General features: G+C 34.0%; 1 protein-coding gene across 1 annotated transcript; it reads left to right on the top strand.

Annotated features, from left to right (window-relative positions):
• Window positions 1-17,736: 17,736 nt before the first annotated feature.
• On the top strand, window positions 17,737-55,309 carry LOC118188889 (noggin-2-like). Its single transcript, XM_035359410.2, has 2 exons — window positions 17,737-19,823; window positions 49,483-55,309. Exon 1 carries the CDS (start codon window positions 18,967-18,969, stop codon window positions 19,687-19,689), a length of 723 nt encoding a protein of 240 aa, XP_035215301.1. The 5' UTR covers window positions 17,737-18,966; the 3' UTR covers window positions 19,690-19,823; window positions 49,483-55,309.
• The last annotated feature ends 16,780 nt before the right edge of the window (window positions 55,310-72,089 follow it).

Below are 72,089 nucleotides of genomic sequence, written 5' to 3'. Positions count from 1 at the left end.
TGATATTTGTGCACTTTTTGCTTAGGATTCAAGTATCTCCATCTCCCCTTGTACTATGGTTCTTTCCCTGTATTTACTCTCTTATGGTAGTTTGCATTAAATATAGGCTTAAAGACAGTCGAATTATATAGGCGTACTCATTCAACACGATTTCGTTTAGCGCTCAATAAATAATAAATTAATTAATCACATTAAGTATTATTATTATCATTGACTCCATTGTGATAATTATTAATCGCATTAATTAATCACACTAACATTAACACTAATCGCGCAAGAGTTGGTGGAGTAACTTATTCTTGAATGCAAAAATAATTTTTTTTAAAAAAAAAGGAGAGATCCAAAAGAAGAAGCAAACATCTCCATAGTATATTTGGAAGAGCAAGAGCGCCGAGTAGACGCATCTCAGTCATTCAGTCTACCTAATTAACGTCATAGATCACGAGCCGGGGCCCCCTAGGGAACAGGCGCCGGCTGGACGGCACCCTCCTCTCGAGCGCGTAACAGTTGCTAAATCAGAGGGCGCCGAACAGGTAAGTTTCGCGCATTGCTCGTACCCCGAGAAACGTGTCGACACGCGGCAGACGACATGGTGTTTACGGCGGCAAGTACCGTCGTCTGCGCTGAACGCACGGGCAGGGGGTTGCGAAGGAATTTTCCAGAAAGTACTTCCATGCTTACACTGACTTTATTAAAACTGTCTTCTTAGGACCAGAGCAATAGTTTTTAATCTTTGCAGACTCAGCAAAACCCCAAAATTTAAATTTTTTGTGGAATGCCTAAAACAATAGTCTCAAATCCCTAAAATTATAACTTTTTTGAGGAATCTCTAAAAGAATATTTTATGGACTCTTGAACTGTGATGTTTTGCAGTAGACCTAAAATTCCGTATTTTTAGACTTAAGCATTATATAGCTTGGAACTCGTAAATTAAAATTTTTGCGGAGTCTCAAAAGTATTTTTGAGGCATTTCTGAAACAATATCTATAATTTTTGGCGGAATCCCTAAAACTACCTTTTATGTCGAATTCTTAAAACAATATTTATAAATTTTTGTAAAATGTTAAAAAAAAAAAAAAAAATTTTTTTTGAGGAATCCCTAACTCTTGAAACTGTGATATTTTGTAGAAGCCCTAAAATTATATACCAGCGGACACTTAAAACAATACATTTTGGAACCCTTAAATCATAACTTACGTGGTGGAGTCCTTAAAACTATAATTTTGAGGAATTTGTGAAAAAATATTCAATATTTTTTGGTAAAATCTCTAAAACAATGTTTTTTGACTCTTTAGACTGTGTTATTTGACGAGCCTTCAAATTATATATTTGTGCACCGTTAAAACAATATTTCTCATAAACTTTAAATTATACTTGGAGCTCTTAAAACTAGATTTTTGATGAATTTCTTAAACAATATCTGTAATTTTTTGTGGAGTCCCTAAAACAATGTTTATAGGACCCTTGAGACTGTGATGTTTTTTAAAAGCTCTAAAAATATATATTTGTGAACCCTTAGCACAATATATTTTGAAACCCTTAAATTATGATTTTTGTCGAATCCTTAAAACTATATTTTTTGAGGAATGTTTGAAACAATATCTGTAATTCTTTGTAGAATCCCTAAAACTACTTTTCTGAAGAAGTCCTAAAATAACATATATAACTTTTGGTAGAATCACTATCACTGCATTTTTGGAGGAATCCCTGAAACAATATTTACACATATTTTTTGGAATCCTTAAAAGTATATATCTGTGAAACTCTTGAAAATAAATTTTTGGGGAATAACTAAATTTATATTTTTTGAGGAACTCCCCAAGCCATATTTTTTTAAACTTCTTAAAACATTTGGGGGGAATTTCTAAATATATAATTTTGTGAAGAACCTCTAAAAGCACATTTTTTGGGGGAGGGGGGAGATCCTTAGCTTCCTTAGAAAACAACAGATATTAAGTTGAATGTATATCAGTGCTGCATGCAATTAATGAGAAGAATGAAAATAATGTAATTTTTTTTGTCTAATATTTTAAGTGCCAATAACAATAAGAATGAAAAAAATTGTGTTTGAATAATTATTCTGGATCGTTAGTTCTACGATCCTCGTGGCATTTAAGAACACTTTCGACTTTTGATTTTGACAAGTGAATTCCTCACAGGGTTCAATTGAAGACACAAGGTTCCACGGAATATAGTTTGAAGTCTATTAGAAAACAGAGCGAATTGCAGAAACGCTGCGGAAATCCATTTGTTTGGACTAACTAAGACAGCAGTTTATCCAGTTCTTTCGAATTTTGACTTCCAGAACCTGCGGAGGAGTTACTTGAAACCCCAAGATTCCGCGAAACACAATTTTAAGATTATTCGAATTGAGCAAACAATGGAAATGCTCTGGAAGTCCGAATATCCATACTAATTGTGTCTTGTATCAGTCCGGCTCCCTTGAACCCACCAGCGGCTGAGCGGTAAAGTCGCTGAACACTGGTAGTTCGGTCCGAGGTTCGAATCCCGCGAACGGGCTGGCTGCATGGGTGTTTTCGTGGTTTTCCCCATGTGTAATGTGTATACGAGCCAGTTTCCCTTGGAAAGACCTCCACGAAGGCATCCCTCCCCTTAGGCAGATAGCCCTAGTGTGCTTTGCCATAATTAAATACACCACACCGGCTCCCCTGAATTCTGATTTGGATTTGAGGAATCCATGCAGGAGTTGCTAGGAATCTCAAGGTTCCACGGAACACAATTTGTATACTACTTGAATTGAGTAAACACTGGAAATGCTGCGAATACTCCGCCTAATTGTATCCAATATCCATCCGGTTCCCTTGAAATCTGACTGAGATTTGCGAACTCCTAAATGAGTTCTTGAAGCCCGATGTATCCGCGGAACACAGTTTGAAGACTGAGGAACTCTAGATATTCGGATCCCTGGCAATACCAGTCTTTCGAATTTGGATTGTGGCTTGCGAAACCCCTAAAAAGCTACCTGAAACCCCAAGGTTCCACGAAAAGCAGTTCGGAAAACCTCAGGACTAGAACAAATTGTGAAAATACTGAGAAACTCCAGATATGCAGATCAATGTCCTTCTGGTTCTCTCAAATTTCGATTTTTTAGTTCTAACAGATCCTTGAAGAGCTCCTTGAGCAACTGCTTGGAACCCCAAAATTTCACAAAAGTTCCTGGCAGCGCCTTTATTTTCGTAACAGTAGGTTTTAGCCCTAAACTTTTATTTTAAATGCTTAAAATGACGCCAACATTCTTGATTTGATGTTTTTAAGTTTAAAAAAAAACAATTTTGTAAAATTTACGAACTTCTAACTTTGCTTATGTTTCTTAGTCCTCATAGGTATATTATAAACTTTTATACGCATTATAAAACAATAAAATACAAAAACGTTTTGAGACTTTATTATTAGCCAGGTATACTGTGAGATCTAAAAATCTTTTTTTTTTACTCTCTTCTGCATTAAATTGAAACCGTCAGTTCTGAAATTGCTGTCATATATTCCATTTTATACTTCTAACTGAACTCAAAAAATTATTGTGAGCGATTCTGAGGCATTATTAAAAAGATCAAATAGCAATTTAACTCATAAGCAGTGCCTTTATTGCTTTTAAATCGCTCACTTTGTTGAGCAAATGCAGACTAATTGAGTTTCAGAAATAAATTAAAGATCTTATGCTTTACCATACACCAATACTATTATTTAGCTAGCATAGTATTCTGGGTTGTGTATGCCAAGAATTAATATATAATCCTTAACTATTCATAATATTCTTAGTCATATATACCAAAAATTTCTAGCTCTAGTAATTTAATAAGTAATCTAGTAAAAAAATTCTAGTAATTTTTAGCTCCCATTAATATTCACTATGTATTCATATACAGTTTTGTCCGTCTACTTGCGAAGCTGCGTGAAAGATAAATTATACTGTGTAGCGCGTAGAAGATAAATTATATCGTATATAGTAAGATGAGTTATACAGTCTGTCTTACATTGAATTACGAAGCCGCGTGGAAAATAAATTATCCTGTACAACGCGTTGAAGATAAATTGTACTGTTAATACATAAATTATACTGTAAGATAAATAATACTCTCTGTCTGCTTGCGAAGTTGCGTGGAGGATAAATAATACTGTAAAGCGGGAAATGCTACCTGTGGTGTAGCACTTCCAGCCGTTAGCTGAAAGTTACACGACGAGAGCACACAGTTGGGGCAGGCGAAAATTCCTTGCGACGATTCAAACAAATGAGAAGCACTTGCATTTGATTTTAGGACGTCTTATCAATTTCTATTAAATATTTTAATTTTCAGTTACTGTCCTGATTACAGTATAGTACACAGAGTTTTTACGATTTCTATTTTCCAGTCGTAGAAATGTTTATTTTTTCCCACCTCCAAACCTTTTTTATAAAGGAAGAAGGAAGAACCCTCGTCAAACGAACTGAAAAAGGAATTCCAGGAAATAGAACTGTTTCTCTAGCAGAAGAAGTAATTTCTATTAAAAGAGTCGATTTCAGAAAGAGATAAAACTCTTCTCTCCATGTTTTCAGAGAAACGTTAGATCAGTATGTTCTTTTTATAGTTAAGAGTTCCATCACAAATGCTATGTGTTGCAAGTGTAGGAGCGACAACAAGTTAGCGAACGTGAAACGAGATGTATATGAGTAGAGGCATAAAATTTCAACTATACAGGTATCCCTCTTATAACACTGTTTCACGCTTACACTATAAGAAAATTGCAGAAACCATCGTATAGCACGGCAGCACGGTTCCATTATTCTAGCCCATTAATGAATATGCGTGAATACTGTTACAACACTTTATGTATGTACATATTTTGGTAATACGATTTTTATTCTAAACATTTACGAAATTAATTACGGACTATGCAATCATGTGCAGCTTACAATAACAACCTATATATTTATGCACACAAAATTAAAATAAATTCTGGGAATACCCGCATTCTATCCCTTTGAAATTCTTTTAAAATGGAGTCGTGCCCATTTACAGAGTATATAGTGTCTTCTGCTCCAAGTATTCAGTTGATAGATGGCTTAAATTACGTAAATTTGATTTTGGAGATAAAAGACTTTTTAGGTATATGTTACAAATTAAGTCTGACAGTTTCAGGAATAATTAATTACGAAATTATATTTCAATCCCAACAATGTCTGAAAATAAGGCAGCAACAATTAAAAGAAAATTTATTTCTTTGAAGATGAAAACGCAAATTTTGAAAAATTTGTTGAAAGATGAAAAGGTATCCGATGCTGTAAAAGGTCTAGATTTAAATGAGAACTGGTGAGAACCGTAAAAAGTATTTTGTTAAGTTTTCGAACGCGTCCCTCTAATTAGGATCGGTCATTAGTCTCATATAACACGGTTTCTCATAACTCGGTATTTTCTAGGAACCCGTCTACCATTTTATAACAGAAGATACCTATTTATTAACATCCCACACGAAATTCTGCCACTAAACAAATAAAAAATAAAATTTAAAAAAACTATTAAAAAACTTTTAAATTGTACATATTTTCTCAAATACGTTAAAGAATAAAAAATGATAAGTTCAGCCGTTATAATTATTATTGATCAAATGTACCAAGAATCCGTATATCACCTTTAATTACTATAATATTCTTAATCATATGTACCAAGAATTCGTTCATAATATTCTTGGTGAAGTACATCAAGAATTAACAGTATATACTTTTTGTTGTGCGCATTGTAGTTGTTCGTAATAGATTGAATGTACCGATGATAAGTTGATAAAATTTATTTCATCGAAAGAAACCCTTCAGAAATCCGAAACTTTTCCCAAAAAATAGACGTACAACACTTCTCAGTAGTTACATTTCAAACTACTATTAACGTTAAACACAAAGTAATGCAAAGCAGCTAAAGAGCGAAGCTAAACCAGAGATAGTACTCAAAACGCACGCTCAGCTAAACGCTAACAAGTGCTCTCTTAGGCCTTATATAGTTTTCACCTGGCCGCAGAGATATTTCTAGTATTTTCTGCTTCTCGGAATTACTGGAAAGCAATATGAGAGTGGAATTACGGTTACAGCTAATATGGTGATCAATTACATTTATTCAATTACAATACCTATTAAGGTGATGCAGGGAGCGGACCAGAATCTCGCCAAATGGTCGGCAAGTTTGACGATTTCTCGCCAAATGTGGCTACAAAAATTAGTCGCCAATATCGTAGCCAGTTTGGCGATATTTCGCCAAATTACCGAGATAGCCATTTATCCAATGTTAAATGGACTTGCCCCTGTATTGTTATTTTTCTGGCAGAGCTTGTCTCTCTAGATTTTTTTTGTCACATTGCGCAGAAAAATTGAATTTCACTTACAATTGCACTAAAGTCATCTATCTATGTAAAAAATTCACAGCAATACCAAGAATTAAAACATTATTTTTAGCTATCGTAGTACTCCTGAACATGTATAACAAGAATTACTATATAATCTATCATAACATTCTTGATCATGTACGCCAAAAATTACTATGTAATTTTAATATTTACCAAGGCTTGGTATACATTTTTGAGCTATGGCAATATTCTTTGTCATGACTACAAGAATTCGTACATAATTTTTCATATCATAATATTCTTCCTTATGTCTACCATCAAATCATTTTTAACTTTTGCAGTATTCTTGGTCATGTAGTATACCAAAAACTACACTCGTAAGCAAAATTAAGAGAAATTAAATTTGCACATCATATCGAATTTCTGAAAAAATAATGGACAGATTTGATTGGAATTTAGTATGAATATATATTTAAAATAGAGAAAGAGATGTACAAGTATATTATTCAAAAGTCATTTTATGTACCCATAATTATCAGTTAAAATTCTAATGCAGGGACGTTCAAAATCCACGTTGGGACATCGAACTGAAAATGAGTCCAATACTAGGTACGGTCTCCTTTCACAACCAGACAAGTCGCGCAGTGTGACTGCATACTGAACAAGAGGCAGTTGAGCAGTCCTTGTGGCATTCGATCCCACTCCTGCAGCAAAGCAGATTTCAACGCCGGGATAGTTCTCGGAGGGGGATGGCGAGATGAAATTGCCTTTCCAAATGTGTCCCAAAAATTCTCTTTAGGGTCAGATGATCTGTCTGCCATGAGGCGAATATCCTTGCTTTCCAAGTAGCTGGAGCCCTATATGGACGAGCGTTGTAGTCCATTAACAAGAACCCAGGGCGAACAGCGCCCCTGAAAAGTTGAACATAGCGTTCTAAGATCTCTTCTCTATGCCTCACGCATGCGTCAGGGAACCTTTTTAAAACACATGTAGGGATGTGCGGCCGTTAAACATAACGCCTACCCAAACCATCAACCTCCACCACTGTAATGATACTTTTACTTGATGAGGGAGGGGTGGTATCGTGTTCCAAAATAGATTTTTTACAAGAGATTTTTTTAAATTCTTTGTGCGTTAAAATTTCTTTATTTTTTGTCACTCTTTTTTTGATTTTGAAGACATCTCGATTTCTAATTTTTACATTTAATTTTTACGAGATAGCTCTTACTATAATATTGTTTCTAACTGTAACATGATTTTACATTTTTACTAAGGATCTATAGTGTCAAATGTATTTTTTTAGCATCAGCTTTTAAACATTCCTCTTACTTATAAAATTTAAAAACATTTGCAGTTCAATTCGCAAAATTCTTGCCCACTAAGGTATCTCTCATTCATGTTGTCTTGCTACTTTATATGTATATAAATGCATACATGTTTGGTACTTTAGATTGGAATAAAAAAGTGAGATGCACAAATAGATGTGATAGAAGTCCCGTATACAAAATTTCAATGCTCTGTGGCTAATCGTTTTTGAGTCAAGCGAGATACATACATACGTACGTACATACGTAGAAACATCACAAAAATATCCCCTTTGAATAGATTTTAAGTTCATTTTACAGACCGTTAAAAAAAAATAAATAAATAAGAGTCCTTTATTCTGTCCGTACGTACCGAAGATGAGAAAAAAAAAATCGTCCAGATGGATTTCATAAAGGTGAAAATAAATATTTTCATTGAAATACCTTACCCACAATTTTTTTTCCAGATTACAATGCTTCCTTTACTTCGTAGGTAGAAGTAAAAAGGTTACAAAAGGGAACATGAGTAACTTCACGACTGATGATTGACTGTAAGTACCTTAAAATCTTCTAATTAATTATTAAACCTTTAAAATAATTTTCTTCTACCTTTCTTAATCTGACTTTCTATTAGTAAACATTAAGTCTTGTTTTATTTCAGTTTATTCGTCTTCTAAAAGTGTCACCAACATTTTCTTGAACAGAGTATAGTTAATGATTTGGATATTGATTAGTTAGTTATGATGAAATATATAAGGCTGCGTTCAGACGGCGGCGTAAAGGGCATAGAGGCATAGCCATAAGGGCATAAAATACGGGAATTCAGTTTGCACTAGCGAAAGCGGTGTGTAAGCCGTGGCCAATGAGAGAAGCTAAATTTGCGCATGTGTGGATGTGTCTACACCTTTCCCGCGCTATTCTCTCATGGAGGTAGGAAGTAAGATGGAGTCGCCCTAAACAAGTTTCTCTGTACCCTGCTCTGAAGCACCGGCAATCCCTACGTGGTGACCAAAACATTGGGTCATTTACCATTGAGTTCTATGGGATTTGACGCGTTCGGGTGTAAATATTTTGTAATTACGTCGCAAATATACATATAAATGTATATATTTTCTTTTTCTACAACACTTCAGAGTCCTAAGTATGTGAAAACAACATATTTTTAAACAACATTTCATTCTGAACGGAATTAAATGCTATACTTTTCACAGGACAGTTTTCTCAGAATGGTTTAATTTGAATGAAATATTTTCACAAGTTTTCGTTAATTACATTAGAAAAAAAAATTAAGGTAATTCGATTTTATTCGGTTAAGGTACAAAAATTAAGATCAAAGTTTATTGTATTATTAATATTAAAATTATGCATTAAAATTATGTATTTCTTTTCTATTTATAGAGCTTCTTCCTAAAATACTTTCTTAAATATGACATGATTTTTTGGCTTCTTTTAAATCGAAAAATGTAAGTCAATTTATAATTAATGCTCTATTCGGTTCATTTTAAATTAGAGAATTATTAGGAATTAGCGAAATACTTTAAATAAGTATTTCGCTAATTCCTAATAATTAAATAGGTATTAAATAGTATTTGACTTTCTCTGAACATTTCTGAAAGGGAATAAAATAAGTTTTTTTTTTTTTTTTTTTTTTTTTTTTTTTTTTTTTTTAAGTATTATTTAAAACTTGTAACTGAGTTATTATAAAATGTAAAGGGAATAATTCTTTTAATTATACTTATCAGATTTTTTTTTTACCCTTCATTTCAACAATACATATTCCAAAACTCTTTATTACGTTCTTAAGTGCGCATCTCATAGCATTTGCTTTACAATACCTTTTAACAGATTGCTTTCCAATACGAACAATTCTTGCTTAAATAGTTTTATAACGAATTTGTCAACAGGATTTCATTTTATGTTTACAATTCAATATTAAGGTTATTATATATTTAGATAACATTTATAATCATTATAAATTAGATACATTTACTCATTAAATTTCTTCACAGTACTTTCACAGTTGTTTAAAAGTGAATAAATTCTTCATTTCAAATACATTTATAAATAATTTAATGAATATTTAAGTATTTTGTCAAAGGCAGATACATGCTTTTTGCAAGCACATGCATAAATACCCATACATATTTCCTATTTATCATTTCCGGCATGTGCAAATCTTTAATTTCTGTGCATTCACTATATTTTTCGTGTAAAGTAATTTACACTAATTTAGCATACACCCGAAAGTTTTACATAAAAAATATATATGAATATAATTTGAATGAAAATTATAAGTATTATTTTTAATACCCACTCAAAGGTCAGTTTTTCTTCAAAATTCCTCCACGATGGCATCTCTCTCTTTAGGCAGATAGCCCTTGCATGCGTTACTCTATTTAATAAAAACTTAATCTGACCTATGTGCCTAATTACAAATATTTTAACATACATAATTTTATATTTACATTTAGCCATCAAATTTCAAACTTTTCAAATCTTCTAGAAAATAAATTTTGGCAGATCTCTTTTAGCAATTTTCTTAAAATCTATATTTTTGTAGTGCAACAGCTTAGAATTTTATAAAACAAATTCATAATCAAAATCGCTGTTGTTAGTTATCGAAAAATAACCAAGATGTGATTTTTGCGTAAATGTCAGTAAACTATACAAATTGCTATTATCCATCACACTATGAATGTTTCTTTCATGCGAGAGTGTCCCTTTTTCGATTTCTATGGAACTGTCGTGTGTCGAAATACTATCAGAATCTTGTCAAGCGAGCTTCTGAATGTAAACAAAGAACACCCCGTCTGGTGACCCAAGCTTCAAAGCAGTCCTTCACTTCTAGCGCGGAATGGCCCCTCCTCTCTTTCCTACCTCCATGTATTCTCTTGCTCGATTGATTTTTCGCGTCCGCTCTGCTTGTTTTGTAACAATGAAATCTTCTGTAGAACACCGCTTCGTTTTAACTTCGCTCTGATTGGTCGACGCTTATCCCAAACTCGGCGTAAAGTTGAAAACTTTGAACCCTATGCCACGAGCCCTAAACCAGATTTTGTGACGTAGCACAGAGTGGTTGCCTTGGCAACGCCGGAGCTCGGCTTTAACCAATTATGCCCTTTACGCCCCCGTCTGAACGCAGCTTTAGCGGGTTGCTACCAATACAACTTTATTGGGTACGGTCTCCTTTCATAACCAGACAAAGATATTAATAAAGACTAAAAGATATTAATGGAGTAATAAGCTTTTGTATAAAATAAATAGTTTACTGACTAATAAAACTGTATAAGGTGTTTCTTCCGCCTTCTTAACGAGCCTTCGTGGTGCAGTAGTCTGCACGCTTGGCGAGTAATTGAGAGGTGCGCGGTTCGATTCCCGGCGAAGCCGCTGCTAATTTTTCATCTTGCCTGCTTCGAAAAAATACCTAATGTCTCTACAACTGTAATAATAATTTTCTACTAACTTTCATTTTCTGATTGCTTCAGTTACCTTCTTGCTTTTTTAGAAAATAATTATTAGTTAATTAAAAATTATGAAATATAGAGGTTAAAAAACTTTATTCATTCCTTTTTTGCTCTCTCAAATCATTACGTGAATAAACCTTTACAATTTTTAGAAACTGAAAAACACATTTCTGCAATGTTATCGTCATACGATACTTTATATGCGCTTTATTTTTTACTACGATTTTTTGTTTTTCACGACGATGTAAAACTGTAATGGCTATAGTAATTGAATAAATGTAATCGGTCCTATGTGTAACTGTAATTGTAACTGTATCCGGCCCTCATACGCCTTCCAGTAATTTCGAGAAATGAAATTGACCAGAGATTTCTCGGCGACGGGGTGAAAACTACGTAAACCCGAGATAGCACCTTCTGTTAGTTAAGAGCTGAATTTGCAGTATTGGGGTATCTGTGAGAACTTCGCCTTTCATATGCACTCTGCATTACGTTGTGTTTGAAGTGTTAACTACTGATTGTGCTCTGTGATATTGAGAAGAGCTGTACGAGTATTTTCGTATGAAGTTCCAGAACTTAAAGTATTTCTTTTGATAAAATATACTTTATCAAACTATCATCGGTTTCGTATGTGCATCTAATCCACTACGAACTTATACGCACACAACACTATAAATCACACCACTTGCTGATATTAGCGACACTTTCATGCAATCCGTAAAGAAGTTCGTACAGAATTTTACAAGAACGTTCTTAATCATGTCTATATGTTACAGTTCTATTATATAAAAGAGCAAGTCAAATACCGGTATTAATGGCACTAAGTATGTGTAAACAAATATTCTATAAAAAGCGCTTTTACAGACTTCTGCAAGAACATTTTGAATTACGTCTGCGAGTCATCATTTTGTAACGAGCAAAGCACGTCAAATATTGGTACTAGTAGCACTTTGGAGTAACATGAACCAGAAATTCACTACGAAAATGCAGCTTAAACATGTCATGGGACGGTATATTTTCATGAAAATACGTTTGCCATTTTTGTGTATGTATGTATGATTTTCATAAATATTTTCCAGGAAGAAGTTTTAATATTAATCAAATTGTTTAACATATTATTAAGCAATCCTTATATGCTAAATTCGAAATTAAAAGAAAACAATAAAAATCATTTCCTTTGAAGAAAACGCATGAAAATTTAAATATTTTTGGAAATTCTAAGCAATTTATTAAATAATGTCTTAAGCGATTTTGACATAACATTATTGTAACAAATACGATCTTTATTAGCCCAAAAGGGACGCTAGTCCCGAATGGGATATTAGCCTCAAAACGGCATCTTACGTTGAATCACTATAAACAGCGTATCACGTTTCAAACTGTTGCAACCAAATATTATCGCCCTGTATTATACTTAAAGAAATTAAATAATGAAGAATTTGCATGAATGTATGCGTGTTTTTACCATTGTGAAAAAACAACGGTACCCAGAGCCACCAAATTCTGAATAACGTAATCCTCCATCCGAACATGGGACCTGGAAGCCGGAATTTGGAATTTGTTTTGTTATCCATTTCATATTTTCTAAAACTTTAATGACTTTCTGATTAACAAAATCAGCGATTTCAAAGCGTACAACACTTCAACACTTCAACGGTACCGTACAGTGACATCACTGTACAGGAAAAAAAAAAAAATACTTTTTTATCTCCAGCCCGCAAGACTGTCTATCGGTAATTCTAAAGATATACTACTTTTAAACATTTTGTGATTTTGCTGCTGAATGAAATTTTATGTGGCATAACCGCCAAGGACGAGGTATTTAATAAATAAAGTAAACACACAAAACGTTAATAATAAAAGAGAGAAAAAATTTTTTGTAAAGCCATCTTAGTAAGAAAACTGAGCATTGATATGACGAACTGAGAAAAGGCTGAAAAGAAAAAAAAAGAAAACTATATGGCAAAACTTTCTTAATTTTGCTGTTGAATTGCATATGGCTTTAAGTGGGAAGAATTTGATGCTTGATAATAACGCTAAACGACGTTAGTAGGAGTGAGTGTAACAGCAGAGTGGTACACTGCGAGCTCAGCGAGAGCGTAAAAAACTTAACAAACCCTTTTGGGCGACCGTTAGAGTCTGAAACCTTTCAGATTTTTTTAAATACTTTTTAAAATAAGACTATTTTTAATAAATGTGTTTAATAAATATGTTTCCTATAACCACTACCGTAGCAAAATAAAAATGATTGACTAAAATACTTATTGGAGACGAATAATTTATTTTCTGAAAGCTAGATAACATTTCTAAACGTAACGCTCTATAATAAGCACGTTTTTTATAGCTTATGCTGGAAAAGTTTTGAAAAATGCCAGGGTTGTATTTTGAAAAGATCATGTTTCTAATACGCATACTTTGGCATATCGTTTCGAGCAGGGGTACTCAACCAGAGGAAATTCTTCCTTTGGGGAGAATTTTGTAGTTTTTCAGTAGCCCAGTGGCATGAATAATAATTATTTTTTATTTCAAGTATTTTATATTTTTGCATTAAAAGTTAACTTTAACATTTTGTAAATTATTCATATTTGTATTTCTTTTACGCTGAATGGCGAGTAGTGATTACTTCGGTTTTCGAATGTTGATTCTCTGGTGATTGTTATTCAAGTAGTAGCTCATTTTGATAGTTGAAAAATAAAAACAGTTGTTACTAATTATAATAACTTGTTGTTATTAATTATAATAAGTTGCTGTTACTAATTATAATAAGTTCGAATATCAGTAGTCAAGTCTATCTTGGTGACCCTGTTTTATTTTTGAAAGGACTCTTTGGAAATTGCTACGAAACAATCGATGCAGTCGCCGTAACGTCATAAGGTGAGTGTAAAAATACTTTTTTTTTTTTTTCCCAAATGATAAGCCGGAAATGTTTTTTCAAGTTGAAGCACATTTCAAAATCAGTAATGTCGTTTCAGAAGAAACGAAATACTTAGCTTCACAGCTTGAACCTAAGTTCTTCAAAAATATTTGGAGCATTTTAACGAACGAAAGTGCCACAAAATATTCGGCTTCTAAAACTAGGTTATTACATTTATTTAAGGAAAGTGAAAATGTAAGGATGAAATGTTTGGTTACTGGGATAGAGCTTGGAGACATAAAACCAAGCTAACTTCTGCAGAAACTGAGATCAGTTGCTATTAGAGATGTGCCTGAAAAATTTAATCAAAACATTATGTTTTGAGAAGCAACCTCACTCAAAAAAATATAGTATTAGTTAGTGATGAAGAGGTAGGCAGGTTAGTTGTCTATAGCACATAAAATTAGTTATATCAATCGGCAACCAGAAATATTTAGTGCGAATTTCACTTCCTTTCTCCTAAATGATTTGTTGCAACAATTATCCTTCTTGAACAAAAAATCGATCAAATAGCCATTCAATCAAAATACAGGGGCTCGGGTACACGTAATTCGCGTTCACGATCTCGAAGCCGATCTCGTAAACGATATGATACAAACGGCAAATTTTGTTTCTATCACTTTCGATTTGGAGCAAAATGCCGGCCTCCGTGTGCTTCGGTAAACAACAATTCTAAAAACAAGGAAAACTCGGATCTGCAGTAGCTTCAGCGACAGACTTTCCTGCAGAAAATATGAAGTATTGTCTTAAATTTCGTTTATTCGTTCGTGACCGAAGTTGCACTCTCTTGTGTATAGCGGAATTGACGTAAGCATAGTTCCAACTGCTTCTCAGAATAAATGTAAAACTAAATACAAACTGTATGTAACTAATGGCACAGAAATCTCCACCTATGACATAAAAACGCTAACTCTTAATTTGGGATTACGTCGGGATTTTCAGTTTCCATCTTGCTTAGCGATATAAATAAGAAAAATTTAATTGATAGCGTAACACAACTTAGTGTCCAGTGTGATGTCGCTGCTGTTTCAAGTACTAACTACGTAAACACATTAAATAAATCCATAAAAATTATCGATTTACTGTGGAAATATCCCGAAATTTCCAAACCTAACCTTTTTCCTACACAAATTAAACATGATGCTACACGTTTTATTATGACTGATGGTCAACCCGTGTATTCGAACGCACGACTGCTCGATCCAAAACGCTTAGCAATAGCTAACGAGAAATTTAAATTTATGCTCGACAATGGAATTTTATTCTTCCATCAAATTTCCAGTGGTCAAGCCCCTTGCTCCTTGTTACGAAAAAGAACGGTTCATATCGGCCTTGTAAGGACTACCGTCGATTGAATGTGCAGACGATACCTGACCGATACCCAATTCCTCGAACTGAAAAATTTCATCATATTTTAAAAGGTATATATATATTTTTTATAAAACTGATTTATTCAAAGCATATTCTCAAACTCTCATTGCAGAAGATGACAAATGTAAAACGGCTATCATCACTTCTTTCAGTTTGTACGACTTTAATGTAATGAGTTTCGGTTTAAAAATGCTCCTGCAATGTTCCAACGATTTATTCGCGAAGTCTTTAGAGGATTAGAATTCGGTTTTCCCTATTTTGACGGTATACTTATTGCATCCAGTACTCACGGAAATCATCTTAAAGTAGTTTTCGAAAGATTAAATACCTTTCGTTTAAGAATAAATATTTAAAAATCTGTGCTTGTTGTTCAACAAATTGAGTTTTTATGATACCTAATTTACATCTCAGGGTTCCCGTCCTTTACCAGAAAGAGTTCAAGCTATTATCAGTACAAACGTCCAGAAACAATTCATGAACTTAAAACTGTCCTTGAAATGCTTAACTTTTATCGTCGTTATCTAAAAGGTGCGGCGAAGAATCAAGCACTGTTGCATGAGTATCTCAAAGGAGCTGAGGGACAAACGTAAAATTCAATGGACTGAAGAAGCTGAAAAACAGTTTGAAAAGTGCAATAATGACCTGGTGAACACTAAACTGTTGTCTTTTCCCAATTCTGAACTAAATCTGTCGTTATTTACATATCCTTCAGATGCCGCGATTGCCAACAATTTCAAATGCTGATCAGTGTTGCAACAATACGAAAACTCATCTTGGAAACCAATAGCATTTTTTTTCTAAAAAAATTAAACGATACTCAGCAAAAATATAGCACCTGTGATAGAGAATGTTAAGCATTCATCTTTCAGTTAGACATTTCAAGCGTTATCCAGAAGGAACACTACTTACAATTTATACAGACCAGAAGGAACAATTTATACAGACTACAAACCCTTAATATTCGCCTTTCGTCAAAAACTTGACAAAGCAGCACCTAGGCAAGCTCGCCAACTTCGTTATATCTTCTAGTTTTCGACTTGAGTCCAATTACTATAGCTTCACACTGGAGATAATAAAGTTATAAGGTATTTCTCCCGCCTTCTTCGCATGCCCTGGTTATGTAGTGGTCAGCACACTTAGCGCGTATTCGAGAGTTCCGTGGTTCGAGTTACGGCCAAGGAATTGCTAATTTTTCATGTCTTCTGCTTCGAAAGTATCCTAAGGTCTCTACAAAATTTGCATCTTCGCAGACAAATTATTGTAAATTGTCTTCATCACCGACTGTAGATGGTCAACGGTCTGTCGATTTCTTTTGTTATCAGTTTTTAACCTTACAGGGGGAAGAAAAAAACCCACACACACGCAAACGTATAACTGTATTCCCGAAGGAATTATTTTAGTGCAAAAATTCAAGCTTATTTATTTGAGCAGTACGAATAAAACTTAATGAAATCTGCACCTTAAAATTTTTGGTTAAATACATATCACACTGTGAAGTAACTATTTCCATCCGCAGATTTTCTGAATGCATTATTCCTGTTCATTTTACTGGAAATGTATACTCGGACTTCAAATAACTAAAATCTTGAAATGTTTGCAACGCTGTATTTACAGCAAATACGTAATTGAAATGTCTTCGAGGGCCGCATGAAACTGCTCCGGTAGTTGCCAGTTGAGACTAGTAGTAAATGTTCGGTGTATTTACCACTAGTAAATGTTCGGGGGAAGGGCTTTGCGGATTCAAAACCTGAAGCTCAGAATGCGAAGAATGCCCACAATGCAATATATACACCTACACACACACATACATACATGAATACACGCACAGAGATTCTTTCATTATTTAATAATAGATATAATGCCGCAAATTTTTTTTCAGTTATTAAAAACTGAAATAAAACATTTAAAATTATTAAAAACTTTTATTGCTTTTCACTCCCTCAATTTATTAAGCAGTTAGAGTCTGAATAAGTCTGGAAGACGAATCGAAGATTTTACGTTTCTCGAAAATGTATCTTCGAGAAATTCCATTGCAGATAAATTAGTTTTGAGTACTTGCGAATGATAAATACATGGTAGAAGAAAGTAACAATCCAAAAATTTTTGAAAAGTATGCATTCTTTTCACAAATTTTCTGTTGCAAAATTCAATGAATCCAAAACTCTGCTCAGGAAAGCGAAAAAAGAAAGATAAAAAAGGAGAGAGGTTTCATAACAATCGCCATCGCGGACGATCTCTTCACTTTCTTCACCCCTCCTGCTCTTTCTCGCTGACCTCCCTCCCCTCTCTCCACAAAAACGCACGCACGCTAGTAAGACGAAAAACTCACCTCGCAGCGGAGTAGTTCGCATTCGAACCTTCCTCGCGAGAGGTTGTGTACGGTGAGCGCATTTCTCTCTCTCTGAATTCATTCATCTCGCAGCATTGTAGAGTAATCGCTCATGAATGAAATTGGATTTGAATGAACAACCGAGATTTAGATAGCTTTGGAGTGTTCTCTAATTTCTGTCGTCTGCAGCATAAATGGAATTTTAGTATATACTGTGGAGTTTCTCTTTTCTTTATAGTGATGATATATACAGCAAAACAGAATAAAACGTTGGAAGTATGCATTTGAAAGTCGTTTTCTCGTTTATTTAATTTGAGAGGTGTAGTATTTTGCCTTTAAAACTACTCTAATTGCTGTCACCATTTCGAAGTACTTCTTAAGAAGATGTATGCGATGGATACTGTATTACGTCAAACTTAGTCGTTTTGCGGAGGGAAAAAATACTACATAGAATGTTGATATTTTATACACTGCATAATTTTATTAGAAGTTGTGCTCTTAAAATATAATATTGCTCCAGTTCCTTGCGTCTTGAAAGAATGAAAAGTTTATTGTGATTGAAATCATATTTACCTTTTAATGAATACTGGAAAAAATACAGCAGTAAATTAACTATTGGATACGTTTTTACATTCACGAATCGGGAAGTAACATCTCGGGCGAAATTAAGGAGTAAAAAATTTTGAATGTCTCTTAAGTGACTGTCTTACAAATGTACAGGTATGGATTACTATGATCTGTTGCGTGATCTTAGCAAAATTATCTACGCGGTGAATTTGAGAGCTAAAAGTGATTTCATAGAACTCCTGACATCCTAAAACATGCGGCTGCAAAAATGGGATTAATAATTGGTTATTTTAAAAAAGTGCTGCAAAATGCGTGGAATTCATGATTTCCTTGTCTTCATCTTCTGTGACTGAATATGTGTATTAATTAATTTATGCGAATTATGAACCAAGAAACATCGTAAGAAAACGCTCTTGTCGCGTGTCTGTTATGAAAAGTCGTCGTTTGATAGCACATACGTTTGAAAAATTATCGTATAACTTTTAGCCACCCGGTAATTCAAGTTATTAAATACATTGCCATTTAAGACAAAAACATTGTTAAATATTGTGTTTTTATTCAGAGAGGTAGCAAATCTGCAAATTTCCCAACCATTGGTGATTGTTTCTTAGCACCTTTATTCTAACCGATAAATTTTGTGTGTCTTGTCAGAAACTACTCGTTGTGAAGGAAGCGTCACGGGTTGAGAAGATGTTCATGTTTCTTGTCGTGCAATGCAGTGCGCTGAGAATCTCATTGTTGGTGCTTCAGTTTTTGGCGACACTAATTCTGTGGAATGGCCGTTTTGCGTCTGGATCACGCAACTGGATGAGGCCATCCCCTTCGCAGGACTTGCCCGTTTTGGACCTGATTGAGCCGAAAGACAAGAGGTACGACCCCAAGCCCGAAGATCTCAACCCTCGGAAGTTGAGAGATCTAATGGGGAGGGACTTCGACAAACAGTTTCTGAGCGAGACCAGGCCGATGGCCAGCATCTTACATCCCAATGGAACTGTTGAGTTGAGCTTCAAGCGCACTAGAAAAGGGAAAGTGGTGCCTACATCCAAGATGCCAAAAGAAATTCGCCACCTCAGGCTTCACGCGCTAAAACTGCCGGATGGTAGTCGCTTCCGGATGAAGGTTGGCAAAAAAATGAGGCGCAAGTTCAAGCAACTCCTTTGGGCCTACACCTACTGCCCCGTAGCTTACAGGTGGAAGGATCTCGGTCTGAGGTTCTGGCCCAGATGGATCAAAGAAGGGTCTTGTCTGACTCTCGGTTCATGTTCCTTCCCGAGCGGCATGTCCTGCAAGCCGCATCGCTTCGTCAGAAAGATGGTCCTGAGATGGCATTGCCAAGATTGGTCCAAGAAGAGGTTGTGCAAATGGTTATCGGTCAGCATCCCCATCATCACTGAATGCAGCTGCAGCTGCTGAAAGTAGCTGACACTCGTAATTACTGTTAACGGATAGATAGAAGAATGATGTGATTTTCTTTTAATTTGCCATTTCCGAAAAGCGCAGAGGCGGTCAGTTTTCTCAGGATCTTGAAGACGTCCGTGAATCAAGCGGTAAGTAAAACTAAACTTGTTTATTTTTTAAATTTGAAGTAAAATATATATAACGATTTTTTGGTAAAAGTATAAATTTGTTTTTTGATAAAACGAAATATCTATAAAAAATTTTTAGTCCTATTTTGTTTTTCAAGTAATGAATATAGTACGCTTTTTTTGTATATATATGAAAGGATATAACCTTTTTCTGTTAAAATGAAATATTTACAAGAAGTACGCAAAGCATTATTTTCTTCCCACTTATGCCGTATACAAATCAACAGCAAGATAACAAAATTTTTAAAAGCAGTACATCAGTATACAATTAGAATTCCCGATTCCCGATGCAGCGTTAAGTGTTGGCATACATTTTCCTTTTATTTTCAATCTTTTCTCAGTTCATCAGAGCAGTGTTCGGTTTTCTTAGTAAGATGATTTTACAGAGCTTTTTTTTGGCTTTTTTATTATTTAACGTTTTGTGTGTTTACTTTATTTATTAAATATTACGTTCTTGGCGCGTACACCACATAAAATTCGATTCAACGGCAAATCACAAAATATTTAAAAACAGCATACCTTTAGAATTTCCGATAGACACTCTCGCGCGCTGAAGGTAAAAAATGTCCCCCCCCCCATTCCTTCAGTATTGCCCCTTATTCGCTTTGAAATCGCTCAAAAATTCGTTAACGTTTTACAAAATATGAAATAGGCAATGAAACAAATAATTTTAAATTCAAAATTCGGGCTTCTAGGTGTCCATATTTGGGTGGAGGACTACGTTATTCAGAATTTAATAGCTCTAGGTACGTTGTGTTTTCATAATTCAAGAACATGTATACGTTCATGCAGATTCTTCGTTATTTAATTTCTTTAATACAGGGCGATGATATTTATCGGTAACAATTTGAACAGTGATACACCTTTTATAGTGATTCGATACACCGTTTATAGTGATTCAACGTAAAATGCTGTGTCGAAACGCAAAATGCTGTATGTGTGTTTAATTCTGGACTAACGTCCCTTTTGGGTTAAAAATTAATAAAAGAAGTTCATGATTAACAGACTTTTCATTCTATAATAGTTTAATGAAGCAAGTAGACAATCCAGATATTTCACATTTTCCAGAAATGAAGAACAAAAAGGCATGATTATATCCCATGCGGGACTAACGTCCCTTTTGGGCTAATAACTGGTTAATTTCAAATAATAATCTTACAAAATTCTAGTTTAATTCAAATAAAGCTAGAATTTCTTACATCACAGATCGCGTTTCTCAAACTATGGTCCTCGAAGCCAGCATTTGTGGTTCTTCTAGATTTTCAGGAAGTACATTTTCACATCTTTCTCAAAACTCAACGTATTCTTCAAAAGTAAATGAACTAAATCTCTTGTCTACGAGGTAATTAGTTCTCTGATTGCTTTCAGTACCCATGAGAAATTAAGGCAACTTAAGAAGAAACTTGTTTTGCGGGTTGGTTGTGCAAAACAGAAGTTTTCACCATTTTCAACCTTAATTTTTTTTTTAGAAAATTACATTTACCTAACTATTTGTATTATTTTTAGTTTTGTTATTGGAAAAGATTTAAGAATGACATACTTGGAAGCTCTGAAGTCACAACTTGAGAAACTTACTTTCCACGTGGTAAATATAACAAATTTTGATTGGCTCATGATCCTTTCCATTACGATTTTGAAAATAACAAATGCAAACCTTCAAGGCATTTCATTTTCCCCTGCAGTATCTGCTTTGTTATAGACTTTAAACCAGTCGCTTCTCAGGGTTAAAACAAAAATTTTCCAAGCGTGTAAATACTACTGCAATTACTATTACGCATCACTTTTTTGCCTGCTTGCAGCTTAGGAAAGTTACGTCTCTTCGCTAGCTTCTTTTTCTATTCTTTTAAAAGGAAGCTGCATATATAGTAATCGTGAGGCACATTTAGGACCCCTAGTGCTGTACTAAATAAGAAAAAATGTATTTCTGGAGAATTGTTCCTGTTCAAAATAAAAATGACATTTTAATCATCATATTAATCATCATACCAATTGTGATTTTCCGTCCAGTCATAGCACGCAGCATTTTTCTCGGCTATGACTAAAAAGTGATTGATTTCAATCGACGCACCAGTGAAATTATTACATTCAGGCATCCATCCATCCATCCATGCATACATACATGCATACATTTACACATTTCTGAATCCGGTCCTGATAACAGAAAAATACCTTAAATTTTCAGACTGATATTATTTCAAGTAATTCTAATATATTATATTAATTATCTCCTAACCTACTTAAAATAGACAAATTACAAAATCTTTCCAAGTGAGACAAAACTTGAGAATTAAATGATGGCAAACTAGTCTCTTTATCTTATTTATTAATATATTTCTCGATGCATACAGAAAGGGTACATTTATATCCCCCCCCAGTGGCGGGCACTTGCCTGTAAGTCTGCAGTATAACGCCGCTAGGCCACTCATAAGGCCAGAAGCGGTGGTTATTTTATTGTGGAGGCACCTAACAGGCGGTCGCCGTTACCTCCTACGATGGTACAGACAAATTTTACATCCATGCCTTCTCCGGGATTCGAACCCGGGCCCTCGGTATCGCAGTCATGTTCCTCGAACTACTATATCGTTTGCGCGGCTGGGTACATCATGTATTTGTATATAAATAATTATAAACTTTTTCATTTCTTATAACAACTTTCAGATATGACACTCGAATACGCGCCGAGTGCATTACCGTTACATCACGGGAGAAAATGCCTTATATACTTACCCTTTTAAAGGGTGACTGGGAATTAGGGTCAACCGCCAAATCTTGGTGTTGAAGAATCTTCATCCACCACCTTTTTCGTTCGGGCGCCACTGTACAGTCATTAGAATTTTTGAAGCAGGAAGACGTGAAAAATGTGCAGTGCCCTCGCTGGGACTCGAACCTGGACATCTCGATAAGCGCCAAGTGTGCTACCGTTACACTACGAAAGCAAGCAGAAAAGAGGGAGAAAATACTTTATAATATCACATAATTGATACGCATTTATATTATAAAGTGTATAGCTTTGAAATATCAAATATATATTTGAAAATTTGAACAGAAATTTGATAAACCTGATTTTTATAACGGAATTTGTTCGATAAGAAATGAATCCGCAACTGATAGTACGAGCCGCGGAAGTAAAAGCTGTGCAGTGAAACTGACGCAAAGAAACCTCCAGCTTGCTTTCAGAACATGCCATTGTTGAGTATTTAGAACATCTTAACCAATTTTAAAGTCCCGGCAAGGGCAGAGTGTTTATTTCGTGTCTATAAAATGTGGAAAATTTGGAAATCTCAAAGTACCGTATAGAGTTTTTGAATAGTAAATGCAATTTAGTTAATGTGAAGAGGTTGACTTCATGATATTTTACACCTGACGTTTCCTTAGGGCTAGGGGGTCAATGAAGTTTTAAAGGAGGCCAGTGGTCCACAAGAGGTTGAATTGGGAGTCTATGCCAAATAAAACTGCTAGATAATCGGCATCGTCAAAATCCCACCGAATACAGTAATAATTATTAATATAATTTATAATTAATTGTTCATTTATATAAAGCTATGATATGTAAAGTCAAGTCTTATTGAAATCACCGGAGAGAAATATTCCAAAATAAAAGATGTTAACGGACCACCATTATTGACTCTCTCTTCTTACCGAAGCAGACTTAGTCAAGCCAGTAACTAAAAAACAAAAAGCAGGATGGATAATTCTGAACCAGGATATTTGAGAATTAAGCAATATTGTGCCAAATATTAAAAAAATTGCATCAGTAGATCAAGTGTAGCCTTCACATTTCTTAAAAATCGAACTTTTTTGCAATTAGAATCGTGATTTTGTTTTTAAAAATTTGTTTCCAATTGTAAACTTAATGATTATCGCCCCCTTAAAAAAGTCAAACGTAATTCTAATAAACCATATTTTTTGAAACTTTTGTTCATATTGCAAGCCAATTTTTATCTTTAAACTGTTTATTTGTATTACGATTATGCCTCATGCATAAACTTACCAGACGTGCTTTGACTGGGAATGTCCGTATTTGATGATGTGTTGTCTGCGTCCGTCAGTTGGTTGTTTTCTCTCAGTTATACGGTAGAATATTTAAAGTTGCGAATACACAATTAATATCGATACAATCCTGCAACAATTTACAGCATTTTATGACAGATGTCTTTCGAATGTTGAGATATGGAAAAACTTATCTTTTATTTGATTAAACAAAAGGGAATTAATATGGTCTGGAAAGGTGAACTTTAAAGTAAACAAAATATAAAAATGTCGAAAATAATTCCATAAGCGTGGATCGCACATTTTGATGAAGTAGTGATCGCAAACCTTTTTGGTTAGATTATTATGAAATCTAGAAAAATAAAAGTTGCGAAGGAAAATGGATACAACTGCACGGTTATTTCAATGAAACAAAACCACTGTCCAATCGTGTTCATAAAGTAGAATACATTTTTAGCCTTTCAAGCACATCGGCTCGAAAGGAATGGTTTTGGTAATAAACATAATCTGAAAGAAGTAAAATGGCTCAATCAACCCTAAAAGCTTTACTGAGTTGCAAAATTATAAAAGCGACTGCAGTGAATCAATCATTCAATACTATTAAAAATATCAGAGAGACTTTAAAGGAAGTTCACACTAGTGACAAATACTAACTTTTTATATGTTCATTGAGTTATGAAACCTTTTTTGACTACCTATAACTTTTTAACAATGCTTTTTCAGTTGTAGATACTTGTTTTAGTCGGTTTTATTTTCACTTGTATTTTCTGAAAATTATCCCAGTGTGAGCAAAACATATTGAGGCAAATTTATGTATGCATAATATAGAGAAAAATGTAAAGGGGTTAACGACGAAAACCATTAATTTAAGAGGGATCGATGCCCACCAAAAAAAAAAAAAAAAAAAGGATTGAGACCACATTGTCAAACAGAATGAGCCATATTGAGGTAAATTTATGGTTTCGGATGATATAAACATCCTACTTAAAATGAAAAAGTTTGAATCATGTTGTGCGAAACGAAAACGTTTTGACAGCTCGGCCGCTCAACAGCACGTGTATTTCGAAAAGGAGATGCAGAGAGCCATAAATAATATGCGTCAGAACAAGTGTCGGGTTGAAATTTCCGTGCATAAACACAACTCGGTGTACAAATCCCAAGCGGCTCCTCTTGGATCATAAATAACAGAACGTCAACGTGCTGTTTACATGAGGGGTTTTTTTCCCCCTTCTTCATTCTTCTTCCTTCGGATTCGTGTAGACAAGATCGTCTGCCATATAATGAATGTAATTTCCTACGAAAAATATCAAAAAAATTCCATGAAAAGTGAAGCAATCAAACTCGAGCTAGTTCCCCTCCCCCTTTTGAATTTGAGTCCAGTTTGTTCGTATTAGTGCAGAGATTCTTATAAGTGGTTGCGTAATTTATACCGTTCTCCCCTGTTTTTGCATTTAAAACAAAAAAAAGAACGAAGGAATTGGATATTTGTTATTAAAAAAATTTGTTGTGGACGCCACATGACTTTCTAGTACGGCTTATTAAACTATGCACATTTTTTGCTGTACTTCATTTAAACTTATTTCCTCGAATTAATCTAAATTAACGGGGATCCCTCGAGCAAAATTGAAAATGTTAGCAAAAATATCCAATTTTGAAATAAAGTAACCTGGTCGGTTTTTGTCGTACGGAAGTCAACCTTCTGGTATTTTTATTTTTTTGATAAAGAGTATAAAACTTCCCCAAATAGAAGTATAGGAACTGGGAGACCGCATTAAATGTTAGATTTTGGTATTTGATCAAAATTAATTATTTTTTTTTTAAATTTGACATGAAAACATGAATATTTCGTAATTTAAAATCACTTATGTAATTGGAATTATATATGACTACGACCAACGATTGATTGGGAAAATACACTTCCAAATCAGGTAAGGCCGTTAGGTATGCATACAAATGTGTGTATGCTATTGCGCAAGTATTAAGAAATTTATTTATATATTAATGAATTTCAATTAATTAATTCAATCTATATAATTATATATATACACATTTGGTACTGTCGATTTCAGTAAATAAGGGAGATGCGCAACGAGGTGTTACAGCAATCCGGTTTAAAAAATTTCAACTTTCTCCAGCTAATCGTTTTTGAGTTACGCGAGATACATACATGCATACGTACAGACGTCACTGAAATCCGTTTTTTTCAATTTAAATACTTCTTTTACCTTGTAGAAGGAAGTAAAAAACGATTGAAAAGCGATAAATGAATTTCCTTATAATTTATGAAATAAATGGGAGTTTCAGTTCCAGCGAATCTCACCAAGATTTAAAGTTGTAAAACTCGAATTTCGCATTTTTCAGGCCAATTTTAGTTTTTATAAATGAAGCTTTAATTTAGAATTCAAAGATTTAATTAATAACGGTATGAGGTATTTCTCTCGCCTTCTTAACATGCCTTCGTGGTGTAGGGGTCAGCACACTCGGCGCGTATTCGAGAGGTCCGTGGTTCGAGTCTTGGCGAGGGCATTGCTCATTTTTCATCTCTCCTGCCTCAAAATAACTTTATGTCTCTACAGTGGCGACCGAACTATAAAAATGTGGTGGATGAGGATAATCCACCACCAGGATTTGGCGATTGGGGCCCCTAATCCCCAGTCGCCCTTTAAAAGGGGGAGTATGTAAGGTATTTTTCCCACCTTCTTGGCATGCCTTCGTGGTGTTGTGGTCAGCACACTCGGCGAGTATTCGAGAGATCCGTGGTTCGAGTCCCGGTGAGGGCATTGCTCATTTTTCATCTTCTCCTGCCTCGAAGTAACCTAATGTCTCTACAACGGAAAATGAGAAAAGCAGTTTATCATATAGTTTAATTAGGTATAAGAGATTAAAGATAATTATCTTTACAAAACTGGAATTTTATATCACGAATTTACAATTTTATATCTCGAATGTAATATTTTATATCACATATATTTTATATCCATACCTGCAATTTTATATCACGAATAATAAAAGTGGGGGAGTACTCTTTATAATAATACACAAATAACATTTTACTAAACGAATATTTGACAACTGATTTCTTGAACATTTCTCACGTGATTTCACAGAGATGACCTACGAAAATATGAGGTTGTTCTCATTGGGTCGATTTAAAAATCTTCTGACAAAACTTTGGATGAATGTATAAAAGTGAAAAAAAACAAAACCTGGAAAATTTGCGCGTGGTTTATATTATTATAATAGGTACTTTTGATTGTGAAATTGGATTATCCGATTTCGTTCCTACTTAATCCTATGTGTAATTATATAAAAGAATTATCGCCTTCTCCCTTTGTTAGCTGTCATCGTATTAAGTGATAGAAATGTCCGGTTAGCGCAGTGATCTCAACCTTTTTCGCGCCGTGCGCCCCTTGCACTGTTACTGGACGATCGTTCCTCAACTTCCCATCCAAAAGTTAAAAAAAAAATAAATATGTATTATACTATATATACATGTATTTAAATTTAGACCATATTTCAATATGTTCTATAAATTAAACAAGAAAAAGTGTAGATAATATTGATAAGCTCAAAAACTTGAATAAAAGTAGTTTTTTATATTCATAATTCAAAACTAAGTTCTTAACTGGTTTTAAAGGCCCACAAGCGGGCGAGCGGTAACGTTGCTGAACACTAGTAGTTCGGTCCGAGGTTCGAATCCCGCGAACGGGTTGGCTGCATGGGTGTTTTCGTGGTTTTCCCCATGTGTAACGTGTATACGAGCCAGTTTCCCTTAATTGTCCTTCACGAAGGCATCCCTCCCTTAAGGCGGATAGCCCTCGAGTGCTTTGCCGTAATCTAATAAACCAAACCAAAACTGGCTCTAAAAGGCTGAGGGCAGCATTTCTTCCCTTGAAACTATGAAATCCTCACAGTGGGGAATTCCTCTCTGTTGAGAACTCATTGACTAGCAGTTGGGAGGTACGTAGTTCGAATTCCAGCATGGGTATACTTGATTTTTCGTGTTTCCAGCTCCTCTCCTCTAAATAAAGCTGAAAAACATTATGATCATTGCAGCAGCGCACGATCTGAAACTATGTTGTGCTTGGTGGTAATTCATCGCCATTTAAACTCGCCTCTTTATGTAGGTGAGGGCTATGAGGTATTATCGCATTCCATCATGCATATAGTCGCGGTGTGAGTGGCTGTAAGTCCAACTGGTTCTGGAAGAACCGAGCTTCGTATCCCGGTGAGAGCACACAATCACCTGGTTGTATTAACCAGGTTCGGATTGACGACAATATATTTCAATAAAAAGGGAGTCTTATTTTCCAGTAAATACGAATATCGTACAATAATAATATAATCATATAACAAAATCTTACACGAAAATATATAATAATATGGTATAATAATAATTTCCATTCTCAGAAATAACAAGGTATTATCTAATAGTATTTAGTTAAAAGATTTACTGTCGTTGAATTCCGCTTCATAAAAATATCTTTTAAAACAGTTAACTTTTATGTCCATTTTTTAAATTATACTTTTAAAAGTCCGTAAAAGTATCTTTATACTATAAAATTCTAGGAAGGTTATGGGTAAAAAGGTGAATCAACGGATCATCCGTCGGACCGCTACATTTAGTTTGAATTTTAAATTAAAATACAGGTATTCCTCTTATAACACGGTTTCCTACAATACGGTTTCGCTTTTGTACAGTAAAAATCGCGGAAACCCTAGTGAACCCTCGTATAACACAGGTTCTTTCTAGCATGTTTAAAGAATAAGCCTAAGCCCACATACAACACGTAACCGTATGTCCATATTTCGACAACTCGACGTTTATTCTAAACGTTTACAAAATGAAGTTACGTTCTGTTCAACATTTACACGTATGTAGCTTGTGCTCCAAGTGTTCAGTTGATAGATTGCACAAATTACGTAATTGTGATTTTTTTGGGGGGGGAAACATTTTGGCTAATTAGCTTTGCCATTTTTAGGAGTAATTATCGAGAAATTATATTTCGGTCCCGAACTATATCTGAAATAAAGAAAAACAACTTTTAGAAGAAAATAATTTATTTCCCGAGAGATGAAAATACATATTTTCAATCCTTTTTTAAAGGAAGAAAAAGGCATCTGACTCTTTACAAAATGTCTGAATTTAAATGAGGCAACAGAGAGAACCATTAAAAGGGAAAAAAATGTGTTTAAAAATGTTCGAAATGTATTATCGGAATATTGGTCTTTAGAAAAACGCGTTTCACGCAAAGCGAAATTTTCTACGAGCTAATCTACCGTCTTCTCTAGGAGGGATCAATAGAAATACTTATATGAATAAATAAAAAATCTGAAAGAATTCAGATTTTAATGGCCTGCCCATAGGGCATCTATAAAGGTTTAGTGTGGTTTATCAGTAGAGATGTCCAGGTGGAATAGTGAAACATTTGATCGGATACTACAAGAATAGGCATAGGCACAAGAATAGACTGTCATGGGAATACCTTCTGTCTATTTAAAATGAAAATATATGCCAGTTCATTGTGTAAAAATATTTAATGTTGTAAATTGGATATATCATGAAAGAAATCCATTTTTATTTAAATCAATCTAACTCAAAAGTAAAAAAAAAAAAAAAAAAATAATATACAGTTTTTGGATAGCATAGTTTGTTAATCAGCGACAGACAGATTCAAATGTAAAAAGAAATGTCTTGCCCTTTGCTGAATGGCAGCAGACTCAAGTGAAAAGCGAATCAACGCAAAATCGTATTTCAAAACTAACAGGATATTTGGGCTTTAAAAAAAATTTCAGAAATTAAAAAAAAAAATGAAATTTACGGAAAAAACTGCGTTTTATGGTTTTCATGGGTATTTTCATAGTTTTCCTCACGTATAACGTGTATACGAATCAGCTGCCTTTGGAAATTTCTACACGAAGGCATCTTTCTCCTTAGGCAGATAGCCCTTGTATGCTTTATCATAAACAAACGAAATCAAACCAAACGAAAGCCTTCCTCCGTGGAAAAATAGGGCATCTGGGGTCACCAAATGTGAAACGCATGTAGTTCTCCAATCCAACATCTGTACCTCGAAGTCCAAGTCAAGAATAAAGTGTTGCAGTCACCAACAAAGAGGCGTGCGAAAGCTGGAATCAGAATGCGTTCAATCATAAAAATTCCTTTTGCTTTAGAAAAACTCATCTGCACCTTGCATCAATGAAATAGTATTAGAGCTTCATTTCTACTTGCTTGTAATTCGAATCGCGCCCATCTTATCGTCGTCTCTGATTATTCTTAGTATCAATTCTTATTATTCTAAAACATCCATCCATAATTAGAGATGAAAGTGCTGGGACTCGATAAAATCGTAGGCTGAATGCCAATTCATGTTTTGCTTCGCTTTGATGCATCGGTTCTTGTATGAGGGTGGTATAAATTTCGATAGTTAGAAGGGAGAAGTTTGCCGTAACTTTCGGAGTTAGTTTGCGAAGATATATCTTTGTTAATAAGGCGAAAATAATCTTCAAGTGAGTGAATCCATTTTAAAATTTAGGGTAGTTCGTCCTCTAAAATAACGGGAATCGTTTTTCAAATTTTCAGACTAGCGCGTTTAGAAAAGCAGGGGGAGAAATACTTCAGAGAAAACGATATTACTTGTAGCAATAAGAGAATGAAACAGTTTGCCATTAATATCTACGAGGTCTGTTTGTAAAGTAACAGGACGGACTAAAAAAAAAAAAAGGATATTTATGTACAGTTTAACGGCAAATCTGTTGTTTGTTTAATTCAATAAATTCCTCGTTGGCAGTCACACATCCACCTATTCTCATTTTCCACCGGTGAAAAGCGTGTTGCTGTTCGTCTTTTAATGACTGTTTTAATAGCTGTAGCGTTTTCTTTTCGCTATTCTAAAGTGTTTCAAACGGGTTTATTTTAGCACAGATTTTACTACAGGGGAATGGAGAAATCCACAAGGTGCTAAAGCAGGGTAATACGGAGGATGTTCCAGTATTGAAGTCCGTTTTGCAACGAAACACTGCTTCACTGAGAGCGCTGCTTGTCTCGATGCAGACAGAATAAAACCATTTTATCAGATTTTTAGAGGCCTTTTTTTTCCTAGCTCTTTCTTTCAGCTTAATGAAAAATTCTTTGCAATGATGTCGGTTCACTTGTGTTGACCTTTCGTACCCAGCTCTTCAAAAATGATGCCCTTGATATCAAAAGATGCAATCAGTATTAGTTTAAATTTTAATTTGCTCTGATTAACTTTTTTTATTCTGGGGAAAGACGTTCTTTTCCAATGCATATATTACTGGCAATGTAATGAAATGCTGGCTTTCTGTAGAATACCAGGCATTTTATTGAATGCTTGACATTTTTAGTCAAAATATGAAATATGATAATTATTATGTATTTTGCCTGGCCCAGGCATTCGTTGAATGACAAATACTGTTTAGACAACGTATGAAAAAGATGGTCATGATAAGGTTATTTAAAAGACATACATTCCTCTAACATACAAATATTATTTTTCCCCCAAAAAATGAAAAGAGAGCCGTTAAAAAACTTTTATTCAAAATACTTGCAGAAAAATAGAAGTTGTACGAAGCAAAATTTATCTTTTAACGTCAAAGAAAATAATGTATAAACTGTATGGGATTATCGGAGGAAAGCATGCGTGAATTATGTATGAATGTAGGAAATGTACGGATATTTGTAACGAAGAGCTTGGCCCTTCGTTCAAATGACAAACCGGGAAAACTTTTCAGGCTTTGCCGGTTTATCATTTGAATGAAATGTATAAAATATTAATCATTTCGTACGTTGGCGGCCAGTTTTTGGTATTTAATAGGTATTTTATAGAATGCAGGCTTTCATACATTGCCGTTAACGCATCGATTATATACTTTTTTTGACCTCCTTTCCCGTTACTTGACTCTCTTTGCGTCCAAAGAGAGTGTACTCGTTACTTTAAAAACCAGCGTTTTTTAAACTGGTGGGTCACCATTCCCCAAATATAGTCCCAAAACGAAATGTTGGCGTCGCGAAAATTTAATTCTGATTCATGAATTTTAAGAAATTACATTAATGAAACGTGTAAAGAAATTAACATTGTTTGATATAAATGAGATTTAATTATGTGCCGTCAAAACCCAAATGGAGTATGTTGAGCTATCGAGTGAGTGAAACATGAAACTTCAATTTCCATTAAAAAAAAAAAAAAAAAAAAAAAAGACTGAGTTCTGAGTCGGAGGGAGAATTGAATTTCCCACAATTTCTGAAATGGTATTAAACGTCTTTCTGCCATTCAGCACCTCAAGATACGTAAAATGATGTTTCCAGCTGTAATACGTACTATATCTAGATACCGATCAATGCTGAAAAGTGTTGGAAGATGCTTTACATTCAGCAGTGTCAAATCTTTCACCAGGGTTTAATTTGTTGTGCGGCAAGAAGCAAATACGTGCATCTCAATAAAATGGAATTTTCTTTCAACAGTTTTTGTATGCTTGAAGTCAGTCTTGAAACGACTACTTTGGTGGTCATGAAAGAACATTCCTTATAGCGGACCCTAGAGGTCTATCCGCTCATCCATTCGAAATGTAATTTCAGATCTTGTTAACTAAAGGTATGCGCTCAACATTGTAGTCACTTGAAACAATAGGGTTCTCACGATTACGGTAACAAGTAAATAATTTCGAAATTTTCGAAAGGCAAATGCCCCCTTTTTTCCTGCGCAAATCTATCAGTGTATTGGAAAGCCATAAATGGCCTTGGAACCATGCATGTATGACGAAAATTGCCGTCGTCAAACATTTGCAAAGAAGGCCCTTGTAGAGGAGCCTAAGAGAAGAAAGGGATAGAAATATTTATTGGAATTTTACAACCTGTACAACGTTTCAAGACCGGTAACTGTGCAGTTTCGTGGAAACCCCGATCTCCCGACCTCACTCTGATAGATTTCCGGTTCTGGGGTTATCTGAATCTAAGGTGTATACATGGAATCCACGAGATTTGTCTGAACTGAAAGATGCATTAAAACGTGAAGTTATTATTAGTTATATAGATACATCCTGCGATGTTAAGTTCGTCATCGTTGTCAACAATCTCCCGCATGTGGTACGTTATCATCTGCTAAAGTGGGCACGCTGAAAACTTTGACGTTATTTGTGGTCTTTCAATGTGCTGATCAATTTGTGTAGGAAACATGCTACCTTTCAAAAATTTCGAAATATTTTCACTTTCCTTAACCGTGAGAGTTCTGTTTATTTAAATCATCTCAATATCGACCTCATACCTTCGAATAATATCTAAAATTTCATGCTGTTTTAGGCCGCAATGAGTTGATATATCGGGAAGTTTTTTACGACCACTCTGTGTATTTTCTACAAAAGAAATAAATTATTTATGACAAAATATTTATTTTTATAGCATTATATTTAATACATGCGATCGAAAAAAATCGATGGTAAAAAGGTATAAATGAAAAAATGTTTAAGAAGTGCTCTTATAGGTAGACCTTTTATTAAGGAATTTTGACATTTTTTTAAAGTTTGATATGCACGGCTTTTGGACCACCTTGCATTTGCAAGCCATGCAAGATGATGTTATCATCTATAAATTTACAATTTACACGCATCAACAATTTAAATTTTAAATCAACAATCCAACAAATCTTCCAACAAATTTTAAATCAACAATTTACACGCATAATTTACATTCATTATTTACAATTGTCACCGCATTTGCGCTAACGAAATCTTCCAACTTTGATGTATTACTGAACACCACTTCTGGAATTTTGATTCTAGCAAGGCACAACCAAACTGCTCCAAAAACGTAATACTTTTTGTTGTTGTGTTTGGTTGAAAAACAAATTCTCCCCTTCGCGCGACACTTGACCAGGGAGCAGATCCAGTGTCTCGAGACAGCTAAAACTCTTTTTCAAGAGACCCTGATTAGCTAAACTGTAAAAGCTACAGGCTGTTTTATTTATAAGAGTGCTTTTCGAGAGTAAAAGCTTTTTTTTTTTTACCTTCAAGTATCACTCCACAAAGATTTCTGCATAAAACGACGAAAAGCTGCTTTTATTATTCAGCGAGTTTCCACCAACTATGCGCTTGGCTCGCGTTCAAATTTTCATGTTTACGGTCTTAACACTTCGCGGGCAATAACCAGTTTTTAATAATTTTAAAGAGGTTTCAGGAAACATCTTTCAAAAACCTTTTGTTGACGGCCACGTTTGATAATTTTAATCGTAGAATAATACCGTACCTTATATCCTTGCGTACTCCCCCGGTTTTAACTAATTATCGTCCGAAAAATCGAGAGAAGGAAATTATGCGAGTCATTTAATTGCCGATGAACGCGGTAAGAGTAATGGCATAACAAATGGAAAGGACTCGTATATAACACTATAAATTAACTATTGCATGATTATTCTTTAAAAGTATCTATCATAGTATTATTTCGTAACTATACCAATATTTCTCAACTATCACAGTAGTATTTCTTAATTATCACAGTATTATTTCTTAGTTATCACAGTATTATTTCTTAATAATCAGCATATTCTTAACTATCACATTATTTCTTATCTGTCATAATAATTTCTTAAAAGAAAGGTACAGTTGCAGTGAGAATATATTATTACATTATAATATCTGACGGATATTGAGACGCTACGTGACGGCAGTTGAGGCGGACACGTCTCGCTACAGCGTAGCTACCTTAAAGCCTCGGGCATTTCATATGAACGAGTCTTGATCGCAGTTCCCAAGAAGAACATAAGAAGAACGAAGGAGAAGGGGTCGAACAAAAGACTTGGCTTTCGAAAGATCGAACACATCAGTAATAGGAAAGGATACAATGAGCTGGAATGTAAATAATAGAAGTAATGTGAATTCACATGTTTGGAAAGTTTCTTTAGTGCTAGAATACCTGCCACGTCCTATTAATTTAACAAAGAATCTGCATAATATACGTTTGAAATATTAAATGCTAGGGAAAATAAAATAAATGAAATGCAAATGCAAATTGAATACGCTGATTAAAAATAAAAAATAATCAAAGGAAATACATTTCCGAATAAGCTAACCCTTGGGAAAATTATGCGAACTTTCAGAACCTAGTGCGGTAAAAAAGCTGGGGGGGGATACGCAAGGAAATGCTGTATTTGTCTGAATATTTTAGGAACTAGCCATGCTCAAATGCATTGCTAAATTATAAAAAAGAAAAAAAAAATATGCAATGTTTAACCGAACTGAGGTTTAACTTGGTTTTGTCCAAAATGTTTAGTCCCCCCTTCCTGAAACGATAGATAAATGATTCTTTAAAACTGCCAGTGGAAAGTACAAAAAAGAAGAAAACGCATATACAGTCAAAAGTCGTTAATTCGGACACCCATAATCCGCAATCATCTATAATCCGGACCTCAAAGCTACAAACTTTCTGATGCACGTAAGACCTTTACGGCTACGAATATGCGTGTGCGCATGCGCATAATACGTTTACGCATGCGCGTTTAATATATAACGGACGGTATAAGCTAACTAAAATTATGTAATTCAGTTAATGTTGCAGATTGCGTTGTTCCTTAATCTTCTAATTGGATCAGTCTTATTATTTTTTGCAGACTGTTAGAGCAATTTTATAGAAGTAAGCTTTGAACTTTCGATTATGTCAAATAGAATTTCCGATATATATTTCCGATGCTCTGCGAGGGAGGGGAACGTCGCGGCGCGCAATGAACTGGAAGTTGATCTGTCAGCACTATCCATATGTTCAGGGCAGTTGTTTATATTTTATTCGGCTTATAATTCATTACTAAATGTAGTATTTCATCTCGATGTACTTTGTCTTTTATATGATTTAAATCAAATTCATTATAAATATCACGAGTACACATCAAATAGTTTTCTGGTTGCAATTTCCTAATTTCGACTATGCGTAATGTATGCTTTACGCATGCGCGCGTTGAAAGAAATGTTTAATAAAGTAAACAAATAAATATTAAGCTTTTTTTTTGTAAATTTTGATACCCTTTAGATCATAATTGTTCTTTATTTCATAAATTTAATTTTATGATTTCTGCATGCCATCTTACCAGATTTAAACTGATGATCTATAATCCGGAAAAAATCGATAATCCGGACTCGTCGAAGTCCCGACGAGTCCGGATTAACGACTTTTGACTGTACTATATATGTAAAATATAAAAATTACTATGGCTTTGCTCTACGCGAGCAGGTAACCTCTAATTAACTTTCCGTAATTTTAGGATCTTCCCCCTAGACAGTATTTTCAAGAACATTCGGGCATGTTACGTAACTGCTGCTATAAATGAAGAGTTCGCGACATTTTTCGTCAGATTTCTTTTCTCCGCCTGCCGCTGTAATACCTTTTCCTGCCGCTCCGTCTTACTGTGTTTGAATAGTATGCCGCAGTAAACTTAAAGTTAATTCGTATTTCAGTCTAAATTACTATCACATATGTTATCTTGAATGATCTGTCATTTACGTTGAATAAATATATGGAGTTAAAAAGTTAAATTAATCTATTTCGTCATTGGATTACACTCAGCCACAACAATGTCCTGATTCTGATTATGTGCCCGACTGCCAAAATATTACATATGTATGTATATATATATATGTATCTGTGTTGTGTATACATGTTTATTTCAATTACTTTGAATTCTATTTCATAATGCCAATTTCTAATGTTTAATTTTTACAAATAGTTTTGAATTAAAATGCATAAACACGAGAGTGTCCGGGGACAATTACTCGAGCAATATCAATTTTACTGCAAAAATTGCTTTTCACTCAAAATTGAATTACCTAAAATGCTTAATCGGAATGAGTTCTTTGTTACTCTGCATTAGTTCTTAATCTCTTCTATTCACGGAAATGTTTAGCCTAGCTTGAATTCCCGGTTTGGCATCGCCTTATTACTCGAGTGAAGGACGAAACACCTTCGTATTTATTTCTTAATTATTGTTCATTGAACGGGAGTTGGTTTGTTCCCCTTGAAAAGTAAACTAATTTCCGATCAAAGGCAATGATTACTTGTATTTAATTTAATTACTTGCTTTTAATTTATTTCTTTTTACAGTTGAAATTTTGTTATTCATGATTTAATTCAAGTCCCCGTTGAACATTTTTAACAATCTACATTCAAGCTACTTTAAAACAATTTTCGAAATTGAACTTACTAACTATAGATTCACTCTTTTAAGATAATTCTACTAAAACTAATCTTAGGAGACAATATAATCAATATTTCTTTAGTAAATAAATTATTATTAACTTACTTTGCAGCAATTGCGCAAGTAGTAGAATAACTCGATGCAGCAATTGCGCAAGTAGTAGAATAACTCGATTTCGCACTAAGTGAATTTAAGATCATACAACATATCTCTCTCTATATATATGTGTGTATGTGTATGTGTGTGCATATAATTTTGTTGTACATTGCGCCAAAAAAAGGGGGGCAGTTCTATATCTCCCGTTCTACTGGGCCGATTGACGAAATTCAACTTGCGTTTTTCATGTCTGGAAAGCGCGACTTAGACTATGTTGTCCTAATATAGGTATTTTATTTTGACACAAAATCGGACTTTTTCTGAAATAACATAACAATTGTTTTCCATATTTCAATTTTACGACTCAAATTATGTCTAGGTATTAAATTTTGTAAAATTTGGTGCGAAATTGACGGAGAAATTAAAAAATTTATTTTGGCGAATTTCTTTCAGTTTGGCCAGGAATAATTCACATGGCGAACTTCTTAATATATGGCAACCAATTTTCCTTCCCTTTCATTATGCCGGAGCAGAAAGAAAGGCACCCCTCGTTCTTACCTTTTTACATTGTGTACTAAAGGGAAAAAAGTCACATCGTTTCTAATTCGAAATAATTTTAGCAAAGTGTCTAAACCACATCTGATGTTTTATCGCTTTCAACAAATATGCCAAATTTCAAAATGCGCCAATATATAAATTCACGTATATCTTCGGAAATTTTGAATAAAAAACGAATTTTTTGCAGGTATGCTTAGAAATACGTCTACTTTAAGATGATGGTAAAAGTTTTATAGATTATAATTCGAAATGTTTTTTGAAAAATTTATAAAAATTATTTTAAAATACAAATTTTATAAATAAATCTTAAAAAAAATGGGTGAATTTCTTTTGGAATGAACCTGAATTTCGAAATGTTAAAGGAAAAATCAAATAAGCTTAATTAAATAAGAGAGATTAATAAATATATATCAAACTCAATTAACATTAAGGATCTAAAATTTTGACAGCTAATTTTTAAAAAACTACTCCTGCGATTTTTACAAAACTTAGTAGTTTGGCGTAATTTGAGCCGTAGAATTGAAGTATGGAAAAAAATTGTATGTTGTTTCAGGAAAAAGTCCGATTATGTGTCAAAATACCTGTATTAGAATATGTTATATATAAATTTAATACATATCCTAAGTCGCGCTTTCGAGACATGTAAAACGCAAGTTGAATTTCGTCAGTCGGCCCAGTAGAACGGGAGATATAGAACTGTATCCCCCTTTTTCTTTTTTCTTTTCTCCCCCCCCCCGGCAGTATAATTTTTAATTAAAAAAGACGTTGAAAATAATCTGAATTTAAATTTATGTATATTTATTTTTCGAGTTTTGGAAAGGAGAGGAGGATAATTGTCTAACAATAATAAAAGCGGTGCAATGGAGGCAAAAAAGGTTGAGAACCACTGCTGTAGAGTGTATTAAGGTAAAAAAAAAATACTTGTAAAAAGCTTTAAAGAGACGAAAATCTGAAAACTGATTTATTTGGCGACATAGGAAGGAGAGGTTTATTACTGCTTAAATTTCTCAGTAAATTTTTATCGTGTCGCGCGGCACTGTGCTAGTTCATTACGAAAACTGGAATTTAGTACAGGTTAATTTAAGATCTTGCGGTTACGGTGATTAATGTAGCTTACTTAGAATGACTTCCGTTAATTTCGAATGACTGACCCAGAGTTGCTTATTTTTCCCGCTGACAGACAGGAACATCTGTTTTGACTCTGACAAATAGTAACATCTGACTTACAACTGTAAGCAAGTATACGAGTGAGAAAATAAATTAAACTATACCGCAAATTAATTTTAATAAAAATTTAAGGAAATCGTTTCAGAGCAATATTTGGCAATGAAATACCGTGCTTCTTCTCGTATTTTCCCCATAGCTCTTAAGCGCGAGGTTCTGAAAATTGTAAAAATATTCTCATCATTTTCTCCTTCCTCTGTTGTACATTTTCCTTTCCGAGGGCTAGTTTATTGGTCAACAGTATTCCCCTGATTTTTATTTTCATTCATTGTGTTCAATTTGTATTTGCATTTTATTCCTTTTATTGTCCTTTGCATTTTTTATTTGAAACATGTCTTATGCAGGTTCTTCGTTAAGCTACACGTACACGGCAGGTATTCTGACCCTTATGACACACAGATGATTTCACCTTACTACTGTTATTTTTGTTTCAGCTCATAGTAGCTTTATCTGCTGCGGATGTGTCTCAACTTTCAAAATTCGGGTCTTTTATTCGTCCCCCTTCTTCTTTCCTCCGATGCCCCTGTTGGACGGCGATCAAGACTCATTCATGTTAGAGTGCCCCTGCGGCTTCGCAAGGTAACCGAGCCGCTTGAATTACCGCAAAATATCGGCTCAGTATCCATCAAATATCGTAATGTTAAAATAACTGTGTATTCTAATCGAAATGTAGGTTCTTTTAAAGAAATAATATTGTGGTAGTGATTTATAGTTTATCATAGCTACCATTAATTTATTATATTGTTATCGTAAAAATGTTTCTTTTCTTTTCTTTTTCTACCGTTCACTCCCTCTGTTCCATGATAATAGTCGCAAATGAATATTTAAACGAGAAATTATTGGCGAATGCAGCTGAAAGTTATATTTTAATGCAAAATTGCGAAGCCTTCAATCAAAATCAATGTTTTGATACATCTTTCAGTTTTTAGGTTAATTTACTTATTATGAATTATAACTATTTTTATAATTTCATCCGCTGATCGAAATAAGTTTTTTTTTTTTTTTAATTTCATTTGAATACCAACCCATTTTAAAAAGGAAGATTTAAAAAAAAAAAAAAAAAAAAAAAAAGACGGAATTGCAATTGTCCAATTCTAAAGAAAAACGACTAGTTGCAGAAAGGTGCAAAACAGTTTAAATTCAACAAAATGACCATATCAAGAATTTGGAAACGTGCTTTCGAAAATAATTGTCAAGGTGAATTTTATTCTAATATTGATTCTTTGAAAAACAAAAATCAGGACGTAAATGCAAAGGTTTTGGAGAGAAATTTAGACATATCCTCTTAGCAGAAGAGGTCCCACAGAAGCAACAAACATAGCCTTTAATAATATTTTACCCAAATATTGAATGATACATTTCTGTCAATTCAGCAAGTTAATGCTAGAAGCAATAAAGAACGATGGCTCCAATAATGTTAAATTCACTTCTATATTTATTTTCTTTCGCAAATTTTATTATCGGAAAAATTAAATTCATCAATTGCTTTTGTTATTATGTTACAGAGGGAGTATAATTTTTATCATATTTTTGAGTTTTCCGTTTTAAACTTCCTACTGGGTTTAAATTCGACAACTATTTTTTTTTTTTTTTCACTTTTACTTCCTTGTACGTAAAGGAACTTTTGTAATCGCAAAACATTTCGGTATCATTATTTGACTGAAAATACGTATTTCGACCGCTCTTGAATCCATTTGTAAGATGTTTTTATATGGCATCTGCATGTACGGACAGAATAAAGGATTCTTTTTTCCAAAACGGATCGTAGAATGGATTTGAAATGGATTCAGAAGATACTTTTTCATGACGTCTGTACGTACGTACGTATGGACGTATGTATCTCCCATAACTCAAAAACGAGTGGCTGTAGAACGTTGAAGTTTTATAGAACTGCTATAACATGTAGTTGTGCATCTTCCTTTTTCATTTCAATCGGCAGCACCAACGTCTATAAATAAATATATATATATTGCCACTCTGCTAGCGCCTTAGGTGAGTCGGTTTTTATTTTTACGGTATAAGGTATTTTTCCCGCCCTCTTGGCATGCCTTTTTGGTGTGGTGGTCTGCACGCTGGTCGCGTATTCCAGGGGTCAGCGGTTCGATTCCCGGCGAAGGCGCGCTTTAAAAAGGGGTATATAAGGTATTTCTCCCGCCTTTCTAGCTTATCTTCGTGGTGTGGTGGTCTGCACCCTGGGCGCGTATTCCAGAGGTCCTCGGTTCGATTCCCGGTTGCTGATTTATTTGTTTTAAAAGTACACAGTTTACCATTGTGCATCATATACAATTTAGCATTATGATGTTCTTATGTTTCCGGTTAAAGATTTTATGATTTTAGTTAAACGGTTAAGGTTTTTTTTTTTTTTTTTTTTTTTGCTTTTAATCATTAATAATTTAAGTCTCACTAAGCCTAACGAGGCGGCCGTGTTTGTCTACATTTGAAACTAGTAAAACAGTGAATTAAGTTAGTTGATGTACCAACTTCAGTGTGTTATTTGCCCGTTATGACCAGAAGTTAACCTTCAGTTTTGTGTACCAAATTTTTTTTTTTTCCAGCCCGCTGGGCGAATTGCTTGTTTCTGCATAGAAACTCTAGTTTTAGTTGTAAAAAATAATTTTTTAAACTGTATTTGGTGTTTTAGATTTTTCTGCATTTTACATTATTAATTACTAGTTTTTTCATGTATTTTGGCTTTGCCGCGAAGTGAGAACTGAATTGATTCAACCTGAAGTATCTCTGTCATGAAATTTAAAGAAAAATCGTTAAATGAAGTGCAGAAAGAAAACGTGTATAACTTAACAAGGCGTACGAGGAAGTCATGTGGTGTCCCCATCAAATATTTCCCCCTGAAGTTTTAAAATTCTAATGCGGCTTAAATTCAGGATGATAACGGTAGCTCGGCGACAGAAGAAATCTTCGCCAATTTTCTTGAAAAATGTTTTTGGCTTCCCTGCTCTAATCAAGGACTACGTTTTGCAGTCAACAAACAGGAGTAGAAAAACGAGGGGGGGGGAAGAACACACACAAATTCTCCCATTCCGTTAACGAACTTGAGTGTCATTCAGCACATGCAGGTGTTCGACAAGATAAGGGCGCGAATTTTTCAATATGCTCTTGTCTTCTTTGTACATGTACTGCTTTTAAACATTAGGCATGCAAAAGAAAAGGACTTGTTCTAGAATCGTCAGTGATATATGGTTTGTAATGTGATATATGGTTTGTTTGTAATGTGTCAGTGGTATAATGCTTTGCAATGTGTAAATCGTACAAACCTACTATTAAGATATTTTGACAGTGAAAATATAAATGCTGTGATCTGAATTCCATTATGTAATTTCTATTGCATTTAAAATCTAGAATCGTTGGACTGGAGACCATCAATTGAGTGTAATGAAAAAAAATTATTATTAAAATTATATTTTTTATGAAATTACTTTAACTGAACACAAGGAAATTACTGTGGCCGGGTGCGATCCAATCTTTTCTTCTTATAAAAGCTTTTATTTATTTCACTCTTGGTGTTTCGCTGTGAGTGGAATTTTGTCATGAAATGTTATCCTACATCCTGAAAAGCTGTTGACTTCAAATTTTATACGCTCGCTGTTGGTCGATGACAAAGCAGTGTGGTGAAATGATCTTTATCCCCCCCCCCCAAATTCGATTCCGATTTTATAAATTTATAGTTAAGTTATTTTTTGCATGTATCTTTGTTTAACGAACAAACTCACCATACCAGAATTTTATTGTTTGCACCATCGAATAGAACGGGAAAACCTTTTCAACGAAACTTAAATGAATTTCTGAAAGTTTTGACGCATTTTTGAAAATCGCTCTATTTTTTCCGTTTTTCGTTTATGATTTTAAAATTTCAACATGTATAAATGCATCGGATGTAAAGTTCTGAAATTATCCCAGGTTATGAAACAAGAATGATAAAATATCATATTTCAACGAAAACATCGATCTTGACCGCTCTCGGATCCATGAAAACTATTATTCCCTTTAAAATATATGCTATTTTTTCCATTTTTATGCAATTATTATCATATCCGTTTTAAATAAAAAAAGTGTTGCATAGAAACTTTTTTTGATGTTATTCTTTGTTAATTTTCACTTGCTTGTATACTACAAAAGACAAAATAATGTATACAGCTAAACTTCGGTTTACGAACTTCATTTTTCCCCGAAACCCTTTCGTCAACCGCAACAAATCTCCCGTAAAAATTAATGTAAAATTGATTAATTCGTTCCCGTATCACAGAAAACTGCTTATTTCAACTTTACAACAATAATTTTTACTTCAATTACTGTAACCATATGTAAGTGCTTATTTCAAATATAAAACAGTAAAAAGATAAGCGCAATATTCAACTCGTAAAATAAAAGAAAATTTAATTTTAGTGTACCATAAAAACATAAAAAATAATAAAAACATTAGATAACTAATTCCATTTATAAAGCATCTTTTGTTTCTCTTTTTTAATTTCCCCTCCTTTTTATTTTTTTAAAATCTTGACTCTGTCTGAACGCCACTCTGCTTGAGACTCACTTGACCTCAGTTTCGTCCAAAAGTTGCCCAGTGTGATTTATTATTGCTCATGTTTTAAAATGTTTCTGAAGTGAGACATGGCATTCTCACTAAAAATGCATATGCTGTAGCTTGCCTTATCAGGCTGATACTGCTATACCGAAAACATTGCACTTTACCCCATATTGCACAAGTTTTTCAAATCAGGGAATTAGGATCATTTTTATTTTTAGTAGTATCAAAGCTGATATTAGTCTCCAAACTCACATTTTATCCGCATCTCTTGTATCTATCCTTTTGTATCCGAATCGTTTTTCAAATTGTTATCGCCATGTATTATTAAATTAATAAATAATGAAGAATTTGTACGTATGTAAGTATGTACGTTCCTCGTATTATGAAAAAACGACGTCAGGCCAATGAACTATTAGTACCCAAATTGCTATTAGTCTCGAAACTGACATTTTGTTCGGATCTCTTTTGTGCCCGAATCACTTTTCCAATTGTTATCGCAATGTATTATTAAAAAAATTAAATAACGAAGTATCTGTACGGTTGTATGTATGTTCCTCGTATTGTGAAAAAACCACGTCGCCTAGAATGGGACACCGTGAACTCGGGCCTAACGACGGCACCTAGAATGTACCCAGGTGAAAAAAACGACTCCACCCAGAATTCAGGCCACCGAATTTTTAATACACGTAGCCCTGCACCCCCGAAATGGGAACCCCCGAAGCCCAAATTTTGACTTCTGAAAATTTATGTTTAGTATATGGTGCGAAGGTTATGGCTCGGTGAATAATCGTCAAAAACATGACTCCACTTCACTAAAACACAACTTTATTAACACAACTATTTATTAACACAACAGGAAACTTCTACAGGAACACTTAAACTCGAGCTAAGGACAATATGGGTGTGAGTTCGCTGATTGCGCTGGCGGTTATTCCAAAAACAACGCGGCGTCATCTAGCGGCGCGCGCTGCCGAACATAAGACTGCCACAAGTAATTTAAAATTTATTTTTTGATTTATTTCATATTTTATAAAAAAATTTTCAGTTAATCTGTTCGCGAACTGAAATTTTCCTGAGGCGAGGAGTTCGTAATCCGAGGTGTCAATATAGGTCAAAAAGTGATTCGCAGTCCACTATAGCTCGGTAATGGACTAGAGACCCAAAACTTTGTAGGTACAAGTGTGCTTTGAAAATGTTTCTCGGTATTTCTTTAAGTATTTCTTTCTCGGTATTTTCTTAACGAGCATTTCTTAACAAGCAAAGTTTGACTGTTGGTAGCATCTGACTGACTCTCATGTCCAGTGATTCGCATAGCGAACGAAAGAAAATGTAAAAGAAGACTGCTCTTTAGCGCTCATCTTACTGTCGTTTGTGAAAGTTGTGTTCAAAAACAAAACTGTGTATTTTTTTAGTGCAAAGTTTAAGCATGCTTACAAGTTTGTCAATGCCCAAGAAGTCATGGTAAGATCGGTGTGAGAATGGCTGACTAGGCATGCACAAATAATCGGTTTACATCAAAGATTTGCCCTTTCCTTAAAAAACGAGCCCACCAGCGAGCGAGCGGTAAAATCGCTGAACACTGGTAGTTTGCTCCGAGGTTCGGATACCACGAACGGGCTGGCTGCATGGGCGTTTTCGTGTTTTTTCCCATGTGTAATGTGACAGTTTCCCTTAGAAAGTCCTTCACGAAGACATCCCTCCCCTTAGGCATCTAGCCCTCGAGGCTTTGCCGTAATCATATAAACCAAACTATCCACAAAAACAAACGAAAGATCAAGGAGAGTGATGCTTCAAAGGTATCTCAAGAATTTTTATGTAACGGCCACGTATTCTCGGCGATGTTCAAAGATTGCTTCTCATATGGATCAACGAGAAGCAGATGCAAAGCGATGCTATTAACAAAACATGATTTCTGAGAAGGAGAAACAAATTTTTGTCGACCTCTTTAAGAAGGCGCCAGAGACATCAACGGACAAAGAAGAAGCATTCAATGCGAGCCAGGAGGTGATTCGAAAAGTCTGAGTAAAGAACCAGCATCCACAGCAAGTCAGACATAAAAGCATCCGATTAGTTTAACGGTGTATTCAAGAACCTTGGGAATTCTAGGGGTTATCTGGCGCAGCAGTTTTTTTTTTTTTTTTTTTTTTTTTTGTCATCAAACGGGTGTCTTCTGGGAAAATTTGTTGAAATGAATTCATACTACAGCAGAGAAGGCATTCATGGCCCAGAAGCTAATGAAAAACCATTTCGTGCTGTTGTTTTGTGAAAATGCAAGTGCCTATTTGAAAGTTAAACCGCTGCCTTCTTTACCATTCGGAGAATCCACAAACCTTCAACTAGGTATAAAGTCCAAACAAGCACGCTAATGTCATGTAGACTTTCAGCAACAAGGCTTGAAGTGACACGAGATCCTTTTACAGTTTGGTTCATTAAAGTGTTTTGTGCGCCTGTAGAAAAATATCTGCTGATATGAATTTGGTATTTTGTGCCTTTCTTATTATGGACAACTTTCCTGTACATCCTCCAAGCCTAAAATGCCTCAGCAAAGAAACAACCTTCCAGTAAAGTAAAGGAGACGATGAAACATGGGGAACAGTTGCATCGTAAGTTGAGAAGCATTACCCTAATAAGGCAATAGCTATGTGTGGCTACAAATTTATTTAACGATAATGTTGTGTCTCATTTTCTTCAAATTTTAAAGCATAAGCAAAAAGCAACAAGTACGATTAGGGAATCAGTTATGCTCGTTACGGGAGTTTGCACTATATTTAATTTACTATGTGATATAAATCTTATTCGAAGGTTTGAAGGTACAGACGTAACCTTTTTTTCGTACTTGTCAAAAGATAAAAACTCTCAGTTACGAATTTTTGCATTAAGAATCGTCCCATTGTTTGGGAATATGTGAACATTTTTTTTCCTCATCTGAATCTGATGTGTGCACCACATGACTTCCTTCTACGGAATATTAAATTATACCCATTTTTTCTTACAATTCATTTAAACTTATTGTATTGAATTAAATCTACTTTGTCGATAGCGCATAAACCACAGTAGAATAAATGCACTCTTTAAAATTCACTTCACAAATTATTTGTTTACCACAGCGACGCTCTGGCCCTAGGTTCACTCACATTTCATTCATTTTTTTTAACTCAGAATGCACAAAATTTATATCATCTTAATAATTATCTAATCGTTTGCACATGTTCTATTCAAATACTATAATAAATCTGAAACGATGTACAAAAGAAATTAAGCAAAGAACAACAACAATAACAAAAAGAAACAGTTTTTCACAGACGTTTCAGTATTTCTCATTCAATTAATTCAGTTCTCACTTCGCGACAAGGCAAAAATACATTAAAACTCAAGATGTCTGTATTAAAAATCATGTAGTAAATCTTAAACACTTATTTCCTCGAATAAATTTCAGAATGGATTAAGCTTTATTTAATTTGCAATAATAAAAGAAGACGTTATCTTTGTTATTGCGAAGCTTACTTTCTCTAGATTGGCAACAAATCTACTATTGTGGTGTTTGAAATGTAAACAAGCAATAGCCGCCATGGAAAAAATTATTAGGCTTAGCGGCACTTAAACAACTTTAAAATTGTTGATAATTCTAAAAATATTGCATACAGATTCACTAAAGGCATAAAAACCTTAACCGGAAGATAAGAACAACATAATTTAATCATTTTTAAAGAAAAAATGCACAATTTACAAACATATAAGAGTAAAGAAACTGAGATCACTGAGCTGGGTAACAGAGTGGATATATATAAAAATATATTTATATACGTTTGGTTCGGCCGATTGCAACCAAAATACGAGGTGCACATCTACATGTTATAGCAGTCCTACGTATAAAATTTAAACGTTCTGAGACTACTCGTTTTTGAGTTATGCGAGATACGTACGTATGTACAGACAGCACGAAAAATTCTCTTTAGAATTATTTTAAAGCTGTTATATTTTTTTTTTTTTTTTTTGCAGGAAAAGAGTCTTTTATTCTGTTTTTACGTACAGATGTCGCGCAAAAACATCGTTAAATTGCATGCGACAGCGGTCAGAATGGATATTTACGTTGAAATATGCTGCCTGAAACTCTTCGCGATTACAATACTTCCTGTTTACTTCGTACAAGGAAGTAAAAAGAACCTGAGTGACAAATGAGCATTCACAGTTCGTGACTAAAGACAGTTTCTAATAATTTTTCTCCAAGGTTACAAATTTTATTAAAATTGAAACGCTATGAGATGTTGTAGCTGAAAGTAGTTGCAGTAAGAAGATTATAATTATTTACCTAATATATGCATTTTTACTGTATGCGACAAAGAAAATGTAATAAATAAAAGGAAGATAATAAGTTGTCACTACTTATTCACAAGTTTTTTCTCACTTTGAAAATCTTCGTAATTTCTTTATTATAAGTCAAGAATTTTATGGTTAATTCAACATATTAGAATTGTTTGAAATAAATTCTAGTCTGAAAATTTAGCATTTAGCTATCAATAGGTTTGACTTACGAAGTGTAACCAACTTAAGTTTCTAGCAGATTTCAGACAGAAAATAAATGTAAATTGGAATTTTTTCCATCATTATTATTACATATTATGTACGTTTTGATAAATATTTAATAAATAAAATTCAAAATTTAGTTTAAAAAAAGTGTCCCCTCTTTATTTTAAACATTTATTTTCTTCTTACAAAGACATTCGATTCATCGTTTGCTTTCAAATTCTGCATCTGGTCTGCATGCAGTTAAGAGCTGCTGTAGATAATCTGTGCTTACCTAATTTCCTCACTTTAACAAATCGGCTCACCTAACTATAGATTGCCTTGATAATGTGCATACTAGCTGATTTCCACACTATAACGCATCGGCCCACTTAATCTGTAGATTACCTAGATAAACTGCATTTATCTGATTTCGACACTTTAGCGGATGGATCTCTAGATTATCTAGATATTCTGCAAGTTACGAGTACATAATGTCCGCACTTTAGCGGATGAGCTTGTAGATTACCTAGATATTATGCATATTGCCTGCTTTCCGCACTTAAATGAATGTGTGATTCTGGACCTTTTCTACTCCATGCACCCCTTTCACCATTGCTAGGCAATCATCCCCCCGGTCCTTCCCGAAACAACAGGAAAAACAAAATGTACATTTATTTAAATTTAGGTTATTTTGCAATGTATTTTAGAAATTAAACAAGAAAAATTATAGGAAATGTTGATAAATACCGAAATTGGATAAAGTATTTTTTCGTTTCATAAGGTAAAACTCAATATATAACAGTTAAATAAAAGGCTGACCGCGTTCTCCTTCCCAGAAACTATGAAATTCTCCTCCTGGTTGAGAACCCTGATTTTATATGTAAGAGATTATATTTTTGACTCCTTTCTAGCTGGGTAACCTAGACCAGTGCTCCGCAACCGGTGTGCCATGAGTAGGATATAGGTGTGCCGCAATCAAATACATGTATTTGACATTTTGCAATTTTTTATCATGTATTTTATACACAATGACAATTTTTTTCCTTAATAATGTCTATTTTAAATGTTTTTATATATTTCACTGTTGTGTGGTTGTGTGTGTGATTGTAAGTGTGTCAGCATTTGAATATAAAACTTTTGTGTTCATTGAAGCAAGCGCAGGTATCACATTGATAATTATTATGATTGCATATAAATAAATATGTTATGGTTTTATAATTGTATATTTTTCAAATTAAAAACAAAAATTTATTGTAAATTTTGTGTATAAATCAATACATATACATTAGCTTTTGGTGTGCCACGAAATTCCAGAAAGATTTTTTGTGCGTCGCAGGTGAGAAATGGTTGCGGAGCACTGACCTAGACTCGTCCTTCTCCGTGTGTGACCATGAAAATAAACTATAGTAACTCTATCTCTATATATAATATATGTATATATATGTTATTTTGTTAACAGATTGAATTTTTGTGCTTATGTTCGTTCATTAATTTTTCCTTCTCTTTGCAGGTCGTTCATTTTATCTAAGTCAAAAATCGAACTGAAGGTTTTCTCATCGCCGCCTACTGCTGCCTGACCTTTTTGGTTGTGTCCTCCATAATGTGTCGCCGTCTTGCGTGTATTGTACATCGTTAGTTGTTCCTTGAAAATCCCAAATATCCTCTAGAGTGTGCCCCTTTTTTTCTTGTGTATATAGCGAGTGGACTTAAGATTTCTAGGACGTTGTAATTAGAGGTGTATAAGTTTTTAAATTATGATTATTCAGTGACACAGTGACGAAACTGGAAGTTCGATGTTATTTTTGAACATCTGTGATAAACGTCATTTTTATATAGGTAATTAATTAATTAATATCGTAGCATTTTTTTTTTTTTTTGAAATTGTTTTCCTTTGTACGAATAATTTTCCTTTTTAATGTAGTAATTTAATGAGTCTACATTTGTGATGAATAATGTTTATACTATAAATAAATTTGTCGTTATATGATGCAAAATGCTTGGGAATGAAACATGTAATTAACTTTAAAATAATTTAAGTCAGTGATTCTCACTTTTTTCTTGCACCCCTCTTTCAAAGGAATGATTTTTTCCATCGATACCCTTACGTTTTTCTCCATAATATACATTGTATGCACAACATAATCATAATATAAATAATTAAAAGGTAACAATTAGATGAAGAATATAAAACAAGTTCATTTATAGTTTATGTCATTCTAAATGTTAACGAGATCATTTATAGTTTATTTAATTTGATATTATATTATAATTATACTGATGTTTTAATTCGAAAATAGTTATAATTTATTAATTGTATTTACTAGAATGTTTTTAAATTCTATTGACATTTTTACTAGCAGGTAATTTCTTTAGGAAGTTATCTGTTACTCTGTTTTTTTAATTAATATTACTATTATTATTATTATTCACGTGTTGATTGATGAATGACAAATGATGAAGTAAGAATTTATAATAATATTTATAATATAGGACAATAATTTCATTCCAATGAAAAATTCTTTTGATGTTGAAGAAAGTTTATAGTATGAAAAATTTCATTTCGTAAAATATTGAGAAGTAAAAGTGGAATAAATTATAATTCTAATCCAACGCATTATAAAGAGTAACTTAATTCCTTAGTTATGCCAAAAGAATTTTATCTCGGTTTAAAATATTTTATTTGAGTGCATTATTATTACTTGCATGTTAATTAATAAGTAACGGATGATTAAATAATACTTTCACTTCATTCTAAGTTTGACAATTTCATTCTTTTGAAAAAAAAATTATAATTTAGAAATTTCATATCAAAATTTCCTTTTATACTTTTTTTCTTTCATTAAATGTTAATTTTGTATATTAAAAAATAAAAACTATATGTTAAAATTTCATTTAGAATATACAGTGGCTAACAAAAGTGTTCGCACGCTTACGAGTTCCAGTGAAATATTCCTTTGTTCATTAATAAAAATTAATATTTTAGAATGAAAAATTTTTAACAATATCTATATACCTGCAGCTTTCAAACATCTCGGCATACAGATCAACCAAGATCTTGGGATTAAACTCCTATTTTTTTTCTCCAAACAGTTATCCGTCTACAGGAACTAAAAGTGTTAAATTTACTTTCATCTTTGCAAATAAGACATTCCAATACGCTTTGAGCTTATTTACCATTAATTTTGAGAAGAAAAGCCTAAGCTCTCTTTCGAGCAGAGCGTCTATGTAATCCAGCTGATATTAGCACTCGTCGAACAGTTTTATGTGAAATTGAAGTAGAATACTTTTCAGTAAATTCTGTAGAAATCTTTGCAACGTGTATTTTTTACAGAGTTTCGAACTATAAATCTCTGATCGCGTTGAGTCATGTCGAATCCTCTTTGCCGGACAACCTCATCTTACTTTATTTTGGATCCGATTTTCTTCTTTCATTTTATCACATACTGCGTCGTAGAATGGGATAAATTTACTAATTTAGCGATATCTCAAATCGCTTTTCCATGCTGATGATAAAAAATGATCAATTTTCGAATGCTGTTCGTTGCTTCCTTATGACTACGAGACATTTTTAAGCATTTAATAAAATATAACGAAGTAAGCAAGCAAAAAATAAAGCCAAACAATTTTTTTAACTCACTAAAATGGGGGGGGGGGGTAGACGATAATTTTGTTATGAAATTTTACGAAAATGTTCCAGTGTACGATTACTTTTGTGGCGTTTTTTATCTATGTCTTCTTACATTTTCAATTTTAGAAAAAGAAAATAAGTCAGTATTAAAAATTAAAAGTTTGGTTTTATTTAAAATCACATGGAGATGATATGAAAAAATATTGGGCTTTGTATTCGAACTCAATTCTGGCTTTACAGCTTTACAGCGCTTTTTCTGCAAATTCTTAAAGTGTGCGAACACTTTTGTGAGACACTGTATTTTTAATAATAATAAAAAAAAAAAAAAAAAAAAAAAAAAAATCTGAAATTTTTCAGATTTTAAATTACGTCCAAAGGGGCGTTTTTTTTAACGTTTTGAGTGTTACCTTTATTTATTAAATATCATGTTCTTTGCACTTAAACCATAAAATTCAGTTCAAGAGCAATATCGCAAAATAATGTTAAATTAAGCATATCTTTAGAATTTCCGATATACACAGTCTCGCGAGCTGGAGATAAAAGTATTTTTTTTCTATATAACGTTGCCATTTCTCGCTTTTAAAGCATTGAGTTTGTAAATCAAAAATTCGTTAAAGTTTTACAAAATATAAAATCTATAATAAAACAAATTCCAAATTTGGGATTTCAGATGCCCATATTCGCAGTAGGATTTCGTCATTCAAAATTCGATGGCTCTATGTACCATTGTTTTATCACAATGCGAGAAATAGACAATCATTTATGCAGATTTTTCATTATTTAATTTCTTAAAATATGATGCAGGACTCTAACATTTTGTGGCAACAGTTTGAAAAGTGAACCGACGTTTATGAGTCCGACGCAAAATGCCAAAACGAAAGCAATAGTCCTTCGGGACTGAAATCCCTTTGGACTAAAAACTTATTTTTAAATTACATAAAAAATCAGTTTCTTATAAAACTGTGTATATGATGAGAAAATTTTTGCTTTCTTCTTTAACTAGGGCTTGATTTTTTTAAATAAATGAATCTCAAATATTACTGATCATCTTAGAAATTTTCTAATCTCTTTAATGTGTATTCAATAGCAAAGTAAATCATATCAAAATTTTAAAATGTTGTTGTATTACTTTAAACTAATCTTTAAGAAAATAAATTGCATTCTCTATATGCAGACAATATCTGTTGTAGAGACATTATAGTGCTTATTTATGTCAATATAGTGAATATTTTGTATTCATTATATATGAAAAAGTTTTCTTATATAGTAGTTACAAATAATAATTCAAGTGAATAATTACTGTTTGTGAAAAAAAAGAATATATCATCATTTAATTCTATCAAAACATTATATGAAAGCAATCATCAACGTGATGTTATTAACTACTTCGAACACTGAATTGTTATGTGCAAATAAAACTGTCTCGTATTATTTATAGTTATATTAATATAGTGCATACTTTACATTCATTATCTGTCAAAATATATGTGAATCATAATGGCTACAAATAAGCATTATTCTTGAAATATAGAAAAGTATTCTCATTTATTTATGTAAAAAATTATATAAATGTAATTATGAACATGGTGTTATTAACATGTTACGAACATTGAAATATATGTTCAAACTGCAAATAAAAATGTCATGTGTCATTGAGCTGTTAATATATGTGCATAGTGCTTATGTAAATATTGTATGAATATTTTTTCCCGGTTTTATCATTTCAATCCGTGCTTTATTTAAAAAAGAAAATGGCGCACGATACTTCATGTCTAGTGATCATATTTATTTATGAATGTTGTCTTGATGTTAAATATTACATATCTTAGTACAAAACATTTCAAAGCTAGCCAAATCCTTGATAGAAAATTCATGTAAAGGTGCAGTAATAGTGCGTTAAGACAATATAAAGGATAATTTTACACTTTCTAATCTTATTTTGTGCTTACATTATTTAGCTCTGGTATTCGAATTCTGCATATATTTTTAAGATAACTGGCAATTTAATTGCATCATGTACTCATTTTTGCTTGGTATTGCTAGTCTTCACTCATTTTTATTAGTGAGAATTAGGTATTTTAAGTTTCTTGTTTCAAATGCAAGAGATAATTAGGTAATTGGGCCCGGAAAATTCCATTTATTATATTATTTAATACAGTTTTGTTAACGGTTTAATAAAAGAAAAACTAAGTAAACTGGAATATTCATTTTTGGTGACCGCAGTTCAGCAATGGCTGCTTATTATATCTGAAATATCAACTGTAGCTTCTTTTTCCCGTTGGCCGAAAGCGGAAAATAGGAAGCATGATGAGTATTTGACAATTAAAAACCGCTGTATTGGCACAAGCAAATACGAAAAACCAGTTAGATCATTAAGATTTGTTTGTCGCCCATAAGCAAGCCGTTTGTTGCTGGCGCATGCGCAGCTAGGTAATCTTTGTTTCTCGCCAATGCATAACTCGCCGTATCCATTTTCTTGTCAAAGCCGGTGCAGAAGACAAATACCGATAATTGTTTCGGCATCATAAATTTATGATGCAATTAGTGCACGAAAGCATTTAACGAAGCTCGTATTTTTCATACCATTTCTTTCAGCTATTTGCATGTATTAAATTATTAATATTTTTGTATGTTTTAAAGTGTATTACAGCAGTCTGAACCTGAATTGCAGAAATTCATTTTCTGCGGTGATTCTTCCCAAAAAGCTCTGGCATCACACATCTCCTAATTCAAGTTTTATACAAAGCTCATTTCGGGTAAAATTCCAGCAATCATACCTGCGTACAGCTCTGTAAAAGGAATTAAGAAGAAAATTAATTTCAATGGAAATTAATTAATTTTTTTTTTTTTTTTTTCCTAATATGCTGAGGAAGTTTTAATACTTTTTTAATGAGTGAACCCACTTTCAGATGGCTGATCACAATTCCAGAATACTGAAATTCATTACCGATGTTTGTGTATATTCTATTCACGAAAATAGTGGTCACTTTCAGAGATAATCGCCTGGAGAGCTCTCCTTTCATTAATTTTTTTTTATTGTTTCCTAATTTAGATTCCTGAGTACATCTAACTTCGAATGTAGTCTCCTGGTTCGAAAGTTTTAAGTATTAGAAGTACAAGAAGTTAGAAATTCGCCGGAATATTTAATTTTAAATTTCGCATTCTTTATATCATTTTCAATTTGCCTTGAAGAATCGATTAGAATAATTGGAAAAAATAAGTTTAAATTATGTTCAGCAAAAAATTTAATAGGAAGTTATAAGGTGTTCCTCATCAGCTTTTTTTGTAATAGAATTTTAAAAAATCTCTCCTCTTTTTTTGAATTGATTTGTACAAAAATAATAAAGCATCTGACTAACTGCAATATGAAATATGCTGCTTAAGCTTAAAAATTAAAATTCCATTTGAACACAAGTGACAAGTAATTCATCCCTTAGTTGTAATTTGCACGCCATCGTGTATGTCATTAGAATGGGCGAGAATCATCGCAGTCATACATTAGGGAATCATTAAGGCTGCTGTTTGTTTTGTTTTGCATAGTCAGTGTTGATTTCATCCTTGTATGTAGAGTCATTATAATGTAAATAGTAGAAAACAGTTGTATCATAGCATCACACCTCTGTGAAATGTGTGCTAACTATAGAATGAATGTCTGTCTTACAATGTGTTGGTGTTCCATATCAATAAATAAAAATATGTTGAACTGAAATTTCGTGTTTGTCCTTTTTATTACTAGACGCTTGTTATAAAAAAAATATGTAATAATTATTTTAATGAGTGCAACTAGTAATTTATAATAATTGCTAATTAATAAATAATAAGTAATAATAATCTTTTAAATGACTTTTCTGTAATAATTTACTTTAAAATATAGTAGTCTCAGTTTATTATTTTGACCACGCTTGTCCATCGCTATTAATTACATTAATGGATGAGAAAAAAATATCCTTCAAAACAATAGAGGAATTTAACTAATTTTATGTAAATGCAACAAAAAGCATATAAATAGGTACAACTTTCGCAGAATTTGTGTTAGGAAGTTGCAAAAATGTATTAGTTCATTTATGAATTGTTTATAACAGTTCCGGAAATTATTTGGTCGATAATCAGTAGTATATATATATATAGAGAGAGAGAGAGAGCGAAAGATTTTAGTATGCAGATTTAATACGTAATTTTAATATTTAGCAGGCATCCCTTATTCGCTGGAAGAGATTGGTTTATTTAATTATGTCAAAGCACTCAAGAGCTATCTGTTTAAGGAAAGGATGGCTTCGTGGAGGACTTTCTAAGGAAAACTGGCTCATACACACATTACACATGAGGAAAACAACCATGCAGCCAATCCGTTCGCCAAATTTCGAACCCCGGGCCGAACTACCAGTGTTCAGCAACTTTACCGCTTAACCGCTGGTGGGCCATCGGAAAGGACATGCAAATATAACATTTAATAATGGATAAAAAGGCAATCTTAGTTTAACATAGATGTTTTCAGGGGGAAACTTCTCCAGAAATTCGTGTGGTTCTGAACAACAGGTGTCTAATCATCGTCAGAATCAATGGAGTTATTCAAAATCTTAACTGAAGTAAGTTTTTTTTTTTTTTTTACCCTAAGGTTAAACAGTTGACTAAAATCGATAAAATTGAAAACAAACTGTTTGGCGACATAATCCCTTACTTGGCGAAATTTCTCTGCCTCTTAGCAATTTCAAAATTAAACTTTATTTGGTGCGTTTATTCCTCATTTGCAATTTTACTGCAGTTTAGAATAATTATTCTATCGTATTTTTATTACAGTCACCGAATTATTGACCCCAATAAGCGGTGTATATTCTATGATTTCGTATACAGACGAGTGGGACTTCGGCAATTCGGTAACTATGCCGAATGATAACATTAACCGTGATGACATTAAGTGAAGATTACTGTAGAGACGTCAGTGTTATTTTCCGCATCCTTATTTATTTCGTTACCATGGGAAAGACAAGTGCGGAGAAAAGGACGAGTCGCTTAATTTTTTTTCCACCACTTCATTTCGGTTTAAATTGATTTGATTCGGTACTAATCCACACTTCCGCAGTAGAATGCTGACTTATTCGAGAATTCGAAACTAATTGCAAGACATCATCATGATCTGATCCTGGGAAAAAAATGATTAATCTTAACTTTTATTTTTTTCATTAAGTGAGAGATTAATATATAAAATGTCGCATTGGTTTGGCAGCACTATACGTCAGTGAATGTCATGAGTAAGAGTACTGCCATGTGATTTTAATTTTTTAATGCTAGATACCAAAGTAAATTTCAAAACATTTACAGAATTATAAATTTATGTATTTTGCTTTCGCTTAATATGTTACTGTGTATTAAACATGCATTTAATTAATATTGGGAAGACCAAAAATATTAGTTATTCAAATACAATTTTAAGCAATAATTCTGTTTTTAAACGGATCAAATTAAAAAGGAATTCTTTTTCCGTAATTCTAATTAATTAAATTACAAACGTAGGTTGTCTGTCTAAATACGTTTTAAACCGCATAAAGAAATCTGACAGAGCACACGAATGAATGACAGCTGACATGGATGCAGCCTCGAATGACGTGGATAAAATAAATGCAGTGCTGTGATGATGACGCGAGCTACGATCGCAAATATAGGGGGAGGGGGGTAAGCGGCAACGGTCGTGCAATACTTGTTTAAAGTAATAGACTATCATCAGTTATATACAGATTAAATTTAAAAGAAAAATTAAGGCTTTGCTCAGAACAAAACAATTCAAATGTCAAATACCTATTCAAATAGCTTTGCTGAGCAGAAACACGTTGTTCTAACATCTCTAAGTTTTCTGATTAAATTTGAAACATAAATATTTTACTCTTTGCGGAGCGGCAAACTGTTGCTTAATTTGTTAATCAAAAATTGATTAAATTCACACAAAATATGAAATAAATATGAAGAACGAATTAAAATTCCAGCTTCGAGGTGCACATGTTCGAATGGAGGCCTGTGCGTGTCTAAAACTGGGTGGTTCTGAGTGCCTTTCCACCCCCCGGAACATATGTACACAGAAGCAGATTCTTCATTATTTAATAACTAGTAGTATCTACAGGTTGTAGTGCAGCGAACACCCAGTGATTAACGATTGGTAATGTGTGTATTGTCTGCACTATTTATCTTTATTTGAACACTAGCGGAAGTACCTGATGGCAGTTAAGTTACATTGAGAGTAATGCATCTAACAACAGAGAGAACGATACCGCTGTAATACTTCTCTAATAACGATGCAAAAAATACGATTCATAGTCATACATTTTTTTGCGATATTGAACCCAAATAAAAAATTTCGATAGAAAAATAAACTAATTCTTTCTCATTAGATCAGCAACAATGACACGCAATTTTTAATGATTTTCGTCTTTCTAATCAAGTGGTCGTAAAAGCTCATGTTCCATCCAATATTTCGCCTGTATTCAATTTTAGTCAATTAAATGTGGCAAAACATTCATCATAATTAATCAGAAATCAATAGCGGGAAGAAACAAACACACAAACAAATATTCTTCCTTATGCAGATAGATTTTGTAAAACTTACAAATTTTTGATTAACAAACTCTACGATTTAAAAAGCATAAAAGTGCAGATAAGATCTTGGCACGTGTAAACGAACATATTTAATCAGCTTTGGCACCGAATGCGTTAAACATGCATTCAGTCGGATATTTCCGAAAGTTGATTTGCAATTGCTTCCAAAAATTAGCCATGCGACCAAAAGTAAGATTAACATGAAAAGGTAGCAAATATGTTTATGCATGAAACAAAAACAAGCATTATTTAAAAGAAGAAAACAATATTTAGTTTTTGTAAACTGTATGATGAAAACATTTGGGTCATTAACAAACTGTTAAAAAAAACACATTAAAAGTATGTGACCACCACAAACTCTCACACAAATTTTACAGCGATTGCCCATATTTTCAGTGAGATATTCAACCATCGCAGTTGCTAACAACGTCCATTCCTTTATCAGGGCAGTTTACAACAGTTTGAGACTGGCTGGAGGAGGGGAATGTGCAAAGCCATTATGTTAAAAAGAGAGTCAGATCCGGGCCTTCGAGTAGCCAATACACGATTAGCGCCCAAGCTGAAGATGTTATTAAAAACCGCTGTAGCAGTATGCAAGTCCAAGACAGACTTGATTTTACCCTTCAGAGCCATTCACACTCGGGTTTATCTGAGTTAATGAAACCGGTTCCATGAATCGACTAGCTCTGCTATCCGTGAAACTGAGATTTTTTCAACACCGTGGAACTAGGTCGGCTGTGCCAGATGTCTTCGTTAACTCAGATAAACCTAGCGTGAACGGTCCCTTACAATCCTTGTCGAGCCAGTATAGAGCATCGAACAAAACGATGGTCCTAGTCTTGTGAAGGCAGCTAATCTTACCCATAATGTCTACTTCCAATGTACGGACAGAGCGAGTGACCAGCTCGGGGGGGGTCGAGCCCGATTAGCTAAACAGCCAACTCATGCACCGAGGGAGGACCCACTGAGAGATTGTGCAAATAAGCCTGAGTATTAAGATCGGTGGATTGCAGCAGCCACTCCGTACGGAAATTGCCTTCACTCTCCACCTGTCGTAAACGATACTAGTCTGGATAACATCCATAAGGAGGAAATCAGGACCAGCTGCTGCAGCGGCCTCACAACAGAGTAAAGATTTCATCTCAATATCGAGCAGCCGTCATAGAACCACCTTTAAAAATATTTAGCTGTGTGCGATGTCCCGTTGAAATTCCAGCCCACAGCTTGATACTGCCACTTCTGGATGCGTCATGTTCGATGATGTTCTCGACCTAAATCCGTGTCCCTGTTTCTCTCCAGAAGGAATCAGAGAAAATCTGGATTGGTCCCTGAACAGGGCTCTGCGCCAATCTGAGACAATCCATTTGTCGTGCTGACGACACTTCTTGCTGGTTTGGATTTGGTTTATTTTATTTAGGCAAAGCACACGAAGATTATTTGCCAAATATATGACTTTGAGGAAAACTTTCGAAGAGAAATTGGCTCACATCTACGTTACGTATGGAGAAAAACCATTAAAATGCTCATACAGCTAGCCCGTTTGTCTAGAATTGAACCTAGGTCGAATTACCAGAGTTCAGCGACTTTACAGCTCAGCTGCTAGTGGACCCGTTTAATGGTTTGCAGTTTAAATGTTGACGGCATCACTTGCCCGGGTACCAGTCAGGTTGATTGGTTTGGTTTGGTTTGGATTATAAGGTATTTCTCCCGCCTTCTTAGCATGCTTTCGTGGTGAAATGCTTAGCACTTTCGGCGCGTATTCGAAAGGTCTGTGGTTCGAGTCCCGGCGATGCACTCCTCATTTTCCATCTGTCCTGCTTTCAAAATACCTAATGTCTCTACAGTTTCGCCCGAATTTAAAAAAAAAGGGGGGGAGGTGCATGATGGTTCTTTACCACCATGATTTGGCGATTGGGTCCCCTAATCCCCAGTCGCCCTTTAAAAGAGGGCGTATATAAGGTATTTCTCCCGCTTTCTTAGCATGCCTTCGTGGGGTAATGGCCAGCGTAAAGAGTACTGTGCGTATTCGAGAGGTTCGTGGTTCGAGTCCCGGCGAGGGCATTGCTCATTTTTCACGTCCCTCGCATCAAAAATCCTAATGTCTCTACAGGTTGATTATGGCAAAACACACTAGAGTTGCACTCCTAAAGGAAAGGATGCCTTCGTGGAGGTCTTTCTAAATGAAACTGGTTCGTATACACGTTATACATAGGAAAAACCCCACGAAAACGTCTAAGCAGCCGGCTTAATAGCCTGGAATTGGATCCAGGTCGGAACTACCAAAGTTCAGCGAGTTTACTGTTCGGCCGCCGGTAGGCGAGTACCAAGCGGTAACATTTGGTACTCTTTAACTTATTCATGCACACAACATAATAAGATTAAAATCCAACTGAAAGTTTATTTGAGCTACTAATTTGTAGCTATAACTAAAAACATACGCCACCGTTCTTGCCGTAAGCGTGGAATACAAGATGACATAAAATTGAAACAGTAAATTGTGTACCTATTATTTGCTATGTTAAATATTTTCCGTACTTTTAGTTTTGGAGTCAGCTCTACCAGAAATGCAAATTAGGTTAATTTAAATAACGAGCGAGAACCTAAATTTAGAGAAATACAATTGGCACTTCAAACCTGTAGTTCTGTAAGTCTGAATATTTTCACCACTGCACTAGACAGCTGCATTGCTGTTTTGCATTTCTAGTTTCGAGAGTTCAATTACGGTTTAGAAATTGTGCTTGTTTTTTAGCCGCGCTATTAGATTTTTGCTTGACTCTTTGCTTTGCAAGTATCGCATTTCCTCGGGTAATTTTTCCCCTAGCATTTTTAGCACTAGAGTTTGGAAATTTTTAGGATAGCCGCACAATTTTCCCCTTACACTATAGTACAAAGTTTTCTTGTTTGAGGGCTAGTTTATTCGTAATTATACTCCCATGATTATTTTAATTTGTATTCAGTGTATTCAATTTGTACTTGCATTTTTGTAATAGCAATTCATCAATTTTCTTTTTTTTTCATTTATTATTTAAACGTACGTGGAAGGTTTTTCTCAAACTTGAAAATGTTCCCAACCATGTGATTTCCCCTTCCTTCTATTATTTACGTTTCAACTCATTGTAGTCTTACCTGCTGCTAATGTGTTCGATTTTTCAAAATCTAGGTCTTTTGTTCACATCTTTTTTCCTTTGATATTACGATGTCCTACTTGGGAATTGCAATCAAGGCTCATACATGTGAAGTGCTACTTAGCTTTAAGAAGTAACTGAGTTCGGCTCAATTACCGTCAGATAATAATGAATGTTAATATTCTTATTGGAATGTATAGGTTTCTTTTATAGAAATAATATTATGGTATTACCAGTAGTTTATCCATTACTACTTTTTATTTGCTATGATCTTACAGCAACCATAGAAATTTTAAATGACTCGTCCCCTTCTTGTTTTTTGGATGATAAAATTAATTAAAACATGGAGAAACATACGTGAGGAAATACGGCATTTATTGTTATGTTCTCAGCCACAAGAAGAGGCGTTTTAGTTCTGTTAGCATTTTAGTTTGAATTTCAAGCTGAAATACAAATAGATTTTTAACTTTTTTTATTGTAATTGTATTTAAACTGCGTTTTTAAATTTCTAAAGAAACATGGAACGATAAATTGTCTTTAATTTAGATAAATTAAACAAGTGCCTTAATTTGTTGTCTTAAATTATAAGTGAAAGAAGAGTCGATATTTAACCACGAGTAATTGTAATGATGGTGTATATTTTCTGTTCTTAAATTCTAAGAGTAGGCGATAATTCGTCAGCATTACGGGGTGTCTAAATTTCAGTTAAACAGGTGTCTAAATTTCAGCTTTTAAATTCTAAGTTAATGACGGGATGTTAATTTTTTTGCAGTTTAAGTTAAAAAGATGTTTCTAAATTTATACCCTTAAATTCTATTATGGTTCGGTAATTTTTCTGCAGTTTTGAAATAGTTAAACTGGTATTTAAATTTTGCTTTTAAATTCTAATTAACAGAAGAGACGACAATTCGTTAATAGTCTAGAAAAGTTAACCAGGTATGCAAATGTTTTTGAAATTGTAAATTGAGATGATAACTCGTCTGCAGTCTAGGAAAGTTAAATATTTAAATTTCTGCTTTTAAATTTTAAGCTGAAGACAAGATAATAATTCTTTTGCAACCTAGGAAAGTTTAAAAGATGTCTAAATTTGCATCCTTAAATTCTATGACGGTTCGATAATTCATCTTCAGTCTAGGATAGTTAAAAACTGATGTTTAAACTTTGCTTTTAGATTCTGAGTTACAGAAGGGACAATAATTCGTCTATAGTCTAGGAAAGTTAAGCAGATATTACATTTTTGTTCTGAAATTCTGAGTTCAGATGATAAATCGTATGTAATCCAAAAAAGTTAGAGAGATATTTAAATTTCTGCTTTTAAATTGTAATTCGAAGACGAGATGATAATTTTTTGCAGTCTAGGAAAGTTAACACGAATCTAAATTTTAGCTTTTCAATTCTAAGACAGGATGAAAATTCTTTTGCAGTCTGGGAAAGTTTAACAAGTGCCTAAATTTGTACCCTTAAATTCTGTGACGATTCGATGACTCGTCTGCTGTTTAGGATATTTAGACTGGTCTTTAAATTTTACTTTTCAACTCTATGTTTCAGAAAGAACAATACTTTGCTTTTGGTACAGAAAAGTTAAGCAGCTACGTAAATTTTAACTCTGAAATTTTGAGATGATAATTTGTTTGCAGTCAAGGAAAGTTAAAGAGGTATCACTATTCCTGCTACTGAATTTTATGTTAAAGATGAGATGATAATTCTTTTACAATCTAGGAAAGTTAAACACGGGTGTAAATTTATATCCTTTAATTCTAAGACGGTCGATAATTCTTCTGTAGTCTAGGAAGGTTAAGCAGGTGTTTAGGTTAGTAAAATCTTGCAAAGTCATCTCTAACTTGAACTGTAAATTATAAGCTGTCCAGGATGTGTATCTCTTTGAGGGCGGATAGGTAATAAGACCTGCGTTTGACATCACAGTGACATCACGCTCGCGTTCTGTACGCGACAAGGAGGGGCGTCTGCCGTTTCAACACATCCTTTCATTGCCAGAGAGAGATCTCATTGATGGCAGGCATATTAAACTCCCACAGGAACGTGGATCCTGTCACGGGAGACACTGACGGCACAAACACACCCGATCCTAAAAACAAACAAGCAACAAATTTCATGTCGAAGAACATTTTAACGTCCCATGATGTCATCGAGAGCGTAACGTTACTGTATCGCTCGACCTTCCCATCTCGCGCGTAAAAGAAATAAAATGGGACGAAACGGAATAGAGCGAAGACAGGCAGGAGAGGATTAAGTGGAAGTGGGGAGAGAGTTGCATTTTCGGAAGAGGGCCGGGCAGGTGACGTCACTGTCAACTTTTGTGACGTCACGCAAGTGAACAAGAAGAGAAGGTTTTCTCAGTATCAGCGACATATGGCACTTTCGTATCTCGACTTTCAATCTGAGATTTTCAAGGATTTGAGAGTCTATGAAATTAAAACATTGAGATAGATTTCTTTTTTTTCGTATTTTTCCCCTCCCGGCTGCGCTTACTATCTTGTCCGGGCGGAACTCGGAATTTCTTTTGCAAGCTAAAATTTTGCCTGACGGCGGGGCATAAAAGCAATTTTCTCGTGAAAGAAAAATAAATACATTTCCAGATAATGGATCTATAGGAAATACAAGAAAGAAATACTATAAGTAAATTTAAAAAAATTCTGAAGTGATTTAGATTTTAAGTCACAAAGTCTCTCCAAATGGTACGACTCTCGTATATAGTATGTAATTAAGGTTCGCTAGATAATTTATAATTCTTTACGGCATGTATAAAATGATATAGTTGTGTAGATTCAAAAGATGGCAGTCACAGACAGACGTGACCAAAACAACACATTAAATTCTTGGATATTCTTGATACATATTATCAATTGCACATTATTTTGGATGCGATAAGTGCCCCACACTTTTTCGTAGCTTATCTCATTTTTTAACGATTCAAGAGCATATCTTAGCACAGCGAGAGGAAGACGGGAAAATAATTGCGCATTTCCGCAAAGGGGTATTTATAGAGATGATACTTTTGTTTGAATTTTGGACACAAAAGAGAAGATGATTAGACAAGAAGTATCCGCAATGCTACTCTTACATACTGGCGCACCATGGATTATAATACGCCCACGTTTCATTCTATAAAGGATGCAGTAAATATCCCAAATATTGGAAGAAGAAAGCTAGAACCCATAATGAAAACCCCCCAAAAATACCCGAAAATTCAGTCTCAATAAAGACGATTTCCCATGGCTACCAGGCATTATAACAGAGGAAAATCTCAAAATAAAATCCAACATGGATCACCACTAAAGACCGCCCACAAGAACTCTCTTTCTTTGCTTGGATGAAAATGCACCTGTCAAAAGCAAAAGAATTTTTCACCAAATTTAAATTCGCTAAACCCAAAATGAAGTAGACTGAAATAGGCATGGCAACTTTTGAATATTTCATCAGTATCAGCTATGATTTTTAATACCGCTCAGCAATATGCAAACTTGACATGGTCCCTAAGCAGCTAACTAAAAGTCTCTTACTTTAATGCCAACGGCATCCGTTAACAACTGCACGAAATTGCAAATTTCCTACAAAAACATGACATTCATCTTATGCTTGTCAACGAGACCCGCCTTCATTAGTTTGACAAATTTAAAATCCAAGACTACATCGTCATCGGAAATGATAGACATCACAACAGATGAGAAGGCACTGCGACCATAATAAAAAATCATATTAAGCATGCTATCTGTCAACTTCCAAGCACTACACAAACTGGTTACACTGCAATAGTTACCTACAGCGCTTCCAACGAAGAGTTCTTCTTTATTGTCGTCTATAATCTTCCTAGGAATATTATTTCTACACAGGATTTGGATATTTTAACTTTGGCAAACTTACCGACGATGATAACTGGCGACCTAAACTCCAAACATAAATTTTTGAACTGAAAAACAACTAATGCAAACAGAAAACAATTATATAATATATAATTATCTCATTAACAACAGTCTCAGAATTGCTACCCCTAACAACCCCACTCGATATCATCCCAAGGGGTTAGGTGATATTCTAGACATTATCCTTCTCAAATATCTAAATCAAACACCATATCTCGATGTCAAGGAAGAACTATCATCCGATCTGTAATATTCGACTTTATGGGTTCTACTCTCTTCCCGAAAGAAGTCCAACTAAATTCAGCTGGTATAAATTTACAGAACAGTTGGTAAACATGCTCTGCAATGCAGTTATGCAGCACTGCGGCGACGTTGAAAATGAAATCCATGAGCTCTCCTGCAAAATGCTGTAAAAAATCATTACTACTACTATTTCTAACGTCATTCATTGCCTTAAACTTTCCACTAACATGACAGACCTCATTAAAGAGAGATACGGCCTCAGGAAAAACTGGAAGATCACCAAGGATTCCACCATAAAAATAAGAGTTAATTACCACAACAGGAAAATCTAAAGTGATACTTCAAATTACCACTAGGAGACATTTGACCCTCTATATCGAAGTTCAGCCCAACACTGTGTGGAAAATCGTGAACTTCCTTAGAAAAGAGAAGTATCTAGACAGGTATCTCCCATAAATCGCACGGGTCAAATATACCACTCAGATAATGGCAAATGAGTTCGCTGAACATTTTAAGCCAAACCCATCTGTAAATAATTCCCATGATGAAGAAAACATAAATTCTGTGTCTCACATCAAAGAAGGAATAAACATAAACTCCATTTCGTCTGCTCCCCCCCCCGGAGAAAGTTGCAGCATAATTTTTTTAAAAAAGTTAAAGGCTACAATGGAATAAGCAAACAAGTGCTGAAAGTCTTCCCACGCTTATGTATCGTGTAGTTGACTAAAATCTTCAACGCCTGCATCAAGTTATGTTACTTTCCTCATTATTGAAAATACTCGATTAAAATTACCATACTACGACCCGGTAAAAATCCAAGCCTAACTTCAAGTTATCCCCCAATTAGTTACAATAGGAAAGAGTTTTGAGATAATATTAAATAACAGACTGACAGGCCATCTAGAAAGATTTGATCTGACTGAAAACTCCCAATTTGACTTCAGAAAGGCCCACTGCACAGCTCACCACATCTTAAATCTGGTCGAATACATTGCTCACGCATTCATTCACGAATCTGGAGTTACGGTATGCTTTCTCGATTTCGAGGAAATATTTGACCGCCTTCTGCATGAAAGATTAATATACAAACTGTCTAATTTTCCTGCTCCCAAACAGCTTCATATGTTAGTTATTTTGTACTTGAAAAGATGAACATTACGATAGAGATGTGGAGACACTCTTTCTACCAAAAAGTTAAATACAGTGGAGTCCCGATAGAGACAATCCTTGGCCCAAAAATTTTTAACATCTACATCAATGACCTGCCTAACCCTCAGAATTCAAAACTTCAACTCGTCAAAATGCTCAGTAGTTCTATTACAAGGATACAGAAAATACATGAAACTTCACGCAGGTATTAAAATAGAAAATGAAACCTTGCCAGTGCTAAATTCCTACAAATACCTCAAGATAATTATCGATCAACAGTTTACTTTCAAAAAATATCTAACAGCAATAGTCAGCAAAGCGAATGCAACATTTCATGGTCATTTATTGCCTAATAGACAGGAAATCTAAAGAAGCATCCGTCTACATTTAATTTGCACATAATAGCATACAAGTATACGTACAGATTCTTCATTATTTAATAGCAGACCGACAAAGTATTGGTTACGCAAGCAGTTGTTATAAGAAAGAAGGACGTGAATCAAAATAAAACGAACCAAGGTTAGCGCTTTCATTCACAACCAAAACCTACGATTGGAAAGTGAATGATCAAAGTGACTTGAAGAGAATTAAAAAAAATTCTCGGACTGAGTGCACACATCCTAAGAATCAAATCGTGAGCGCTGTACCTACAGGTAACAACACTTAGAGATCAAGTTCCTACGAAATCATGCACACCATAAAAGTCCTGAGAGTTAACTAAAGGACCACAGTCTTCGAACCTACGCGAATTGTGTGGGAAACACTTTTTACGTTATTAGTACACCCAGCATTTCTGGCAATGGTGGGCGATGGCGTAGAGAAGAAAAAGAGGAGCAAACAAATAAAACAAATCAGGTACTTTTTTCCTTTACTTTCCCTCCCCGCTTTTGTCAGTCAACTTCTTTATTACATATCTGCTTTTTTTCTGCGAGCTGTACAGGAAGATTATTATCATCTCAGTTAGTTACATCGTTTCCCCCCAAAAAAATCGATTTGGTGGAACCTGCAGTCGATTGGAGTACTTTAACCCACGTGCTAGAACCGCTATATTAGGAAGAAAAAGAAGAAGAAAATGCACTCCTACTTTTTCTTTAATGCCTTTTCTTTTTTTAATTTGGTAATTACATTTGAAGACCGTCTGCCAAATCCACAGCAGACGATCAGTGGGCTCGCCCGAAGGTGTCGCCGATTACGGTTGGCTGTTTAAGTTCGATCTGATTGCATCTGTTCCATTGATATATAAATTATTAATTAGATACCAGATCGAATAATACTTTTGCTATCTGTGAGTGCCGTTCGACAGAGAAAGAAAATTAAAATGAAATATGCTACGTTTCTCAAATCATTTAAATGTTTCCCAGCTGGAGTCCATACACGTTTCAGGGGATTCACAAGATAGAATTTTATTTCAGGTCTCCATACTATGAATTAAGGGGTTCATGATAAAATACTATTAAGAAAATAATTCAATGGTAAAGGGAAAAAAGAGAAAATCTCAAAGGATTCAGATTGTAACATCGAGCTACAGGATTTGTTGGGATTTTTATGCTCTTCTTGAGCATTCTAGCTTACTAATCTGCTTCGAGACTCACTTTTGCTAACACAATTTTGTTTGTCATTTAAAAATCGCTTTTTTTGCCCCATTAGCAAAATCACAAATTATTTAGAAACAGCTTATATTCCCGATAGAGTCTTAGGAGTTACTGGGCACTTTTTTTTTTCGTACTCGCAATATTATGTATTTCTTTGAAAACTAGCCTCTTAAGCCGCCATCTGCCTAATTAACATAAAAAATCTGATGTGTACACCACATGACTTCCTTGTACGGAATATTAAATTATTCGCATTTTTTTCTTCCATTCATTTAAACTTATTGGATTTAATTATATCTACTTCGCCGACAGCGCATAAACCACAATAGAATAAAGACATTCCTTAAAATTCACTGTATTTGTTTAGCATAGCGACACTCTGGCGTTAGGTTCACTTAACAGTATTATATTTCGTTCATATTATATCTTGGATCTTGGATCATATCTTTACTGCTGGTTTTAGCTACTAGGAGCTCTTACCAGTATATTATCATTATACCATAGGCTATAAAGTTAAAAATTTAAGAGGTGCATTTAAAAATACACCGCGCCCGAAGGCGAGATCAATAAATGAGAGAACTCATAAAATAAGTTTTGCCAAATTTCATATCATGGCATATCATGGGTAATTATATCAATGGCGGCGAGAGGCGAAATGAACGTCTGAGCTTCTGGGTGAGTCTGGAAGAGCAGAAACGCGTGATCAGCGACCGGCATTAAGATTGGTTCATATTATAACTCAGAATGCACAAAATTTATATCATTTAAAGATTATCTAATCGTTGCCACATGTTCTTTTCAAATACTATAATAAAGCTAGAACGATGTATAAAAAAATTAAGGAAACAAAACTAAAAAGAAACAGTTTTTTCACAGACGATTGAGTATTTCTCATTCAATTACTTCAATTCTCACTTCGCGACAAGGCAAAAATACATAAAAGCACAAAATATCTGTATTAAAAATTACTAATTATTAAAAATTAAATTACTAATTATTAAAAATTAACTAAATCACTAATTATAAAAAATTAAGTAAATCTTTAACACTTATTTCCTTCAAAACATTCCAGAAAGGATTAAGCATGATTTAATTCGCAATAATAAATGAAGGCGTTACCTTTGTTGTTGCGAAGCTACGTTTCTCTAGATTGGCAACAAATCCACTACTCTGCTGTTTCAAATGTAAACAAGCAATGGCTTACTGATGAGCTTTACTGATAATCATGGGTACATAAAATTATTTTTGAATGGTACATCTCTTCTCTGTTATAAATGTATATTCATACTAAATTTCCTTTAGATGTGTATTTTTAGGAACTATATTTATTGCTTTTCAAGCACCTGGTTCCCTACTCAGTAAAGAAAAATAAAATTTAAAATTAAATATCTTAAGTTTTACTGAATGTCAACACACTGGTACGTAGAAGATCATAATAATTACTCTATTTGAGGCACTTGGCACATATTGCTTTTAAATAGTGGTGTTTGTTGAATAAAACTTTAAGACTTGATGTCTTACGCTTTGCCGAATGTCAACAGTCCGGCGCGCTGAAGATAAAAATGTTTTGTTTGGAACAGTGTTGTTACTTCTAGTTTTCAAACCGCCGAGTTTGTTAAACAAAACTTCATTAAGTTTGTACAAAATATGAAAAAAAGCCAAGACAAATTCGAAATTGAAAATTCGGGATTTCAAGTGTCTATTTCGGGTGGAGAACTAAACTCGTCAAAAAAATGGTTGCCCCATGTGCCGTCGTTTTTTCGCACTGTCATAATTTAAATTAGTAACTAAGTATAATTCTTGAATGAAAAATAATTTACGATGGGAACCTGTAAACACATTACATTCTTAATTTTTCTGAAAACATCTGATAGAGATAGGGACAACACACGACTTCCTTGTGCTGCCTATTCAATTATGCACATTTTTTGCTGCACTTCATTCAAAGGTATTTCCTCGAAGTATTGTAACCTAATTAACCTATCCCTCAACGCAAGTTGAAAATGATATCAAAAATTGCTAATTTTGAAATTAAATATTCTTGTCTATTTTTGTCGTACTACAGTCAAACTTCTTATAATTTTATTTTTTTATAACCAATATTAAAACTTTCCCAAATATAAGTATATTAACCGAGAGACCGCATTAAAAGTTAGGTTTCATTATTTTTTCAAAATTAATCATTTTTTAAATTTGAATTTGCCAAAACATGAATATTTTCGGCATTTAAAACACTTCTGTAATTGAAAGTACATGTCTACGAACGATAATTGCGAAACTAAAGACCGGGTATGGACTTTTAAGCCGAGTAAAGGAGGCCGTGTTTGGATGGCTGCTTGAAGAAACGACTGGTAACCTCAAAATCAACTATTCTAGATTTTATGATCTCCCCTCAAAATTCATCTGTTCTCCCAAATTCCAGATCTTTCCATGCTACATAACAACCTAAAATTAACCAAAAGCAGCTTATATATATTTATACATCTACTCGGTATAAATACTGCTGCTTTGCAAAGCAACTACGTCATTCCTTTTCCTAGCTTCCGTCTTCCAACATCTGCACGCTGGTATGCCCACTTGCCTAAAATGACGTCGTATCCCTTTGCCTGCGTATGTAAAAATCATTGTAATTGCTTATGATCTAGAAGATCTTATCTACTTAGAAATGATTTTGAAATGTGTAAAAATAAAGACTGGCGATTTGTAAAAATCCAGTTTTGTTATCTTCGTCAGTACGCATTCAACCCTCAACCATTACTACTCAAGGTACCGGATTCCTCCTACGCAATTAAAATAATGCATATATATACACATATGTAGAGTTTTGCCGCTACTGACTGCAATAAATGTAGAGGTGCACTAGATGTTATAATAGTCCATACACAAAATTTTAAAGTTCTACGGCTAATCATTATTGAATTAAGTGAAATACTCTATTCATACGCACAGACTTCAAGAAAAAAATCCATTTTTAACCTATTTTGCAATCCATTTTGAATAAAGAGTCCTTTAGTCTGTCCGTACATACAAATGCCAAACGAAAAAGTAGTAAAAATGGATATTTCCGTTGAAATCTGAACCGGAAATTTTTCGCGATGATAGTATTTCTTTACTTCGTACAAGAAAGTAAAAAATTAAAAGCTTTATCAGTGGCCGTAAGAGTAAATTCTCTGTAAATAGCAATCGACTTCAAATAACTGAATTCACGGAAAAGGAAGGGTCCTAAAGAACAACGAACTTTGAGATTGGAAATCCAAGTAATGCTGAAACACTTACGAAAAGTATTTTACCAAATTTTAATTCCAATTCCAAGCACGGCGATCCCGCTTAATTACTGTCCAACAGATAGGAAATCATATCTTCTTTGAAAGCAAAACGCTTTATTATGAACCTATCAACGCACTTTTGACAGCAGGCCAAATGATATACGACCAGATATCACACATCTCAAATCAAACTAATAAAGCTATCTTAATTTTGTTCTGAAATTGATCTCAATAAATGATCCTTTTCGTCTCAGAAAAAGGATGATAAAGATAATTGTATTATCACATGCAAATTGAATTAAAAGGACGCCGTCACGTGATCTTCCAGAAGCAATTTATTTACCGAAATGATTGTAATAACATTCGCAATGAAAAGTGTAACTAGTCAGGGCATCGAAAACGCCTACGGAGGACATTTTCCACACTCCGGTTTCTTGGAGTGGTAATTAAGAGCGTGCATATTGAAATATCTTGAGAAATATTTCTCTTTTTCCCGTTGTTATAAAAATATAGAGTTCTGGATGGTCATTTCTAGTAGTTTTTTTGTAAATTTTCCGCGCTTTTGTCAGCTTATCATGAGATCTAGCAGTTTTATCGCCTTCTGAGTGAAAACAAATATTCATTTTATCAGGTTCAATGTTCCTTCTA

This window comes from Stegodyphus dumicola, chromosome 9 (genome assembly GCF_044657685.1).
Source record: "Stegodyphus dumicola isolate Sdum_Otavi_A_Nest chromosome 9, ASM4465768v1".
Classification (NCBI taxonomy): Eukaryota; Metazoa; Arthropoda; class Arachnida; order Araneae; family Eresidae; genus Stegodyphus; species Stegodyphus dumicola.
This window is presented reverse-complemented; position numbering and strand designations above follow the sequence as displayed.

Coding starts and splice junctions, on each gene's coding strand:
- LOC118188889 (XM_035359410.2), top strand. CDS start 18,967: ATGTTCATGTTTCTTGTCGTGCAATGCAGTGCGCTGAGAATCTCATTG.